Source organism: Ascaphus truei, chromosome 1 (genome assembly GCF_040206685.1).
Source record: "Ascaphus truei isolate aAscTru1 chromosome 1, aAscTru1.hap1, whole genome shotgun sequence".
Taxonomy (NCBI): Eukaryota; Metazoa; Chordata; class Amphibia; order Anura; family Ascaphidae; genus Ascaphus; species Ascaphus truei.
In genome coordinates, this window is record NC_134483.1 from 468,121,247 (window position 1) to 468,193,335 (window position 72,089).

The 72,089-nt window shown below is 46.6% G+C and overlaps 1 protein-coding gene across 7 annotated transcripts; it reads right to left on the reverse strand.

The window, feature by feature from the left end:
• Nucleotides 1-3,670: 3,670 nt before the first annotated feature.
• Nucleotides 3,671-41,167, reverse strand: DCUN1D4 (defective in cullin neddylation 1 domain containing 4). 7 transcript variants are annotated; one of them, XM_075566678.1, is made up of 11 exons: nucleotides 41,013-41,167; nucleotides 31,126-31,196; nucleotides 27,937-27,976; nucleotides 27,421-27,535; nucleotides 23,265-23,356; nucleotides 22,615-22,685; nucleotides 17,236-17,327; nucleotides 15,668-15,776; nucleotides 14,688-14,792; nucleotides 10,969-11,071; nucleotides 3,671-10,888 (listed from the first exon to the last, which is right to left on the reverse strand). In XM_075566678.1, exons 4-11 carry the CDS (start codon nucleotides 27,489-27,491, stop codon nucleotides 10,833-10,835), a joined length of 699 nt encoding a protein of 232 aa, XP_075422793.1. In that variant the 5' UTR covers nucleotides 27,492-27,535; nucleotides 27,937-27,976; nucleotides 31,126-31,196; nucleotides 41,013-41,167; the 3' UTR covers nucleotides 3,671-10,832. The 7 variants fall into 7 exon arrangements, with proteins under 7 accessions (XP_075422793.1, XP_075422812.1, XP_075422799.1 ...); XM_075566697.1 differs by lacking the exon at nucleotides 41,013-41,167 and adding an exon at nucleotides 38,180-38,321; XM_075566684.1 differs by lacking the exon at nucleotides 41,013-41,167 and adding an exon at nucleotides 38,184-38,202.
• Between the last annotated feature and the right edge of the window lie 30,922 nt (nucleotides 41,168-72,089).

Sequence of the window (72,089 nt, forward strand, 5' to 3'; positions counted from 1 at the left end):
CTGGCATTCCATGTGTAGCAGAGCAATGCAATTATATCACCGTCTGTGCCAGCTTCCTTTTCGGGTGCAGCGTTTAGGGAGTAAGTGATAACACTAACACCAACGGAACCACCAGGATGCTGTAAAGGGGAGGATGAGCGGCCGTGATTTGCAATGTAAAGCCAGCCCCAAAGACCCCAGTCTAGATTGACTCCTGAGATTTACAAACTCAATTTTGTATTACAACTTCTATGTGGTATCAATTTGCTAAACTACAAATAAAATGTAGTGTTTCACAGAGGTAGAAGCAGAGGGTATGAGAAAGGAATGTTGAAAGTGACAATAGGTAATTAACAGCAGAAAAGAGGACAGGGTCATAAAAATAGGTATTAGAGATGAGAAAAACTTTTAACAGGAAACCAACAGGGTGATAAAGATAGGTATTTTGTGATTATATCGTTATTCTTTGTTGAACAAGGGAATTCTTAAATCAGAGCAAAGATTAATAACATGATTAAACATCTTACAATAATTTGTACAGATAAGGATGTGAAGGAACATTTTGTTTCACTGACTGACGAAATGACACACACACACTTAGCCTGTAGGCAGAAAAAGGGTAAAAAGATGAGCTTCAGCATGTATAGCCAGAATCATTTACATCAACTAAGCTGAAAGGTTCTCCATTCACATGCCTTGTTTCTGAGGGAAAAGCTTCATTATACAGCAGAGTTTAAAGCTGCAAAGAAAATAAATGTCTCCAGAAAGGATCTCATATTTGCAATTGTATTTTCACCCCGCCTACGGGAGGAATAGGAGAAAGGGTATGGAGGCCACCACTCGACCACAAGAGAAGATCAAAGGCTGCCCAGTCAAAGGGTAGAGCACCTATTGCGGCTCAGGCCTGCCTCACTCGATGGGTAACAGCCTCTGCCAGAAGATCCATGTAAGCCAAACAGGTAAGGACCAAACGATTGCTGGTTGCATCATCAGACGTACCCTGTCCCCTACCTGTGGGGCATCTTCCCAGAGTATGTGCTTTCATGGGAAGACTCCCAGGAAAATGGTGGGATTTTGTGGCGGTTTAGAGAAGAACCACCTGCCCCATCCCCCATCAAGGTGAAGACAACCTCATTCCAAATTAACCATGATCTAAGAAACAGCCCCAATGTTAGTGCCTCCCACCACAGTTGCAACTCTAAATAGAGATTTGTAAGCCACTGGAGAGAGACACCAGGGAATTCTAGGATTTCACAGAGGGAACTCCTGCCTGAATATCTAAAGTCTGATATACCCCTTTTCAAGAGGCATTAATCTAACGTTTCAAATATTCTGGACTTCCGGGAAACATGCCCTAAAGACAGCAGCTTAATTTTCATGCTCTCTGCCTAGACTTTCTTACCCTGCTGCAATTCCCATTCTAGTGTCTCAATTTGGTTTGAACTGCAGCAGAGTGTAGGTCTATAAAAGAGCTTTCCATAGAGATCGATGTAGATCTTCCTAGGGGTGGTGGGGAGGGGGGGGAGGGTGGATCAGTAAGTTCTTAAAAAAACACAAACAAACAAAAAAAAACCAGCATGATTACACTCCGTACCAGGCCAGCACATTGTATCCTGGTTTTGGAGCTGCTACACTGCTTTCCTATATTTACACTCACTCAAGATATTAGGTTTTGAGCCAATATTCCGACTTTCCAGATTAAGGCTGCTGTGAGTAAGGAGTCCACCAATAACATAACAAGGTTGACATGCAAACCTATTCGGCGGAGGTTATCTCTGTATGGATGGAGACCTGCTTTTGCAGCATGAACGTTTCTCTGTTTTAACGGATTCAAGAACTCTCCTATCATAAGCTAATTGAATGCCAGTAAGCTTCTAGAACGCAATATATTTAATACACTCAAACTAAACTTATCTCGGCTTACCATTAACTATTTTCTGCTTTTTCGAAAAACGTTGAAAATTATATCAAGAATTGTGCCCACAGAAAACGGTCTGTTATTCACAGCTTTAAACATGTTCTGTATGCCACAGCATAAAGAAAATCGCACTGCATACTGTACAAAGTTTCACTTGCTTTATGGTTGACCTTGCGGCACCTAAAAAGAAGATGGATCAACACAAGCCTGAAACCACTGAGCCTATACAGCTGGAGCAGAACACCCCGGCTAAGAATGCACCCACCTGAAAGTAATGGCCCGCTGGATCCCTGAAGAAACTCTCCACAGTAAGGCAATTTACTGAATCTGTCAAGACAAAAGAACTCCTGACCTACCATTGCATGGAAGTTTGTTCTCAGCAGTGTTTGAAAAATATGTCTACTGCATAGGATTATTGGCACAAAATAAGCCTAAAAGGATAAGGCCTTTAATAAATGATGTATTACGAACATTGACAGTATTTAATGGGATATATTAAAAAAAAACAAAAAAAAAAACCACTCAGGAAATGTCATGCTTACACCTGTTTGGAAAATCAAAGCTGGCTCAGTCGCTCAGAGCACAAAACTACTTCTCTTACAGGACTAATACATATTTTTTTTTTTTTTAAATGGAGAAAAGTTGCTCTAACAGTATTGAATGGGTGAACAAAGGCAGTGCACTGCCTACACATGGTGGAGGAGGCTATTGGTAGCAAAAAAATCCTTTTATTAAATGAAGGGATCAAACATCACCCCTGGATCACCCAGAAAACGCTCACCTACGCGTTTCGGTCCGTGCGCCCTTTATCAAGGTGTATAAATACTAAACAGACAAACAGATATAAATACAGGCGTCGTTCGCGCCATGACTGTGACGTCACTGCTCGTATTCAGTATTGGGACTCATTCTGATGCACCGGTTATCAACATTTTCTAACAGTATTGAACAGGAACAGAAGATGGCTTCAACTTTTACCAACGTCCTAAACATTTGAATTCCGATAGTCCTGAACACAATATTATCATTAGAAGCTTTGAATTAATCTGCAGAACCATTAGAATCTCACAATCCATCGGCCAAACTTTTTAACTTTAAATGACTACCAGGAAAGCTCTTCTCCGAGGGTTTTGCACCCGTTCTATTTACGCGCCTTATTATGTTTTACTCGTTTCCCAGGGTCAAAGTGTTGATATCTTGGGCCCAACTTCCATGTTAGGAGCCCGGTAAAATAAGTGCCGGAACAATGTTCCAGGGCGTGGAGGATGGGCCCCTAAAGGTGGTGGGCCATGGTGCAGCCTAACCGGTTGCACATATGGTAGTTCCGCCACTGCTGTGGCCCATACTTAACAAGCAATGCTATGCCATAAGATACAATTCAGCCATTGTATGGCCTATACTGTGCCTTTGTGCCAGGTGTCTTATGGCATAACACTGCTTAGTAACTATGGGCCGGTGTGTTTAAGTGCCCTCCTCCACAGTCAAACGGTTTCCTTTTCTCCTTCCCTTGAGGCGGTTATACAGAACGTGTGAAGCCGACATGCTAGACTAGGGCAAACTGGCCTAGGGTCAAGCGTGGTCAACATTTTCAAAGACCTCACTGAGATGAAAAAAAATAAAATCAGAATTTCAAAGAAACCAACAAAGTAAACCTAGAGACTGTATCTTTATGTATATAATGGGTGTGCAACATTTATCTTTGATGCAAAGGTCTTATTTTGTATGAATTAGAAATAAGCACATTGTCAGAATGATTAAAAAAAAAACGGCAAGTAACATTTTGTGATCATCACAAATATAGTTTATTTGTGGACACAATTTTACATTTGCTCCTTTTGAAAACAGAACCCAAGCTGCTGATATCACATCGGAAGGCTTAACAGTCCTCGAGTCACACGACTTTTGTACACCTTGTGTACACACTGAAAACACTTAACACACAAAAGCATTTCGCTGGTGTAGGTAAACTGCTTTCCACAAAGGCAAAGTAGCAGCGTCAGAAGAAATTAATGCAGAGTACAATAAAATCAACCAATGTTGTGGTTGCATTTCCAGACAACCAACTGTGTTGGCTGTTTGAAAAAAACATCTATATATTTTATTTAAAACAAAATAAGTGATTTATAAGGCTAAAGTACTTCTAAGGCTTATGGAGGTATTGTAGCAGCTATTGGGAATTATAGGAACATTGGGGAAAAAAGGGGTCACAATAACTTATTCCCAGAGAGAAGTTCATTACGTGCTCTTGAAATTCAAAAGCATTGCTGGAAATATCTTACACCCACAACATGCAGTTATTTTCAAAGTGGTTTCTTCTGCTTCTGTATTACAATGCAAGTCCATGAAAGAAATCATTATGGGGCTATATCAATCAGGTAGATAAAATCTTAAAAGCTATAATGCACAGTATTCAAGGTAAAATGTATTTTGCTCCACTTTTGTAAGTGGTTTATATGGACTAAGAAGACAGTTCAGAAGAGCAATTACTTGACACACAAGACAATACTTACAAATGTATGTTTCTCTTGCCTTCACTTCTCTATTACTGTACTTCTCATTTCCTTTTGCATCAGTTAAAATCGACCTGTGGTAATATTAGTATCGGAGATTCATTGTTAAATTTAACTCTTTTGCAGCCAGAGGGGCAGGCAAAACAATGCATTGCTGGGTTTCTGGCAAAGAAGGGGTTAAAGCATAGACAACAAGGTGTAGAAAATAATGGATGGCTTCATTAACTCAATGCTGCCTGCTTGATGAATAAACCCTGATATGCAGCATGTGCAAATGAGAAGTAAACAAAATCTAAGGGCATCTAACTTTTTCCTTTAGACTGTTGAAACGTCACTGCAGCAGATACAGTATTAATAAAAGCTATTGTGGGGGGTGAGGGTGGGGGAGGAAGGAAAAAATATGCTATTTTGTAGGTAGAAATTATACTACATATGACAATTATGTATTCACAGATTAGGAATTAATAAATATACTGTACATATCAAAACATTATTTCTCAGTCTTCATTAATAATATACGAGGACAACGCTTTACAGGACAAACACCTACCCCTGGAAATTAACGTGGATTAAATGTAACTATAAATGGTAAAACTGAATAAAATGAAGCAAAAAAAAAAATACCCAATGTTTTAGTTTTTGATCTGACTCTGTTTGCCAAAAACACTTTGCTGGATACAATACAAACTCAAGTGTTACCAATAATCTGATACTGTTCTCTGTATATCATGTATTAAAAAATTCTGAACTGAAAAAAATAAATAAATATATATATATATATATATTACCCTGGCTGTGCTCAAAGCTGTGACCATGCAGCAAGCTTAAGCCTATAGGGAACCATGTTAAAAATGGTTTTTGAGGCAAAAAGTGACACTGTGTGCTCATTTGCATGTCATTTCCCAGAATCCCTTGCTGCAGTGGAAGTGCTGTATGCTGGGTGATGATGGGGAAAGGCGGGGTTGCAGACCTGCCTAAGACATGCAGATGAGCATACAGTTTATATATATATATATATATATATATATATATATACATATATATATATACATATACACACACACACACACACACATATATATATATATATATACATACACACACATTTAGAAAAAATAAACTAGTAGGCTGTTTAGTTGTAGTATTTTCTGGCATTGGATAAATATAGTGGGAAGGGGGGGGGGGTGTCAGAAACTTTTTCTCTTTTCTACAAATTATGCCCATTTTTAAATAGTTTCACTCTTTGGGAACCAAACACACTGAGGAATGTACAATTTCTGGTAAGGGGCAAAACCCTGCAATAGGATCAGGTCCATCTCTATCTGACGGACTACTGGAGCCTATCTAAATAGAAAAATATATTTGTAAAAAATTGGGACGTGTGAAAATGAAAGAATAGTGACAAAAGTAAGGTTGAAGTCGCCCCTGTACTGTATATCAGTAGAAAGCAGCACAAATGTCTCAGTACAAAAAAGTGGCAGAAACATAGTTCTGAAGGCCTGTGTGACACTGAAATAATTTATTCAGTTATCCTGGTTGGGCAGAATTGCAAAAAATAAATAAGAAAGACCCCATAACGGCTCACTTATCAGGCAGTATGCTAAATACAGATGTAACCAAGCTTACCGATTCCAGAGCCACAGCCAAAAAAGCAAATCTGCAGCACAGGAGTCCGTGTCTAGCGCAGTAGAGCTGCATAGAGTCCATACTTCCAGATCGAACCCCTGATCATTAAAACTCCGCCGCCGGGACTACCGTGGTCACGTCACTGTAGCTTGCGCCGTTGCGGAAAACAACAAGTCTGGCTACATCTGTACAACTTCGTCTTCAATCGAATCTGCCCTCTTTAACCCCTTGAGTGACATATGACATAGCCAGCACATTATGGACGTCTGGTAATCCAAGGGCCCATGACATAGTTGCACGGTCATGGGCTTTTTCCTATTTGCTTGAGTCGATCAGGAGCGCTGAACACGATCTGACCAGATGAGGAACGGCTCTTCCTTTTGTGTCACGGTGACGTTGCGATCGCTCACATAATTGCAATTTGCTGGAGGGGCGATGTCACCGCCTCTCTGGCACTCAAAGGGTTAAAACAGGGATGGCCAACTCCAGTCTTCAAGGGTCGGCAACGGGTCAGGTTTTCAGGATATTCCTGCTTCAGCAGTTTGCCGAGTGACAGCCACTGATTGAGCCACCTGTGCTGAAGCAGAGATATCTGGAAAACCTGACATGTTGGTGTTCCTTGATGACTGAAGTTGGCTACCCCTGTATTAACATATTACTTTAATAACCAATCACAATTCAAATACTATATTCGCTTTTTTCTTACCAGAAATAAATCTATTGCCAAATATGTCTAATGTGCATGTCAAAAGGGATACATTAAAATATAAATCCTTACAATGCATTAGAACTAAAAAAAAACATCTCGTGACAAAGAAATGTGTGATTTACCCTAGCACTTTGATCCCAAATATACAAATTAAACTGGATATCCAAAACACTGTTAAAAATATAATATGTTGACACCTAAATTCCTTTAAGAGTATTATTTAAGTGCTGTGGAAAGTACTGACATTATTGCATATCAAACATATTGTCCTTCACTATCCCAGATATTTGGTCAGTGCACGGCTTTCAAGGTTATCTGGATTATTTATTAGTCATACTGTAGCACCAGAAAAATACAGTGTATTTTGACTTGGGAAGAGTTACCCAAAAAGCCATGTTAAAAATGAAAGGATGCAAGAGGACATATTACAATTTTGTCACAAGTAAAGTAAGGTGCAAGTGTGCAGAGGGTGTGGAGCCTGTTTTTCCCCGTGAACGTATAGATTAAATGATTAAAAGGTTCAGCTTGACTTGGCCAGTTATTTATTTTTCACAAAAAACTGCTTTTACTTTCCCTTTTGATCCTTTTTTACTTGTAAAACTTATTCTTGATTACTTTGCTGCGGATCGGACCATTTTTGGCCGTAAATCTCCAAATGGGTATTTTAGGGCGCAAAGGGCCGCTTCGGCAGATACAGAATAAGCCCCTCTAACTATAAAGTTGTTGCTGCTGCAGTCTTCTCAGGCAGATCTGATTCTGTACAAGTATTGCAAAGTATCTCATGTCTGTAATTGTGCTTTATGCATTTAACAAAACTATTAAATGCAAACATTGATTACTTATTAATTTCTATAAGTTCTCCAGAGGTCTTTAAATTTGCCATATTCACCTGTCACGTCATACAGTGGTTAAGCTGCTGCTAACGAATCTGGGTACATTCAAATGAGCATCCTGTAGGCGTGTCACTTTATCCACCATATTGTGTCTGCCGCTTCCACTACCTGCTTCACAATGCAAATCAGTGATCAAGCTCAAACTGATGAGTCCAAAACGATGAAATAGCCGCCTCTAGGAAGGTCCGCTGATTATTTCCTTGTCCCAGACTTAGCTGTGTAATGCAGCAGACAAAAGCTCTACGGAATCCACTTTATAAAATGGATAGAAAACTAAAAAAGTGGCACATCTACTTGTTCCTCATGTGTATGTCGCTAGCCAGCATGCATCAGCATTTTAACCACTGTATCCCGTGTCAACAGAATAAATCAAAGGTTTGTGGACCTGTTGAAGACATGCAAATACACTTATGGGTAATTAATCTTTGGTGCGCTATGTGAAGTGGGGTGTTTTTGTCATTTCTTTACCCACCATAACATACAGTATTGTGTCTGCAAAGCTATTAAGCATCTCAAAATTACTAATGGTAGAGATGGTATATACCATGTACCTTCAGTTTAACAAACTATGTTGCCCAGTGGGACAGCATCAGAGTATTGCTAACGCAACAATGTGTTTTGGATAAAGGGCGGGGGGGGGGGGGGGGGGTGTCTATCGATAAATTATTGTATGTATCAGGGATGGACAAAAATATTAAACTTAGGCGCCAGCTAGAATTTTTAGGAGCCACCTGTTCCGGTGTTTCTTTCTCCCCCCCCCACCAACTTTGGGTCCTAAAAATTCTCCCCTTGTTAACAGCTCTTTATCAGTGTGTGCATCAGTGAAACACACACAGGGCACACTGACACTCCTTCCCCTATTCCTGACCTCATGGGCACAGCAGGGGCAGACACAGTAATTCGCATTCCGCCTCTCTCACCCTCAGACACCTGTGCCCCGGTCCCTCCCCCCCCCCCCCCCAAGCACTACAATAAGCAGCACAGTTCTGTCAGTCACCACTTTGATGTAATAATAGTAAAGCGGGATTGGGCGAACTGCGACCAGCTGTGGCTGTCAATGACAGCTCACTCAGCATTGGAAAACACAGACATCAGGGAAATTCCCATCCCTGATTCTATCAACAATTCATTTGTTTTGCTTGAATTTGTTAGAAAAGTTAATTTTCCCCTTGGTTGAATGTGAATGCACCTCTACATTATTTTTCTACACGGCCTACTTTCTTTAAAGGAGCCTAAAAATTCTGTTTAATCGCTCTACAAATCAAAGTTTTACAACTGAAAATAACCACGACTTTCTCCAGAAAACAGAAACTTTACAACTAGTGATGTTTTAAAAGAAGTTCATCGGAGTTGTCACACAGAGCTGTCCAACAGTATCAGCTGAAGTCTGATATTTGCAAAGCCTTTAACCTCAATGGTGCCCCAATTTCAGAAAGGTAGAAGAGCCAGTAACCTTGTATCTGGTGTTGTTGGCAAAACAGCACCACGTTTATTTCTGTTGAAGCTGATCACAACAGCACATCCCAGAGGGCAGATGTGGCGATCAGCACAGAAGAGAAGTACTTGGGTTTTCTAATAAGGGTAGCAAGGAGGCGGCATTCAGTGTCATGTGATCGCTGTAAAAGCACCACAAGACATTTTGGCAAGAAAAGGATTCAACATCGGTGTTTCTCAACACGATGTAAGGGTTCCTCCTCATAAAAATCTGAAGGGTCCCTCCACAGAAAATCAAATTTTTTTTTTTAGGTGAATTTAATGCACTGTTGAGTCAAGATGTTGCATTACATTCATCAGCACACTTGGAAAACAGAAAAATACATTTACAAAAACAGCTATTCTGAGATCAAACTGTAAATTGTAGAACTGTAGTAGTAATTACATATTTAGTTTGGTTCTTCCAAGTTCTATGTCACAGGGATAGTAAAAAAAAAAAAAAAAAATTAACAAAAAATGAAGGCTGTACTTTCTGTAGTCTTTATAGTTTTAGAATAACTTTAGGTTTGGTATTATGAACCTACAGTATGGAGCACACTAGCAATTACATAACGTCAGTGTTGCTTACGAGAAACCCTTAATTAAATGTCATTAGGAGAAGTGTGGCCATCAGTGCTGCTTTTTATTGCAGGATATTATAGTAAAGCTTAAAGCTTCAAGATAGATAAATCCTGCCCCTATAAAAACAGAACAATCCATCCATTTTAATGTACAATTCACATTTTGTTGTTGACATCCTTTTAACAAACCCGCTTTTCCATACTTTCTAAAGTAGTTTTTCTTTTAATGCTCTATCAATTTAGAAGAATTGGCCCTAAATGTTTAAGAATGAACGGTAAGATTTTAAACGTACAACAGTTCCTGGATTCTGTGTTTCCTCAAGATACAGGTTGCACTGAACCATAAACAGTAATGTGTAGGAGCCAATACGATTGCATTTTGTATGCAGATTAAAAAATATTTGTGGACTGCTGTTTTAACCCATTTGGCAGTAAAGGGGTTAAAAAGAAAATCTGTGGACAAAAGTGATGATTTGGCATTTACTTGTGAAGAAAGGCTTTCCAAATCCGGACTTAAGAGATGCAAAAACTGGCAACAGCTGCTCTACGTAGCCATCCCCAAATAGTTTTTCAGTATTGTTCCTTGGAAAGAAATAAAAGTGACTACAAATATGCCAGAAAGTCATTTTTACAGTACGTTTCGGCAGAAATAATCTCTAAGTGAAGCATTTATGTACAAGCATATACAAAATTGACAGCAATATACACAATCACAGTGAGGACGTTGGCAATTTCACCAATCTGTAGTGTAAATACAAAATGCAAAGCAGCCTTTTTAGCAGGGGTGGCAAACTCCTGTCCTTAAGAACCACCAACAGGTCAGGGTTTCAGGATATCCCTGCTTCAACACAGGTGGCTCAATCAGTGGCTCAGTCTAAGACTGAGCCACCTGCGCTGACGCAGGGAAATCCTGAAAACCTGATCTGTTGGTGGTCCTTGAGAACGGGAATTGCTCTCCCCTGCTTTAAAGAGAACAATGCTACACATAAAGCATGGCTGGCCTGTCAAACACCCAGGGATGCCAGCAGGAGGAATACTGTGCAAAAAAGCAACATGCGCTTTGATACAAACAGCAATTTATGGCTAATGGTTGACATAAGTGTGTTAACAATGACTCTTCAGCTGCTATGCATAGTAAAACTCTTATGCCACATGTTTCTCTTTATACCATTCAACAAATTCATCCAACAACACTGGCCCTGAAAAAAAGAAAAAGAAAATGAATACTAATATCATACCTTTTGAACGCAAAATATACAAAGAGAGAACGTTTACTCACACGCTCCATCCTCGTCATAATTGCCGAGGTCAAGATTAATCGTCCGGCTGAACTCTAATACATTACACCACTGGTCCTTGTTAATCACTTTGTATTTCGATTGCTGCAACAATAACAAATTTGAAATGTTAAGTTTAGCAATACAAAAGTATAAAGTGAAACAATCCTATTTCATTTGTTACAGTGGCTACACAAAATAATTTAAATACACACACAAACATTAGATAGATCTGCCATTCCCAACAGGGGGTACGGGAACCACTAGAGATTTGTGAGGTGTCTCTAAGGGGTTTGCCCCAAAAATATGTAAATGGTGGATCCCAGGTAGTATAGTGCGTCGGGACTGCACACAGGCTGCGGCCACGCGCACTAATGCTTTAGAGCGGTGACGTCACCAACCCACTAAGCATGAGTGCTGGGCTGTCCTTACATTTGCGAGCGCGAACGGGGTGGCGTGGCGTTTACGGGAGGGGGCATGTCATTGACTGGATCGGGTGTGTGTCAAAAGATTACCTGTCACATGCAGAATTGTGCTGCGCTGTGATTGGATGGCTGACGGCCTCTGATTGGTGTATGCAACAGGTGCTCTGTCATTTGTTATTGAAGGGTCATGTGATCCTTCTGAGCTCTTGTAAATCACTTTTCCATGTCTCTCCAAGTGCTGAGCATTGCCGAGCGTACGTGTACATGAAGCGTCAGCGTGGCCATGCTCATTTGATAACATTACAGTGAGCGCACCAAGCATGAGTACGCGTCATGGCAGCATGGCCGCAGCCTTAGCAAGACCACTAATTGCACCTTAGCGTGCGTGGAATAGCCGTCCCTTACAGCAGGAGATTTTTAAGTTGCTCCACACAATCCTTTGCATTCACAGCAGCAAGGTACTGTGGGGCGTGACTTTGGTAGTTCCCACAGTGATTGACAGCTACACCACCTATGCAGTCTGCACACACTGCAGTTTTGGACCTTATTAAGAACGTGTTCAGGACACTATACAGCTTTGGATCAGTCAAACTGTTTTGTTAGGAATAGTCTGATAAGCAGGCAATAAATGTATTAATTAGGGGTAAGCAGAAAAACAAAAAAGTGTTTTCTAGCCTGGGGGGCACAATGTAAAAAGGTCTGGGAACCACTGATATAGATCATAAAGTCTAATAGACAGTGTAATCTTACAGGCAAAAAAAATAAAAAAATGCAGCTACAATGTGATCTACAAAATTACAAATGGTACATCATCTCAAAAATGCCGTTAAAGGATGTTGTGTTACATACAAAAATATTTTTACAATGTGCTTTTATCGTGTCTTTTTTTGTCCTGACTTGATACGATTAACCACAACAAATTAAGAATTGTTCTGTTCTTGTTTTAAAGATACATTGATATAAAGAAAAAGTGAAAAATAAACGTTTGGGTAATTCTTAAATAGCTGCTTTTATAACTTTTAAAATACTGTAAAACAGAGGCCTGAAATCACTGAAGCATTATTTCCAGAGCTTTATATGAAACCTTAACTAGCCCTAGCAACAGCAGTATGCATATACCATATTATATACAGTACAGATTTAAGTATTTAGGATTTTGGGCCTATTATGAAGTAACTATAACATTATACAGCAGGTATATTATGTTTTAAACTCTATTATAACTCAAGTGTATGTTAACAAGTGGCGTTAAACTAAAAGTGTCCAAAAATATGTAAATACCCTTAAAATTTTATACGTAATATAGTGGCAGCAAAGTAACTTTTTGAAGCTGACCTTTGTGCTCATCAAGTCAGCAAGATGTCAACAGACCAGATGTCAGGGAAAAAAAAAAAAAACCTACCAAACAGTCCAGTCCAGTCCAACACCCACAGTCTCACCCACAGTCTCACCCACAGTCACACACACAGTCACACACACAGTCACACACACACAGTCACACACACACACAGTCACACACACACACAGTCACACACACACACAGTCACACACACACACAGTCACACACACACACAGTCACACACACACACAGTCACACACACACACAGTCACACACACACACAGTCACACACACACACAGTCACACACACACACAGTCACACACACACACAGTCACACACACACACAGTCACACACACACACAGTCACACACACACACAGTCACACACACACACAGTCACACACACACAGTCACACACACACAGTCACAGTCACACACACACACAGTAAGCAGTGGCGTACAGCCTCTCTGTGACAGCCTTTCAAATTCTCATTTCAAGTCCCGTAATAGCAAGCACCATGAAAATATAGCCAATATAGAAGATTTAGTAATACAGGAATACAAATCGACCGATGTGGAGAGCCCATGATACTGTAACTCTCCGGATCCTTTATTTTAGGCTGAGATTTGTTGAATTGTTAAACCATGTCTACAGAAGTGCACAAACTTATCTGCAAGACTTAAAAATATCCAGTAGAGCTGTTGCCCACTGAATATTTCTGCATAACTTTATTTTTGCCCTCAGGAATAGCAGATCCATTACAGATTTGTGTTTACATGATTCCCATGTGTGCAAATGCTCACTTTTCTTCACCCTAATCACACCATTGATTAGTACAACCTCCACCAGCTTTATAATTTGATGACTACATAAAGAACAAAGTTCTATAAACATACAGTGCTCCAATGTACAAGGTCACTAGTCAAATACACGACATAATTGGATAACTTGAATGAAGAAAAATCATAATACCGGTAACCAAAGTCTTGGTGAGTGCTGCAAGATACACATGTATGCACATATGTAAAGAGAAGCATGTCAATCCTGGTAGGTGATGCAGATGGGGGTAAATGAGGCAACTCCCACTGATGTCACCTCCTATTGGGACTGCGTCTCAAAGGCAAAATTAAATCCTGCGTATGATATCTCAGCAGCAACCAAACATAAATCAATGATATGTGGTTACTCACATATGTGTCCTGTGGTTTCTCTGTGGGCGTGCATCACGCGGTATGAACAGATGGATGATCCCAGCAGGGAAGAGAGAAGCGGAGCACAGCCGCACACATGAGGGGTTAATCCAGGACTACAGCAAGTCTGTTAAAAAACTCTTTAATGGATATGCGACATCATGGTACAGACAGGCAAGAATAGTTCCTCTTACGCGTTTCACGCCTTAGGCGGAGCGCCGTCTAAGGCGTGAAACGCGTAAGAGGAACTATTCTTGCCTGTCTGTACCATGATGTCGCATATCCATTAAAGAGTTTAACAGACTTGCTGTAGTCCTGGATTAACCCCTCATGTGCGCGGCTGTGCTCCGCTTCTCTCTTCCCCGTTGGGATCACCTTCCCTGCTGGGATCATCCATTTATAATTTGAAGAAACTGTGGTCAGGATTCAAGTAGCACCAATAAAGGGGACCACAGGTCCATCCCGCCTTAACCGCCATTCACTAGAAAGGCAGTTAACATGGTATTGAAGCTTAGTGAATATTCCCTAGCGATGTTAAATAAATGTTAGTCTCTGCCAAGGAAAGAAGTCCTATCACATTGAACTGTGTAGTGTAGAGGGGTTACAAATGTCGACTACATTTTCTAAGGACTGCAAAACTCTGTCCAGGGAGAGAGTGCAACAGGCTTGGGAAATCTTTGTTGGATATGTAGACATTTATTTTTTGTATTTGCCTATTGACTGTAACCTTAGAAAAAAAGTGTCACACTCCACTTAATTTCCATACCTCTAAGAACTGATTGAACACTGGAAACAGAGGCCATGCTTTTCCTAGTAAGAGGCCTAGCATGCACTTGGCTGTATTCATGTCTAGACTCCGTTGATCCTTTTCCTGTTGAAAAAGGCAAAAATCATCATGCCTGCTCTTGGGGCATTGCCTGAACATCATTAGGGCGTGGTATTAAAAAACAAAGGCACAATCCCTGCATATCATTTTGAGTGCTAAAAATTCTTAACTTTTTCAAATGTCATCGGAACGCTGGCATTTGCGGTCATGTGATTGTTTTAGCAGCAGTCACATGACTGCCACTGTCCTCCGGCTGACGGTAACAGATCAGCCTGGAAAACGAGCATTTCTCCATGACGTACCTGGTACATCAAAGTGGGCCTCTGGCGTGCCATAAACTTTGCATCAATTTGTTTTTTTTGGTTGAAGAAAGCAACCCTTTTTCAGTGCCTTATTAAATAAATAGAAAATCACTATTCCCTATGAGAGGAAACAAACATTTACCAAAAACATTAAAGCGAAACAAAGCTCATCAAGAAAGTGCTGCAGCATAAAAATAAGAATCATAGGGGCAAATACGTCAAGAGCCGGTGTTACAGGTTATCGCACCAGTTTCGGCGTCAACTCCCATTCATGTTGAATGTGAGTTTACGTCAGAACAGGTGCAATAACCCGTACTGGCATTTGATGCAGGTGCCTTGTTTTTGGTGTGTAAAAAAAGGCAAATGCGTAAAATAAAGGGAGAGCAGATTGTGACAAATCAAGTCAAAAGAATAGAGATAGATGGGCTAAAAAATCCTTCCCGACAATACTACAAAAAACTTCCCATTTTAGTCTGTACAAAGATCTACATGTCACAGAGTAAAGCGGAATACAGAAAAATGTCAACCTGTTCTAATGATCAACAAAAAAAAATTGCCACTGTATTCAAAAAGTTTGTTTCAGCCAGAAAATGCCTGCGGATTTTAAACATTACTCACCCGTGCAAAATCAAAAGCATATCTATAAATAAGTTTAAAATTAGTCGGCTCATTTAATAAAGATCTCAAGTAATCCAAGGAATTTCGTAGTTTCTCAGTTGCGTCACATCTGAAAGAAAATGTATACAATAAAACATTTGCTTATTACATTTAGTATAAATATACGAACAGCAGATTACAGTGCACATGGACAAACAAGCTGCGACACCACAGATTAATCTTTGCTGCTTCCCCAGTCAAATTTGCTTCTCTGTATACTTATTCCTTACATTTTGAAGCAAAATTATTTGAAAGGCCAATTATTAAAGCTGTACTGCAGGAATGGCCAACTCCTGTCTTCAAGGGCCACCAACAGGTCATGGTCAGGATATCCCTGCTTCAACACAGATGGCTCAATCAGTGGCTCCGTCATTACGACTGCTCACTTGTGCTGAAGCAGGGATAACCTCGAAACTTGGCCTGTTGGTGGCCCTTGAGGACTGGGGTGGGCCACTCCTGCTGCACTGTAACCGTTCCTATCCAAGAGCAGATTTTAATTGCATTTCATAACTAATAGAAATACATGACATACTTGTTGCAAAGATATTCTCATTGCAATATAAACGTTGTCCCTACAATTGGTCGCCACTGCTGCTGTTTTGGAGCAGAAAGCTTGTTTTACAGAGGAAAATACATATTTGAGAATGATGGTAGAACATTGTAATAAATTACGATTTGTTGACTTACAAAAAGTCTTGAAATAAATAATTGGCCATTTATATATCCTTCATATTGCTGGAGATGTTGTGGCGTAAACAAGCAACTGGTTCTTTATTCCTAACCAAGCTTTATGACAGCAGGGGCAAAATGGCCAGCATATTAAAGGCTAAGCCCAGCCATTGTTCCTATCTGGATGGATCTGCAGGATTTCCTCTGCAGATCCATCTTATGTGACTCGTCTGACTCAAAAACCTATATTTTGCCATGTATGAATGTATCTGGTAACTCTGTATGTAATGTACTGTTTGGTGTTCACTATAAAATGTATTTTTTCATACCCTTGCTGTGCCAGGTTAGTAATACACGTGTCCAGCCTGTACATCAAGGGAACCAGGTTCTCGCTAGCCGAGAAGGGGGTATAGTGAAGGGGACAAAGGGAGAGTTGGGAAGGGTGGCCCTCAGGTCTGGGAGACGTTGGTCCAAAGAGAGGAGCCTTTATCTGCCCCAAACATTGAGTCACCAATCCCTGCAGGAGATGTCCAGTCGGCCAGGGGAACAGTTGCAGGGTATGAGCCCGTAGGCGCTGTTCCAAGTGACTGGTTTGACATCTCCGTTCACTTAAGCCCTCCCCTGTGGCCCGTCCTGCCTGCACGGTCACACCCCCAGCCTGCACTGGCCACCACAGGCTAGCCTTCGTGCTGCGATTGGTCCAGCCCTCGCGTGTGGGCCAATGTGATTGGTCGAGACCCGGTCTTCATTAGTGGTCTGTGACTATTCTAACAAGTTCATGTACAGATATTAGAAAGTGTAACCTTCCTAAAAAGAAAGCAGCAGCAAATGAAAAGTGAGCGGAGTAAAAATAAACTTACTGTAAGGATGTCATGCCTTTTAACCATTCTTGTAAAGTAAAGTAACCCATGTTTTGTGCATCCAACTTCCAAGCTAGAACAAGCATTACTACCTGTGGGAAAAGGGAACAGAACACAAAGTAATCACTTGAGGAAACGCATACAAAAACATGCTTCTCTGAGGCACAGGGAGCTAATTAATGCCACACATCTTAAAACAAACAAGCTTATCTGCTTTCTGGAAATTCAGATTTTATCTTTACTATGGAAGATTTGGAATTAAATGAAGAAGCTTTAAAAATGTTCCCAAACCTTTTCCCTAACCGCATTTTTCTGTGCGCTAAGAATACAAATACTGTAGCTACTACCTGACTAACATTAGTAAAGCAGATTTATTTCATGACCACCTTCTCTGTATTGCATGTCTAGGTTATACTTTAGGTCTTTACAGTTTAATGAATTTCACTTGTTATTATTGACTGCATTTGTAAAGCCAATAGAATATGTTTTTTTACAATAATGAATTCATGGTTTGCTGCTGTTTCTCTAAAAACAAGGGAGGCTTCAACATAAAAGTGCAAATTGTTAAGCCAGATAAATGTATACCACCTCAGGACATAGCAATATTTTTTATGCAAGGACAACATAAAAACATTACTGAACAGACACACAGTTTGATATATCTCATAATCTGTCTCATCAAGCTCCTCCAATTGAAACTCCCCAAAATCGCACAGGCTGACGCACTGGCACAACACATTGGAGCTATATATTGGTAGTTAATGCAAAGTGTCAGATTTGCACCTCTCGTTCGTGAGCTGAAACAGACGTGACTAACATGTCACCGGTACCTCCCCCTACTACCAACCAATGCCCGAACTCCCAAGCACGATAGCCGTTTGCTCCGTTCTAGGAGCTTTGTCAAGGTACTAGTGACATGTTCGTCACGTCTGTTTCAGCTCACGAACGAACGTCTGACACAGTCGGAGTACTCGTTGACATGAGGTCTGTGGCGGCTGCGAGGTACGTTAGGAGAGTTCTGAGCTCTCATTTAGCAGCTATAGTAAACTGACACTAGTTCCTCTTATCCACTACACGGTTGTTCTCTACATTGAGCAGTTACGATCTACTTATATTTGAAGCACATATCAAGGCTGTACTGACATCTGGGTCAGCGTCATGCTAGGCATTACACGCTGCTGGTTCAACAGTCCAGGCGATGTGTTGTAGGGGGATACACCATAGTGCAGTGGTTTTCAACTGGGGTTCCGCAAGCACCCCTCAAGGGTTCCGCGGCTGCCAGAGGGGAAGAGCCGGGACAACTCTCCCTGCTGTCCCAGGAGCAGCAGCGCAGCGGCACTACAAGCAGCAGTGACCCGGTGGCTCATGAGGTAAGAAGCTATTCCCGGCTATTCTTCTCTCTGCCTGCTCCAGCCAGCGAGCGCTCGCGCAGGGAGGGAGAGGGGGGGAGACGCATTCCAAGTGCTTCACTCCTGAACGGGTCCAGACAGGGGATGTGTGTGGGGAAGTGAGAGTGAGAGACGGGCACGACGGGCGGGGGAGGGGGAGGAAGAGACGGGCACGACGGGCGGGGGAGGAAGAGACGGGCACGACGGGCGGGGGAGGGGGAGGAAGAGACGGGCACGACGGGCGGGGGAGGGGGAGGAAGAGACGAGTACGACGGGCGGGGGAGGAAGAGACGGGCACGACGGGCGGGGGAGGGGGAGGAAGAGACGAGCACGACGGGCGGGGGAGGGGGAGGAAGAGACGGGCACGACGGGCGGGGGAGGGGGAGGAAGAGACGGGCACGACGGGCGGGGGAGGAAGAGACGGGCACGACGGGCGGGGGAGGAAGAGACGGGCACGACGGGCGGGGGAGGAAGAGACGGGCACGACGGGTGGGGGAGGAAGAGACGGGCACGACGGGCGGGGGAGGGGGAGGAAGAGACGGGCACGACGGGCGGGGGAGGGGGAGGAAGAGACAAACACGACGAGAGGGGGAGGGGGAGACGGAGGAAGAGACGGGCACGACCGGAGGGGGAGGGGGAGGAAGAGACGGGCACGACGGGAAGGGGAGGAAGAGACGGGCACGACGGGAGGGGGAGGGGGAGGAAGAGACGGGCACGACGGGAGGGGGAGGGGGAGAGACGGGGACGACGGGAGGGAGTGAGGGGGAGAGACGGGGACGACGGGAGGGAGTGAGGGGGAGAGACGGAGACGACGGGAGGGAGTGAGGGGGAGAGACGGAGACGACGGGAGGGAGTGAGGGGGAGACGGGGACGACGGGAGGGAGTGAGGGGGAGAGACGGGGACGACGGGAGGGAGTGAGGGGGAGAGACGGGGACGACGGGAGGGAGGGGGAGAGACGGGGACGACGGGAGGGAGGGGGAGAGACGGGGACGACGGGAGGGAGGGGGAGAGACGGGGACGACGGGAGGGAGGGGGAGAGACGGGGACGACGGGAGGGAGGGGGAGAGACGGGGACGACGGGAGGGAGGGGGAGAGACGGGGACGAAGGGAGGGAGGGGGAGAGACGGGGACGACGGGAGGGAGGGGGAGAGACGGGGACGACGGGAGGGAGGGGGAGAGACGGGGACGACGGGAGGGAGGGGGAGAGACGGGGGGACGGGAGGGAGTGAGGGGGAGAGACGGGGACGACGGGAGGGAGTGAGGGGGTGAGACGGGGACGACGGGAGGGAGTGAGGGGGTGAGGGGGAGAGACGGGGACGACGGGAGGGAGGGGGAGAGACGGGGGGACGGGAGGGAATGAGGGGGAGAGACGGGGACGACGGGAGGGAGTGAGGGGGTGAGACGGGGACGACGGGAGGGAGTGAGGGGGTGAGGGGGAGAGACGGGGACGACGGGAGGGAGTGAGGGGGAGACGACGGGAGGGAGTGAGGGGGTGAGACGGGGACGACGGGAGGGAGTGAGGGGGAGAGACGGGGACGACGGGAGAGAGAGACGACGGGAGGGAGTGAGGGGGAGAGACGGGGACGACGGGAGGGAGTGAGGGGGAGAGACGGGGACGACGGGAGGGAGTGAGGGGGAGAGACTGGGACGACGGGAGGGAGTGAGGGGGAGACGGGGACGACGGGAGGGAGTGAGGGGGAGAGACGGGGACGACGGGAGGGAGTGAGGGGGAGAGACGGGGACGACGGGAGGGAGTGAGGGGGAGAGACGGGGACGACGGGAGGGAGTGAGGGGGAGAGACGGGGACGACGGGAGGGAGTGAGGGGGGAGACGGGGACGACGGGAGGGAGTGAGGGGGAGAGACGGGGACGACGGGAGGGAGTGAGGGGGAGAGACGGGGACGACGGGAGGGAGTGAGGGGGAGAGACGGGGACGACGGGAGGGAGTGAGGGGGAGAGACGGGGACGACGGGAGGGAGTGAGGGGGAGAGACGGGGACGACGGGAGGGAGTGAGGGGGAGAGACAGGGACGACGGGAGGGAGAGACGGGGACGACGGGAGGGAGTGAGGGGGGGAGACGGGGACGACGGGAGGGAGTGAGGGGGAGAGACGGGGACGACGGGAGGGAGTGAGGGGGAGAGACGGGGACGACGGGAGGGAGTGAGGGGGAGATACGGGGACGACAGGGAGTGAGGAGGAGAGACGGGCACGACGGGAGTGAGGGGGAGAGACGGGGACGACGGGGAGTGAGGAGGAGAGACGGGCACGACGGGAGTGAGGGGGAGAGACGGGGACGACGGGAGGGAGTGAGGGGGAGAGACGGGGACGACGGGAGGGAGTGAGGGGGAGAGACGGGGACGACGGGAGGGAGTGAGGGGGAGAGACGGGGACGACGGGAGGGAGTGAGGGGGAGAGACGGGGACGACGGGAGGGAGTGAGGGGGAGAGACGGGGACGACGGGAGGGAGGGGGAGAGACGGGGACGACGGGAGGGAGGGGGAGAGACGGGAGGGAGTAAGGGGGAGAGACGGGGACGACGGGAGGGAGTGAGGGGGTGAGACGGGGACGACGGGAGTGAGGGGGAGAGACGGGGACGACGGGAGGGAGGGGGAGAGACGGGGACGACGGGAGGGGGGGGGCAGTCAGGGGTTGTAAACCACTGCCCTGGTGAAACATTTTAATCCCCCCTCATTTGCCCTCACTCACTAGATAGTTACCATTTGGATTTAAACCTTCACTTTTTATGAACCCCATCTATACCAATTAGCCTGCCTATATATAGTGCTGTTGGGCAGCTCTGCCTTTTAACATGAATTTCCTTTTTGTGTATAGTTATCACTTTTTAAAATTGTGTATTAAAAGCCAAGTTTATATCCTTCACTTACCTATTTATGCAGATGCACTCTAGTGGGTTATAATGTAAAAGTAATAACAGAAGATATCTGTGTCTCAGCTTTGTTTCTCTATAATATTTACACCTAAATAGTTGCACCTCCCTTATTGGGGATTACTGTGGGACGTAGAACTGATCCTTACCAATAATTATTTTAAAAACGAAAGTGTTAAATCCTGAGCAAACTATATTCATCTTTGTAGTTATCTGGACAATATGAAAGTGATGTAAATTTGCATCAACTTTGCACCAAGCCTATCTAAATACATGTCCCCAGATGTGCCAAGAAAGCAGGTGGGGGCTATGTTTTTGTGTTGGGCTTCCAAGTAGTAGAAAAAAAAACAACAATGTTTTACTATTAATATCACATATGACAAAATAAATCAAATCTCCTTCACGGGTGATTATAGCCACAGAAGCCCCAAACATATTTCTTGGTCCCAGAGTTCTTTTCTTTGCAGTGAAATATTCCTCAAACAGACAAGGTAAAATATATGTCTACAGATTTACAAAGATCTGCAAAAGGATTCATACTCCAGGACAGGGGGAGAGAATAGGCAAAGATCTGAAGTAGTACTCAATAGAGTACATACACAAGTGCCAATTAAGTCCATGGGAGTTGATGCCAAACCCCAATGCGACTAAATGTTGTCCTGAAGTGTTTTCACTGGCACCGAATGAAAGAAAACGGTGCAAAAAATGTTCAATGCAAAGATGGAGGGAGCTAGAGAAACACACAGTATGCATAAAAAGGGTTCAATGGGGAGGCTCTACATGATTTTGCCTTTTTCGTGCCTTTCATCTGTATACATTCACATGAATGATCAGCCTCTTTTGACCAAGTGACCCGTTTGGTTCTTTACTCCTTAGAAAAGGGGATTGAAGTACACAAATACACTGGTCAAGAATGTGGAAACATACTATTCAGTGCCAAGTGATTTCCCCATAAAAGTATTACAGTATGCAGAATAGAAATTGGAGTCTTATAAATATATACAGTATTTGTTACGTTCTGCAAACTTGTCATAGCAAGTAGTATCTGAGAGTTGTTAGTAAATTCACAAGTGATATTAAAAAAATACATTACGTTGAGACATACATTTTCTGGTTCAACACCAATATCTTCACAAAACTTCTCCATTCCTTCTGGGCCTACAACATCATCAGTTCCTGTAACGAGATTCAGGCAAGAGGTTCTACTGTAGCACAAACGCAAAGCAGCACAAGAACATGTCTAACACCAAGGGGGTACATTTGATATATTTCAAAGTGGCCATGAGGGTCGTTTTGGACGAACATCTCCATTGACTTTATGGGTGACGTTGGGCTAAAATACGACCTGGACAGCAGCTTCAGAGTATATAGAATTTACCACTAAAGCAGATAGGATGCGTTAAATGCAGCTACACAGGCCAGAAGAAAGCTTGTATCTTTAAACATTTATCTATTAACTGCATTATATTATTTATTGGCAAACTATTTTAGCTGCCTTCTAGATTAACCACCTCCAATTTATACCGCCGTGCGTTCATACATCAACGGAGAAATCATCTCCCTTAACATGAAGCGCTGCTTGCGATAAAGACCCTATGCAATATGCAACCATGCAGTCTTCCTGTACTGGAGATGAGCTCAACTGAATGGGAAAAAACATATATCTTACCATGCACCAAGAAGTGGGTTCACGGCAAATAAGGACGAGAGTGTTTTAATGGCTGAATAATCTACTTCCAAAAAGAGGGCACATACCTGCATATTCATAGAACCATTCTAAGCACCTCTTGCTTGAAAAAGTGTCATCCTCTGCTTTTATTCTGGAAGAGTCGTATTTCTTGTACATTCTAAAAATCAGATAGAAAACAACATTACTTTTCTTAAATGGCTTGTTCCTTAATCAAATACTAATGAGTAAACATTGTTACGTATATGGATTGTACCTATTCTCAAAAGCTAATCGTCAACTTTCTGTAGATCATAAGGGCACAGCCCTAATTTCGGTCAGGGAAGTAGGTTTCCCAAGGCTGATCCATTAAAAAGGTCTAAGATGGAGAAAGCCGCAGCAACATTACCCAAAACAATAAAACATCATGACAGGTAAATAAACATGCATGTTTCCTTTAATAGAAGAGACTAAAGCCTAAATAGCTCCATTAAATTAATGCAAAGAAAATCTAAGTTCAGCTATTAGTAATAAACCACTTCTGTTTGATTATAGAGATGTTGCAGCTGGACATAAGAGCAACCTATCCCCCTTATTTAGTTACAGAATCAGAACGGAGGGGCCTTCTGGAGATAAATAATGCTACTTACCTTTCCACCCCCCTTCCCCACACTTACGCGCACATGCAACTTGTGTGGCAATAAAATCAAATAACTGCCAAGGTCATGCACTGATGCCCGTGGAAGTGAGGCTTGGGTGGCAGCCATATTTAATTTCCCCAATGGGACCAGAAACACCAGAGAAGATTTTTTATTTCCTAATGACTTAATTTTTCCTCATCCTCGTCACTTTAAACGTTTCCAGTAGATTTTTGTTCTTTTTCACAAACGTTACTATTATTTGTATGTATTAAGAGGGCAGTAAATGTAGCTGCCCGACACCTCCCCCCCCCCCCCTACCCCAGGACATGTATTTGTATGTCAATAATTTTGTATTTTACTTTTAACTTTCCCATGGTAAACAAAAACTTTGGGCGTTTTATTTTATTACAAGAGGGAAGGCAGCAAAAGGTTTTAGGGTAAAAAAAATTTTTTTTAAAGGGCATCAAGTACACGGATTTGAACCTGCTACGGCCAGGTCCCGCTGGCTACTGCAGCGCCCGCTGTTGCGGACGCTTCAGGGACAAGAGCCGCCGCACAAAAGGGCCAGACCCGCGGCGAGGGGGGGCCGCCGCGCTGCGCCGACAGTTTCTCCTGCTCTCAAGAGAAATGAGATCAGGACTCGCGACGGAGTGCTAGGCCACGTCCCCTGGAGGTTTAGCCAATGAGGGCGAACCTGCCGGGTGACATCACGGCGGCGCCCCCGTCTTTCCCACTGCAGACCGGGGGACTCTGCTGCACGCGCCGCCAGCCTGGCAGACGCACGTGCAGCGCAGGTCACGGGCCATAGCCTAATTGAGACTGTCCACAATAATGATGCATTGAAGAGTGCCTCAGGCCTTGATTATACCAGATGCCGGCGGGCGGCAGCACGATCTGGTGGTGACACCCTCACGCTACCGCCGAGCAGCATCTTGAACATACAGGGGAGAAGAGAAGCAGAGGAGACAGGGAGGCGTGGCCGTGAGTGGTTCACCCTCAATGGCTGAACCACTCGCGTGACGCGGCCATCGCCTTCAGAGAACAAATTCCTCACCAGTCGTGTGCCCTGCAGCTCCAGGCGGCGCGCACGCCGCTACAGGTATGTTTACTTAAATTGATTTTTTGTATTTCGTTTTTCGGCCGCCGGTGTTTTTGGGTATAATTACAACCTTATACACTTACTATAACCTGTATTGTTGTGCTCTATGAAGTTAGGCTCTCACGGCTATCAGAAGCCACTAAAACAGCATCACAAATGAGTAAAAGAATATTAAAAAAGTGTCACAGGATGCATGTATGTCTGCATGCTACATGCTGTACTGCCGCCTTCCATCATTGTTAAGCGAGACAGCACATTGAACAAATAACTAAAACAAATAGGTCACATTTGTGGCTCACAAATCTTAATCATTAAATAAAAGAAATTGTGCAACATCTGTGTGCATAACCGAAGCAGGGGAGCTAAAAAACAAAACACAAAAATGTATCTATTGGTTTGGAGTCTTCTTGCAGTGAAAGTTACACTGCGCTCTTGCTGTGAAAGTTACACTGCGCTCTTGCAGTGAAAGTTACACTGCGCTCTTGCAGTGAAAGTTACACTGCGCTCTTGCAGTGAAAGTTACACTGCGCTCTTGCAGTGAAAGTTACACTGCGCTCTTGCAGTGAAAGTTACACTGCGCTCTTGCAGTGAAAGTTACACTGCGCTCTTGCAGTGAAAGTTACACTGCGCTCTTGCAGTGAAAGTTACACTGCGCTCTTGCAGTGAAAGTTACACTGCGCTCTTGCAGTGAAAGTTACACTGCGCTCTTGCAGTGAAAGTTACACTGCGCTCTTGCAGTGAAAGTTACACTGCGCTCTTGCAGTGAAAGTTACACTGCGCTCTTGCTGTGAAAGTTACACTGCGCTCTTGCTGTGAAAGTTACACTGCGCTCTTGCTGTGAAAGTTACACTGCGCTCTTGCTGTGAAAGTTACACTGCGCTCTTGCTGTGAAAGTTACACTGCGCTCTTGCAGTGAAACCGGAAGTACAAGATTTTGTCGTTCAGATACGATGATCAGGACCTAAAATCCCAGAATGTCATCAGCTGTGACTTTGAAAGACAAGCTGGAACTTACTGTCCTTTTAGAGGGAGTGGACAGGTTTGCAAATGGCAGGTCCCTAACGCTGGCAATCAGATTTACTCCAGCAAAGCAGCTCAACAAAATCAGTTTTTAAAGGAAACACTAAAAATGTAACCAATCTTAAATGAATAAATGCTCTAGGAGCACGGCTCAATTCTGACGTCAAACAGTGGGAACGATCTAAACGCAAACGTTGATCATGAGGAATGGGAGGAGGTGCGGACAAAAATACGTAAAGGTTTTCTGTGTAATAAACAGAGAGAATGTGGATTGCATAGATGGCTTCTACCCCCAACAAGACGCCAGAAACAGGAATATTCCCTCCAGATGCTGAAGATGCTGCGACAACCTTGAATGTGGTGTGACATTGTCCACTAATTGTTACAGCTCAGGAAAAACCTCTCTGGAGGAGCAGGTCAAATAAAGTCAAACTCCCGAGGTACCCAGTTTTTTCTCCTATGGAAAACTGTTGAAGGCGTGTAGCGATATGAGTCACCCACATATTAAATGCAGCGAGATGCCAAATTGCGTGGCATCGGAGAAGATCACTCCCTCCTACCGAATCAGTTTTAAATACGATTTGGGGTGTTTTGCTGGGGAGAGAATTGCTAGCTGAGGCAATTAAAAAAAAAAAAAAAGGGGGAGGGGGGTTGAAATATGGGGACCTTGGTGCATATATAAAAATAGATTTATTTATATAAAAATGTACTTTAGTTTTACTCTTTATAGATACCATGTTACGACTTTGTCACACTTTGAGCTAGTACTTAATTCACTGCTGGTAAGAAACCCAAGTTTTATTCTGTGCTTTTTTGCTAAACATATTTGACTGTATAAATGATACATGCACCTTTTGCCATTGCTCTCAAAACTGTTTTTCCATTCAACCCCATCCCCACCTTATTTTCTTCTTTTGAAATATCTTATAGAAAAAATAAAAATAAATCTTTCATACGAAGTATTGTTTTTGTATTCACTCTTGGGAAACGTATAAAGTACAAGCAGCAAAACCGTATCTCTGGCATGCTACAACACAAGAAAAGGTTTTCTGGGAAAGCATAGACAGGCTTGTTAAGGCTGTTAGATTTATGTGGATATCCCGTTAAAACTAACACTGCTGTCTACAGTGACGTTTACCTTTCTTTTTGAGCTGTGGCAAACTGGTGACATCTGCTTGTATTTATGACAAAAATCTGCTGGTATTTCCAAAAAATCAGGAGGAAACTTTTTTTGCAGACTAATCATTCAATGCACAATATACGATTTTGGGGAAGGAGAAAAAATTAAAATATTAGGTTGGCCTATGTTTGCATGAACAGAGTCAAAATAAAGAAACAGAGTTAGCCGACAGGGGGAGTTAACATGGCTACGGGGTTCATTTGAAAGAATGACAAAAGTGAACATAAAATGGTTATGTCTGTCTGTTTCCTTAATCCTTTAGTTAAGGAAATGGAGACGAAAATAATATCAGAATTGTCACTTACCCATCGTGCCTACTTTTCTTAGCCAAGAGGTCGTCTCCTGTGGCAGGCCTCCTCTTTTTCCGTGGTGGCATTGTTTTGCTAAAGCAGTCTGATGAACTGCACGAGCGCAGACTCCCTAAACAGAAGAGTCTTGGTAAATGCAAGGAGATGTTCACTCAGACCCTCCAGAGATATGGGAGGAGAGGGGTATTGCAATGTTTTGGGTTTCTCTTGTGCTGAAGGATATGCTGGCCAATTTTCATCTACACGTAATGCAAGTGGAAAGGGTTAATCAATACGTCAGAAGTAAAAGAAATTAGACCCATACAATTAATTACTTCATTAATAAGAAATCATCGATAAAAGTATAGATATTCAAACAGAGAATAGCTATAGGGATAGATCAATATCTATCCACACTGAAATTAAAAATGCCACAGGTGTTGCCAGTAAACATCTTGTAAAGCGTTAGTCTACATTTCTATTGCAAGTACTGAATATAAAACGTATTAAAATAATACACTGCTCGAGGAATACCTGTCTGGTGATCGTCTTGCACCACGTCTTCTGTCAGATTCTGCAGAAGGTATTAACAGAAAGCTCAGTAAATCTCACACGGATATATACACAACAGAAAGTGATGTTTTCCTCCATTTCATCGTAGCATTTCAAATCTCTCAAAAAAATAAATATATAATATTAAAACACTCTGAAAGATTTCATCGACGTTCATCATATTTTTTTAACGAAATGTGCACTTAGATCAGCTGAACCATAACTACAGATGTAGCCATCCTTATCGTTCACGTGCCCGCGGATATAACGCGGAAAAGCTGAGGTGCTGGGGGAGTGGCCTGTCCTGATGGTGCGGCGGGGGCCTTTCTTTTTAATAGGATCACCCGCAGCGTTAATCCTTCCGGACTGCGTTCAGCACGGTCATGCGCATGGCAAGTACAGCTACATCTGTATGCCAGAGGGGGGAATATGGCTGCCATATTAAGGGGACGATAGAATATGAAAAAAAGGCAAACAGGGAGAGATTGTTCCATTCTATAATATTAGCTGCCAGAACAAAAGCATTAAAGGAGGGTGAATCTTCCGCGGACTTTCAAAATTGCTGCGAATATGGATTTTATTCACAGCTTGGGTCTAAAAAGTAACATTCGCCTATACCTTTGTGTGTTTGCAAAACCACTGGCCACCACAGCACATTGGAGAAGGGAGAGCCATTTTATTAGCCACGATAGAGACACACACACACAAAATATATGCGAAGTCATTACAATATACTTTGCATATCCTATTAGCATATATCCCAGGTGTTATTTATTTTCAGCACACAGGTCTTCTTCACATGTTTAAGGCGTAGTTGATGGGATATACATTGCACTTGGGAATCTAAAAAAGGATTGCTCTCTCTCTGGTCTGGAATTTCTGGCCGTATCGAATGTATAAACATTCGAGAATTGAATGTCTACACATTTGCAGGAGAATGTTATAACATTGACATGAAGGGAAAACAACGACACTTAAATTAGTCCAAGAATCGAATTTTGTTAAAAATCCTACGAAAAATTTGGGCTGAAAATTTGACACATACGTCCATTTCTACAGAACATTTATAAATGGTGTTGAACGCAGGCAGGCGTGGCAGTTAGTTTTGGATTGTTACGTATAAGAACTATGTTCATAAATACACACTGGAGAATTAACATGCTTTGGAATCAAGAACACTGTGCGTCCTTCCGAGCACCAGAAAACACTTATTTGGCAATCTATACTTTTTAGAGCCTTTATACAACCCAAAAAGCAAGACAGTATGTTTTCTTTATTAGAGTCACCCACTTGATGCATTATTTAAAATAAAAAATATATAAGTACCACGACATTTTAGCGCAAAAAAACCCACGACATTTTAGTTTTAAAGCTTACCTGAACTGGGATGTTCCCCAAAGCAGATTTGGTCCCCCAACCTCCGGTAGTCCCGGTTCCCGAGCAACAACGTTTTGTCCATCATGCAAGAATACTTGCCCGGTGGACATAAAATGGCCATAGGGGCCAGGGGTTCTTTGGGTGGCCAACAAAAATCTGCTGGTGGCCAGGTTTGTAGTTTCTTTTTTTTTTAATTACAAAGAAAGATGAAATCCCTTTGTACCTGGAACAAAGCTGGAACTGGAGGTCCCCAGTTGATGCAAGCCTAAAACATATACAGTATAATTTTGGGGGGGGGGGGGGGGGGGGGGCGGGGGTGACAGTTACTGCTTTAAAGGAGCTCTACTTTGTCTGATTTTCTGGATCAGAATGCAAATTCTTTTTGCTACCACGGAGAATACATATTTTTCTGGTTTGTGGACAGAGGTTCACAACACATCTGCTGTTCTGTGCACAATGAAAAATTACTTCCTGTTTATTCCGTTTTAACAAAGTGCTTCATTCTTGGTTCCAGCCTGTGGACTTTCTCCCTTTAGTATTGTTGGAGTATCCTCTGCATTTGGCTTTTGCACATCTATTGTGAGAACAAACGTGTATAAACAAAATACAACCAAAATTATCTCCCTGATGTGCAGTTCCTGCAACCTTGGAGTTGAATAAGGGAGTGAATGCGTTCTTATTCTTTTGGGAAAAGAAAACATTTTTCCATCTGCAGAAGACCGTTGTGTTTTTTTCTCATGGCATCGTTCATCCGGGTAATAGTAAGAGATACCGATGCCTACCTCATTTTTTTAAAATATATTCTCAAATATTATTTCAGTAAACAGTTAATGTATATCCTATTTGACCTTTTTGTATTAATGTATTGTGTATCCTCCTCCACTTCTCCTGACACTTCTATATGGAGTCACTTCATTTCTGTGAAGTATTTACTCATGTCTCCCTCATTGATTCAGCCTACCGCTTTCTATGATAAATCATCCCATACTTTATCTATAGCCTTAATGTACTTGAAAGACTATACCTGTTCCCTCTTTCTTTCTTGAGAGGTGTCAGCCAGATAGCACACAATAGGGACGGAAACTGAAGTGATTTCTTGTTTGAGTTTTCCATTTACAGTATAATGATATACAAGATGTATTGTCACAATAAGAATCATCACTAAAATGACCCTGAAATAACCTGCACGTTCTTTATCTGATTGCAATGAGTTTGAAGGGTCTCTGATGACATGTGCCTTGTTTGTGAATATGAATGTTAGAGAACTTAACAGTTCACTCATCTCCCATCTATTATCTATTTTTCAGATGGAGGTACTTTCCACAGCAGCAAACAGAAAGGAACAAAAGGGTATAAATAATGACCAGGAAATAAACACGTTTCTGCAACAGATGTGGGACCCATACCACCGAGTGGATTAACATTATATACAAGGGGCTCTATAAAGTTATAGGACAGTATTGAAGGGCTTCAATGAAAATTCTCAAAATTGAATCTTTTGGGCCTAAATGTACTACTTTGGTACACAAATCACATTTATGTATAAGTCACTAGACACTGTGGACAAAGTAACAATTGGAAATTATTTTAACGCCAATCAACGTTTAAAAAGAAAAAATCCACAATTGGCAAATATTTTTTTCAATTAAAGTGGATTGATTAACACCTTCCTAGAAATCAGACGACAGGACATGCGATTGATCTATGCAAAGCACCAAAAAGGACTACAAATAAAAAAAATTGGATTTTAACAGTTATCCCCAAAAAATGTTTAGTTAGCTTTCCCGTCATTACCAGCCTGTTGAGAGTGTGGTATATCTTGTGAATATTTGCCAGTGTTGATAGATGGGAGTTCAATTGAAAATCTGAAGAGATAGAAAAAAAAGAAATAATTATTTTTGCCACAAGACAGCAGGGGATGAGAAGGTTATTCATCAAATGTCTGACAAATACAGCAAATCACTAAAAAGTGATTTTAAGGTATCCCAGTAACATTTCCAAAGAATGTGAGAAGCAATAACAAAAGTAACCCAAACTGTATGTGCAAGGTTAAAACCAACTACTCTCCCATATGCACTTTACTAGAGCTCTTCTGGAAAACAAAGAGCCCAATTTATCCTTTGGGGGGGGGGGGGAATAAAGGAGTTTGTTTTTGGTGACTAACCAAGGACATAGTGCTGCTGTGATTCCAAAGCTGCACTGATCTGGGCTGAATTATCAAGCAATCTTTTGACATCCTTGGGGAGTAGACACATATTACAGTGTTGATAACATTGTGCATGTTTGCCTAGACTGTAGAGTACCCACCAATCAAAGTAGCAAACCGATTCTTCACAGAGATCCGTGCTCGTTAGGTGAGGCCTTGTGTGCATACTAAATGTGTAGCACGCACTGTGACATACACTCGATTTTCTCACTGAAAGGGGGAACGGCTGACATGTTGCACTGACAATGTTTGCAATTTTGCTGTATTCACAGAGGTATGTTTATGATATTTGTATGTTAAATAGGTAGTCCCACATAGTAGGCATTTTTTATTAAAAAATAAAATAAAAAAAACAAACAAAAAAAAACAACTTATAAGGGTAAACTGGTTCATTTACAACCTCTAAAATCCATGGCCATGAGACTTTACACATACGCCTGGCTAATTAATGCAACATAATTACTTCAAAGAAAAGTACAATTATTTCAAATTGACAATTTACCTGTAGATTTAGGTACCAACCCACATCACAAAACAATAATGATCATTAAAAACACCCCAAAGCCCTTGCTTTACAAAGAAGCAATCTCGTTCACCTATCCCATATTTAAACATAGGTGGGAAGCAGGGGTTCTCCGGAGCTGAACAACGTTAGTTTCCAGAGACATAACACAACCTAGGAAGAATAGGTGGCACCACTCCAGGTAAGTATCTCTAGTACCAGCGGGTCCCTAGAGCTGAAATGAACACGGTTCAGCTCCTAGAGCTGAAATTAACACGGTTCAGCTCCTAGAGCTGAAATGAACACGGTTCAGCTCCTAGAGCTGAAATTAACACGGTTCAGCTCCTAGAGCTGAAATGAACACGGTTCAGCTCCTAACGACTGCTTCCATCTATGTTTAAAAAAAATGCCATTTCAAAGTTTCCAAATATAAAAATAATGATACCAACCGTATAAACGTGCTACTCACTGCATCACTTTTGCACAGGGTGGGACTGCTCCTTTAAGTCTACTAAAGTACTTTACAGTACCACGCTGATCCTGTGTTCAGTTTACAATAATTTACAGAGTTTGGCTTCTTTGCTCTCCTACCCCATTTTTAACATAGACAGGAAGCAGGTGGTCTTCAGAGCTGAACTGTGTAATTTCTGCTCTGCGGACCCACTGGTTCCTGAGATACTTAGGCTGCGTCCATACTGTGGCAGACAGCGCGGACGCACGCTGAGCGAACAGACTGCCTTAAGGCAGTGTTCGCGTACATGCATGGTGCGGGTGCGGGCACGTGCATGCGGAGGCAGGAGGGGGCACGCGATGCACGAGAAATCAGTTAAAAATGATCTCTCGCGCGATAGGGCGGTTACGTGAGCGCTTCGCCCACTGAGGGCGAACCAGCTCCGTGATGTCATTGGCACGCCCACAGACGGGGCGCGTACCATGGCCAGTGAAAACACCAGCTTTCCCTCAGCCTCCGCACAGGAGAAATGTCTATGGAAGCAGCCTTAGGCCTTGGCCATGTTTAGCGCTTGCTGGCGGAAGCGTGCTGACGCGCGCTCCTGCTCAGCACTGAGCCCCTACAGCCACAATTAGAGCGGCTTTAGTAGGGGCTCACCTGCGCTTCCGCACGCTTGCGGAAGCGCAGGTCTTGGGGGAATTTAAAATTCCCCCGCTTGCCGGCGCGACAGGCCGTTCACGTGAACCAGCTCCGTGACGTCACTGGCCCGCCCTCGGCAAGTGACGCGCCCGCCCCGCCCCCTGACGGCCCGCTGACAGCGCGTGCAGTAAGCAACCGCAAGGCCAGGGAAAGCACCCGCTTTCCCTGCGCCTCAGCACGCCAGCAGGGAGCATGGCCGAGGCCTTACAGAGGAAGACAGTTTCTCCCCTCCAACGAAAAGAAAACGGAGATTTAAAACTCCTGCGTGACACATGCCAATAGGAAGCCGCAATAACCAAGAATTGGCGGTGGCAGCTTCCACGGTATCTTGTAAAAATGGGGATCCCCAGGGTTGGAATCCTGCCTCCCACCTATGTAAAAAAGGGTCTACACTGAACTTGAATTGCACCTTTAATGTCAGATTTAAGGAGTCCAAAAAAACATTTGCAGTCGGCTCATTGGTGACAATAAACAAACAATCAAGAACAGGTGCTCACAACAGAGGATGCATGCATTAGTGCCCAGGAGAAAAGGAACCAAGATCGAAAGTGTGCCAGCCAAAGAGCCCAACAATGTTCTATCTTGGGATAAGGTGACTCCATTTATAATTTGTGTACCAAACCAAGGCATATCTCCAGAACTGGGACGTTTCAATTAGCATGTCTTCAGTGGTGCACCAATTACATTTTGAGAGTATAAATGTCTATACCACGCTTGTCCGCTCAGGAAATACTAGGAGATCACAACATCCTACTATGAGAATTGTTCCGAGACTTAGTTTAAAAATTGCATTTTACTAAATTAAAGGGTTCATTTTCTTTTAATTTTGACTAAACAAAAAAAAAGCCCTTTAAAATACAACATATGTAGATTATGTGATATAAATACTGAAAAGATAAATAAGGACCAGTTAGGGTCATAAAAGTTACCAACAAAGTATGTTATAAATTTATTTTATACTAAAATAAATGTATACGATGGTAATGTAGAAGAGGAGATAGAGATCAAAAAATGGTAAAGAATCAACAATTACAACAAAGGATTTATTCATCATTTGAAGTTACTCCAGATGTCAAACAAATCCCTTTTTTTCCCTTTAGAAGATTCTTTTTTCAAAGCTAGTAAGATCAAGACAATGATCAATATTTGGCGAGATTGGATTTTCGTTTTTAGAGGATAATTTGATAGTTGTCTCTTTCCCAAGTTTCATGTCAATTAAAATGTCTATAACTTGTATTATACTTGCATCTAATGTGGCATGCTTAGAGCAGGCTAACAAATGTAAATAGTTCCAGTGTGGTAAAATTCTGTATACTACAGAGTATACTACAGAGTAGTATAAATTCTTAAAGTATTTAAGTTTTTAAGTTCTGTTAAATATTTCCTGATATTCTTTTTATTTCATTTTTTTTTTTCATTTAAGTTAAACAGGTTCTTAAATTTGGTAAAAGGTTTAATTCTTATTGTTTTTAAGAGAGTATATTTTGTTGAATCAATTAATCCCAACATCATTATTTATTTTAAAGTCATTTTTAGCATCAGTGGTCTAAACAAGTTCCTATTCTTTCAAACAATATTCACTTTCAAATGTATTTTTGTTTTTAAGGCATCATATGCATTCCCGCCCTTGTACTTAACCCATTGACTGATGGGGGACCTGCAATGCACTGCAAAGTAATCAGCCAATGGGTTAACACAAATCGGTATTAAAGGGCCTATCCCTCCCAGGAACAGAGCACTAATGGCAGGGACATGTTTAATGGATAACATAGGTGGCTGATGCCTTGCTTACCAATATCTGACACCTAGAAGAAGTATTTTTTAAAGTGGGTTTCTTCCGGCTGCCCCCTTTTTGTCTTACGGTATGTCCCCGTTTGTTCAATAGCCGGAGGCCCTGGCTCTCCTCCTACCCGTCTATTGGCTCTCTGATAAGGGCAGGGTGGTATAAGAGTTAGGCTGCGGCCCCAGTACCTTCTACAGCGCACGTGCATTCAAGCACCGCCCCCCCAGTCAGTCCAGCGGTGCGCGACAGGTTTTCAATAAAGACTGTAAAATTGAGTTTAGAGTGTGCGACGGAGGCGTGGCCACTCCCCCGTCGGCGGTTCAGCCAGAGCGCGAACCAGTAGCGTGAGGTCATGGCCGCGCCCCTGCAAACCCCCGTCACGCCTCCTCCTGTCGGAAACGCTCCCTCTGTCCCAGGACCGCTGATCGCGATGCAGCGCTGTGCACGCGTCGCCCCCCTGCCAGTGCTGACTGGGACCGCAGCTTAAAGAATAAACTTAAATTAACACTCCCTCATTTAGAGGCCCCCAACAAATGCAATTTGTAATAAATCTCCAGATTCATGGTTTGAAAATTCACATTATGAGCCCTATTTTTTGCCGACTATCACTAATATGAAATTAGAAAGTCTTGTTATTGAGTCTTTTAATAACCTATGAAAATTGGCAACACAAGACTACATAACTAAGGATTTGCTACGCACATGGTTCTAATACACACACACGTAAAGTGACACGCTTGTCATGAGGCGCTGGCACTGGGATTTAAATTGGGTTTACCCATTACCATACAACTACCTGTCCTCACAAGTACTTTTATTATTTTGGAGAAACGCACAATTTGGGCTGCATATGGATATTTATCCAGTTAACATTTTTAGGACTCCCAGTACACTTGGAGACTTGTGATGTTTTGAAAGCCTCCCTGCACTTTCTTCTATGACCAACTTATTTTGATTTCCTAAATGCAATCACAACCGATTAATAGATCTACTAGAAAATTAATCTGCTATGCTCTACAGGCACCGCTTTTCTACTCTGCCTTATACAAAGCAGCTTTGGAATCCTTGCAGCATTCTTTCCTCACTAATGAATTAGCACCTAAATAGTTAACAATACCATGTTAACAAGTTATTCCATGAAATGGTTGTTCTGCTGTTCAACTCAGCTACGAATCTATGCCTATCTTTATATCTTGACAAATTAAACAAATGTTAGTAAGCAGACGAACTGGAAGATCAAGACCCCCAATTTGAGACCTATTGCTATGTGTGAACGGCCCTTTAGTGATGTCACTGGCGACCGTCGCTAAAAAACTAATTATAACTTTCGCTGGTGGCGACAGATGATGTCAGCGGTCGCGTCTCCAGCACTATAAGCACGGCCTTAGGCTAAGGTCCCAGTGCCTCCGCTGCACGCGCCCCCGCGAGGCTGCCGGCACGTGCAGCCGATTCCCCAGTCTGCAGTGAGCTGCAGGAAGAGAGACCGGGGGGAGGGGAGGGAAGAGGGGGGGCGTAGCGGGGGAGTGACGGAGGCGCGGCCATGACATCACCCTGCAGGTTCGCCCTCATTGGCTGAACCGTCGGGGGGCGTGGCCTAGCGCGCCGTCGCGAGTCCTGCTCTCAATTCGAGAGCAGGAGAAACTCGCCACAGCGCTGCGGGCCCGGCGCCATTGAGGGGAGGGCTCTCGTCCCTGCAGCGTCCGCCACAGCGGGCGCTGCAGTAGCATGCGGGGACAAAGCCTTAGGTTGCAAGCTCTTTGCAGCATTGACTTTTGCCCCTATATTTACTTTTATATTTGAGGTGCATATTCCCATTTTGTATCAAATGGAACATACAAGACTCATTGCTAATAAGCAAGACAAGAGCAACCAGACAGCGAGAACTATGCATAGTATTACATGTGACTAAACAATGTGACAAGATTTTCCGTGCGTGACATTAGCTTCTGACGAGTAAAGTTAACTTATTTTTGGATGACTCGCTAGATACACTACAGATGAGCGAGAATACTTTTTATGGGTTGCAATCACTCCAGACAAATCAGACATGGATATTCATAAACATTCATTCCAGACGAGCGACGCCGCCTCGCCGCCCAGGACGAGCGACGCCGCCTCGCCGCCCAGGACGAGCGACGCCGCCTCGCCGCCCAGGACAAGCGACGCCGCCCAGGACCAGCAACGCCGCCCAGGACGAGCAACGCCGCCAGGACGAGCGACGCCGCCTCGCCGCCAGGACGAGCGACGCCGCCTCGCCACCAGTGACGCCCCAGACGAGCGACGACGCCTCCCCGCCAGCGACACCTCGCCGCCAGCGACGCTACAGACGAGACGACGCCTCGCCGCCAGTGACGCCCCAGACGAGAGACGACGCCTCGCCGCCAGTGACGCCCCAGACGAGAGACGACGCCTCGCAGCCAGTGACGCCCTAGACGAGAACGACGCCTCGCCGCCAGTGACGCCGCAGACGAGTGACATTCGCCTGGGGGTCACAGGTGGCAAGCAACACCAGCGTTGTCACAAGTCATGCCAAGATGAGTGACACTAGCGTTGGCACAAGTGACACTCAGATGAGTGTCACTCATTATACATTAACCTTTTTCAGAAGTGACACTAGTTTTGTCATGAATGACACTCAGACAAGTGACAATCTTTTTCATGGGTGACACAGAGAAGTAACCCTCTCCCCTCGTTACCTGCAGTGAGTGAGCCTCGGGGTGCACTATACACAGAGACCCCGCTGCTCCCCTTCATCCCGGTCAGGAGGGAGGTGGGGGGGGGGGAGCCGTCGCCTGAGGTGTCCCCGTCTCAAAGAGAGGAGAGGAGGGAGGGGGCGCTAGACGGTGATGGCGGCGGCTCCTATTACGCAGCAGCCGGAGCCGCCGCTACCTTGACACTGTCACGCAGCTCCCCGGCTCTCAGACCCGTTATACCAGGGAGGGGATGTGAGGGGGTGACTGTCACCGTCCCGCGGGCATCAGGGAGCCCGGCAAGAATAGATAAGCCCCCCGGCGGACGTGATGCTGGGGGACCCCCCGCTCCTCCTGCGGCCTCTACTTACTGACAGCATCCGAGTGCATTTTCCTGTGACGCAGGCGGGCGCTGGTAGCCGCGTCCTCCGGCTCCTCGACCCGCACTCCCCGCGCGCCGCACGCAGCAATCGCAGGGCACACACTCACAACGCGCACACCGCGGAGCCACGCCTACCCACACAGCGATTGGCCCAGGAACTCGGTGATCCCGCCCCTCGCCGCTGAGGGATTGGATTAGGGGGGGAAAGGGAGGAAAATTGAAAAAAAAAAAAAACAAGTGGAGGCTGCGGGAGGAGGGGGAGGGACCAGCCTGATGACGTTTCGCTCCTGCTTTGTCTCAGCCGCGGGGCCCCGCCCCCGCTTCTATTGAATCAGTGGCCAGACTGTGGAGGGCGGCTGGCCTTGATGTCCATTGGCCCCTCCCCCCACGGGGCCATGTCATTTACCGTGACGTAAGGGGGCGTCTCTGTTATGAGATGGAGCTCATTGGTCGGTGGATGTGGAGCGGGAGGCACGTGGCTAACGCCTACTTGTGTTCTCCTGCGCTTCACTGTGACTGGTTGTTGCCATGTCATGCTGAGGGGTTCATTTGGTGATCGAGGCATGTCTGAATGTGCCAACCTTTATTATTAATTATTATTATTATATTATGGTGTACTTCACTAGAGACACGTCTTGCTTTTAAGCCAATCAAAAAATAATAATTATATATATCTCAGTATGAAATGTATTATATTTTGTTAAATATGTTTTACCAAGGAATTTTTATTTGTTTTATGCAAATTGTTATGGAGCGATGTTAACGCCAAGGCAGAGCTGGACGAATGAAAAAATATATTTTTTTTAATGGGCGCAAAGTGAAAGCAATTCAGTCAGAGACATGTCATGCGTAAAACACTAATACAGTATAATAAATACTGTGTCACAATTTAAAATACATTTCCAAATGACTGATTGCATTGAGTTTGACCTCTTCTGCCAAGCCAGCAAATTCACTTGCCAGCAAATTAATTCATTGGCATGTGTACTTAATGCATTTATGAAGGAGACCCCAATTTTTAGCTGACAAAAAAAATTTAAATGAAAAAAAAAAAAAAAACTACCCTACATTTTCATTACAAATTTCCATGAAACTTTAAAAAAAAAAAAAAAAAATACACTGTGAGCTGGATGCATCACCCCTTTTCAGACATACTAATTGTCACTACGGTTGGGCAATAGCAAAAAAGGACTTTTTTGTTGTGATGTAGATACTTAAATTGCGATAAATATCTGTTAAATAAGAAAAAAATACTTTTTTTTAATTAAAGCACCATTGGTATACAAAAACAAATGCCTTGTTTCACTAGGGCCTCGTTCAGGGTGCCTGCTTCGCGACGTGTTTCACTAGGGCCTCGTTCAGGGTGCCTGCTTCGCGACGTGCGCGCACACGTCCGAAACAAAATCTTTCAACTCAATATTTGTTGTCAGGGTAGCAGCTTTCCTTGTCTCCGAAGTACGGAGTTGACGCTGCGACAGTTTGCATAAACAACTCAAGTTGTTTTTTCAAGCTGCAGCAGTGTCACTGGTACTTCGGCAGCCAATGAAATCATTCGGGAAAGTGTAGTCAGATAGCAACACCCACCCCTAACCTCAGGTCTGTAGACCTGTCTCCTGAACGCTTGAAAAGGTCTGTTGGGGATGCTGTGCACACATCGCCCAGCAGACTGACGCGCGCACACGCAGACGCGCCCTCCACCTTCTGTCTCTGCCACCCTGAACGAGGCCTAGGTTTAAAGCAGGCGGTTTCCGGAGCTTAACCATGTTGATTTCAGCTCTGGGGACCCCCTGCTTCCTGAGATACAGTACCTCGGAAGGAGCTGTATCTTGTCAGTTTAAAGGTCCCTTTAAACGGAATAATAGGAAGGAGGAAAAGGTCCCATTAAATTGAACAATATTAAGCCGCAAAGGATGACATCACAGCTTACTATTGGACACATGACCTTTAATTCGCCATATTGAGAACCCAGCCGGGGTTGTTACCAGCACCCCCTACAGATTGACGCATCTTGAGAAGCAGGGGGGCCCCAGAACTGAAATGAACTAGCTCTGGAGATCCCCTGCTTCAAACCTGGTAAAAAAATTAGCCCCAAACAGCGAACGCCACTTTAATGCTAAAAATAAATGAATACAGAATTTGCTACGTATTTGGTTTTTAACATTACTTACAAGTTGAAGATGTTTTTGAATAAATTATATTTTAAAATATATAAACATCATTACTTCCGCCCATCACAGAATATCATTTTAAAAAAAAAGTTACAGAAAAGACAAGCAGCGTGGAATACTGCTTTAAAGTCTCCATATAAAGTTTTAAATAATTATTTCCATTAAAACACAATCTTTCCGTACAGAACCCTACATGTGACTGATTATGGTCCGTGCGGTTGACATATCTGATCTTAGAAAAGCAATAAGTCTTTTGTAAAACATTTTAAATGTTCACTTCATTTCTTTGAGATTTGAATCCTTTCAAATTGTCAGTGGCGACAGAGTGCCACATGCATTCCAGAACAAGGACCACAGGATATGTACTCCAACAATAACGTGGTCCTCATACACCACCCGACGTCAGAGACACAAGTCCTCCTCTTTTATTTTGAACACGGCCACGATTGGGAGAAAAAGTTGCAAATGTGTCTCAAAGATCCACGGCCGTGATCAGCCTTAGACACAGGTACAAATAGGTGTGACATTTAGGAAACGTCATAAGGTCGATGAGAGTGTGAGGCCTTGTGACTTTCAATAAACTACTGGGCATGTTTTACTGCTATACAGTTTGCAGTAGTTATGTAATTAGATTAACCCGCGTACTCGCTATTATTGGCAAGTTTGCTACACTTGATTACACTGGCAAAAGGGGGGTGTAACCCATGTTCCCCCCTCCCCCCTCCCACCTCCCCCCCGGTCACAGATTGGACCTCTAGGGTGTAGTGAGGGCTGGATACATGTACTATGGTGGTGCATACCTGCTTGGAACAGGAGGGCCTGAGTCTCCCGCGTTGGTGTGGGGGATGACAGGACCAGGCTTCTGGGCTATATGCCTTCATCTTTAGTGGTGGTGGTGCAGCGCCTCCATTCTCTGGCGAAACCTAGGGAATAGGTTGGAATCTTCCCAGAGAAAGCCCTGGTCCCAGGGCGAGAGATTCCAATCTCACACACACAGTCTTTTGTATAAAAGCAGCAATGTCTTTATTGTCCTTGTAACAACGATACAGCACACAGCAGCAGCAGTTCATGTACAGCAGTGCTTCCAAATGTACAGGTATATTCCTCCACTCCTCTCCTCCAGGCTGTACCCTAGCAGGATGGGCTGTTGGGGCTTCAATACCCGACCCCCACCTCCAGGATATACTCTCTGAGTGAGGGTAGATCTCCCCCCCCCCCCTCACCCCCTCAGCAGGGTGAGTTGCATTGGTCCACAGCACTACAGTGCTATCAGCTCTAATCAGTATGGCGGAGTGTCTTCTCTCCTGTTTCCTTGAACTCCCAGACCATGCTCTCTCTGTTCCAGCACTCTCCACTCTCACAACTCCAACAGACTGAACACAGACTGACCCAGACACACACATGAGCAGCCCACTAAATAGATACAGCCCTGCCCCTTATGATGTCAGCAGGACCTCCCCTCTGTCTCAGGCCTGCCACAGAGTCAGGGGCCTACCTCTATCACTCAAGGCAGGGCTTGGTGGGGGGAAAACCCATGATTACTACTGGCGCCTGCCCTTAACAGGGCTTACTCCAGTAGAAGAAGGATAGGTAGCCCACTATTTCTTACAGGGGCTACACTCTCCCTCTGGTGGAATCCAATGGTCCCCACTTGGACCTAACTTTAGCAGCACCATCCTGCGGAGAACAAACCTGGGAAACAAACACATTGCAATGTATGTTATTTTCTTGAGCCAACCACCAGGTGGCGTAACAGTCACTCCCAACGGGGAGAACCACTAATGATAATGTTTTGGGTCAGGCTTTCGTACCTTCCTCTCATTATGGTCAGTTATGGTAATATAGTAGGGCTGTACCGACCCAGACTCTGGCCGGTATATCACGCTGTGCATGTATATGCACCGCCCCACACTCCAGGCCCGGACCACCTCACTGATACGGTCTTCATTGTGGTAACCCGCCTTACCAAACCTTGTCCGCAAAGATTCTTGTACGGCCGCTCTGAGCCAACTATCTCTGTTCTCCTCTATTTCCCTCATTATGGGTTCAGGCACATAAGGGTATTCGTACCCATGGGACTGCCTAAACCTAAACACTATGGCTCTGTCTGATCTGGTTAATTTGGGCAGTTTCTTAGGACCCGCCCTGCTTGGCAGTACCCAAAACTCCGGTTCTACAGGAGCAATTTCATCGTACAATATACTAGGCCCCTTAGGCATGATGATCCATTGCTCTATCTCCTGAAATTGGTGTTCCAACTCATCCACCACCTCCTCAGGAGTATAGACACCTACCGCCCACCAATGATCAACTATGTTGTTCCTGATCAACAGGAACCTGGTGCGTTCCATACCTTTGTGGTACCCAGTATACAGGGGTGCTCACCACTTGTCACGGTGCTCGTACTCTGACATGGGGCTAGAAGTACCTGTCTCGGACTCGGCTTGTGATGAGACACCAGACGTACCCGCCTCCGTAGAGCGCGAGCAGCTGTGTCTACCCTTGGCATTTATGTAGTTGGTAGGATTCATTTTGGAAACCACCTTGCTTACCGGCCCTGCCTCCGCAGTAGTATGGGACCCTCGGGCCCTCCCTCTAGACACAGGAGAAAAAGGTACATGTTTAGGCATACGTATCACAGTATCATGGTACCGCCCCATCAGATCCCTCGTCACTTAGTTCCTAATCCCGCAAATCCTTGGAGTACGTGGGATTCTTACTCAATTTATCCCCGCTAGGTCCCGGTGTCATGACTCATGACAGGGCAGGGGCAGTGCCCGGGGTAATGGCGCTAGGGACTGGGGCTGGGGCAATGTCCATTTCAATGTCCAGCAAGCGGGTAATCTCGCGACCAGTGGGCAGTTTCTTGCTTGCTCTCTCCGCTGAGCCCCGTGATCCTCTGGAAGGACCTTGGCTTCGCAAGGTGGCCATGGCAGCGGCCATAGCTGCTCTCCGCGGGGAGAACAACGCTCCCGGGCCTCTTTTCCAGTCAGACCCGGAAGTGATGTCATCACTGCCGCCCGCGGAATCCCCATCCGCTCCGTGGTCACGCACCAGAAGTGCGTCGAGGACCGGAAGGGGCGGTGGTGGATCATCCGGTCCACGGACGGGTAAGTAGGCCGCACGCCTCTCCTTCTCGTCCTCTGCAGGGTTCGTCTTTGCCTGGCGGGAGTAAGGGGGTGGTGGAGTCTCCTTTCCGCTCCGCTGCAGGCTGATGTACTCGGGTCCCTCTGGATCCGTCTCCGACACCGCCTCTGCCGCACTGGGAGTCACCACGGCCGTGGGACTTCTACGGGCCTCAGGCCGCACCAGCGCTCGCCGTCGGGAGGTGTCCGGACTCGTCTGCTCCCTCTCTCCGGTAAGTGGACTGCCATCTTTATTACAGCTGGGGTGGTTCGCCGGTAGGCGCATCACCACCGATGAGATGCCATCTTCTTCCTCTGAAGACGACTTGGTCGGATCCTCCGCTAGGGAGTCACCTGGGTCTTTTGCGGCCCGCCAGTGGTTAGTGGTACGAAACGGGTCCGCTCCGGTACCTCCACTGCGGTCGTGCTCTTCTCCGCTGGATATCCGCTCGGCTCTGTAGTTGGCTGGGCCTTGGCTCCCATATCAGCAGGGGTGCAGGGAACTAGGGCAGCCTCGTCGGTCGTCTCCGCCACCTCCGTTAGGGTTCCCGGAGAGGCACCCCGAGGGGTCTTGATCATTGGCCATGGCTCGGTAGGCCACAGGTAGAACGTGCCACATTGAGGGCATCGTGCCTTCGTGCTTGGGGCCGGTCCGGGTGTCGTGCAATGTATGCACAGGCACCGGAGGTACTCTCGGCCGTCGAGTTCCATTACCAGGAAGCCTCCTGGGAACTGGAACGTGGTCATACTTAGCTCTGACATAGTTAGTTCAGGGGTGGAACAGTTCAGTGTTTCAGCTCCTCTCTCTGTGAATGTCAGATGGAAGTGAAGTTCCTCACTCTCACTTCCTGTCCCTCCCTTCGCTGGGGAGGATGCTCCTGATTGGCTCTCCTTGTGCCCCTCCCTCTGGTGGAAACAAGAGGAGGGGCACTCCTTCTCTCAGTGTGACGTGGCCTTGTCTGTTGGCCAGTCACAGCACAGGTGGGTGGGCTTTCGGCTTTCGCGCCGCTCCACTCCTTTTGCAGGGGATCTGGGTTTGGCGCCAAACCCCTGCACATCTCCCTCCACATTTCTCTGACAGTCTCTTTGCACGCTTCACGTGCGCGATCCAGGATTGGCGGGAATCGCCATTTTAGCTCGGCTGCTAACTGCTGGGCAGTGGATGGCGCTGCTGTCGCCATTTTGGACTCTTTCTTGCTCCGCGGAGCACATGTAGGGACGGCCGCCATCTTTGATGAGCCCTCCAAATGTATATCACCGCTATTCTCAGTGTCTAGTGCAAAACTCGTTCCTAGACACTGACTATACTCAAACTGTTCACTGAACGCTCTCTGCATGCTTTCTCTCTGTGCTTTACCCACTGATATGATGTGGCATACCCCAGGCTAGGCAGAACTCCTTCTCTGTGCACTGCACTCGCTGACGGTTCCTACAAGTACTCTGTGGTGTGTTTTATGTGGGTGCTGGCTAGTGTACCGGGCATCTACCTAAGTACGGGCGTCTCCTACTTTTGGCCACTCATAGTGCGGGCCCTGGGCCATGGTCCCTGGACTAGTTAACAGGCTAACCCCCCCCAGTTTCCTCACACTATCTGCCTCAAGGGACTAGGACAGCAATAGCCATACACCCATCTTACATCACCCTCTTAGGGCACCCAGGGCGTACAGTGCGGGAATCCACGCTCCCCTGACTACCCCTGGTATTACATGCCCTACTCTCTCCAGTACTTGCATGGAAGGTGCACTTCACTCTTCCCGCTCTGCCTTGCTGAAAGCCTGTCCTGTTTTCGATCTCAGCAGCTCGCCTCCAAATGTAACCCATGTTCCCCCCCACCCCCTCCCCCCCCCCCCCCCCGGTCGCAGATTGGACCTCTAGGGTGTAGTGAGGGCTGGATACATGTACTATGGTGGTGCATACCTGCTTGGAACAGGAGGGCCTGAGTCTCCCGCGTTGGTGTGGGGGATGACAGGACCAGGCTTCTGGGGTATATGCCTTCATCTTTAGTGGTGGTGGTGCAGTGCCTCCATTCTCTGGCGAAACCTAGGGGATAGATTGGAATCTTCCCAGAGAAAGCCCTGGTCCCAGGGTGAGAGATTCCAATCTCACACACAGTCTTTTGTATAAAAGCAGCAATGTCTTTATTGTCCTTGTAACAATGATACAGCACACAGCAGCAGCAGCAGCAGTTCATGTACAGCAGTGCTGCCAAATGTACAGGTATATTCCTCCACTCCTCTCCTCCAGGCTGTACCCTAGCTGGATGGGCTGTTGGGGCTTCAATACCCCACCCCCACCTCCAGGATATACTCTCTGAGTGAGGGTAGATCTCCCCCCCCTCACTCCCTCAGCATGGTGAGGGGCATTGGTCCACAGCACTACAGTGCTATCAGCTCTAATCAGTATGGCTGAGTGTCTTCTCTCCTGTTTCCTTGAACTCCCAGACCATGCTCTCTCTGTTCCAGCACTCTCCACTCTCACAACTCCAACAGACTGAACACAGACTGACCCAGACACACACATGAGCAGCCCACTAAATAGATACAGCCCTGCCCCTTATGATGTCAGCAGGACCTCCCCTCTGTCTCAGGCCTGCCACAGAGTCAGGGGCCTACCTCTATCACTCAAGGCAGGGCTTGGTGGGGGGAAAACCCATGATTACTACTGGCGCCTGCCCTTAACAGGGCTTACTCCAGTAGGAGAAGGATAGCTAGTCCACTATTTCTTACAGGGGCTACAGGGGGTTAAGATTTTATCCAGGATATCTGTGAGGAAACTGAGAGCTATTTTTCTTCTGTAGACTTGCACTAGTATGAAAGGAAGTAAAAACATGATACAGTATGTTTTTCTACGACACATGAAAGAGTCAAATAGGGAGATTTGGCAAGGATGGAACTGGCACAGACTTAATAGGTTTTACCAGATTTTTATGGTTTACCAGTGGAAGTCTGATGCCAATAAAATAAGACACATTCCATATTACAACTGGTACATTTTATTATCGTGTGTGCTGTGCATCCAGTTTACAACTGCAACTACTGCAACATATAAACACTTTATAACATGTTTCACTGACCAAACTGTCCAAGATAATGCTGTATTAAATTATTAACGTTTGTAGAATTTTAGTGTTGTTACGATCCTGTGACTGGACAGATTTTTCTTTAGTTCAACCCCTTTTCTCCTCTTTTCATATGCAGGTCTAGCCTTCTTTTATATTTTACCGTGCAAATACTCCACTTGGCACTTGCAAAGAACACACCAGACTATTTTATCATGATGAAATGGTGAAATAAAAGTAGTAAGGTAACAGGTAGTAGTGAGGTTGTATTTGAGATGGGCAAAATTAGAAGCTCTTCTTACCATTGGGAATAATAAACCACACATATCCTTATTTACCATCATGGGGTGAAAAAGTTGCACGCATGCATTTAAGTTGCAGTCCTTCTCCTCCTTACTAAGTAGGTACTGTAGCACAGTAGATAACATTATAAGAAGAGAATACAAATGTAACTTTCAGATGCCCGATATCAAGAATTGGCGATACAGATGTAAGGGTTCCAGTCCAGGCTTTGGCTGGAACACGCCCTTACCTTGCTGCTGTAGACAATTTGACTACTGGCAGCCTGCTATTTTGGCTGCACCTGTTCAAGGGCTTAAAGAGCAGCCAGTGACTTTCAGCCTCTGCCTGAGCATTGTATATGTTTCCCTCTGTTCCTGGCCACCTTGGGTTCTAGTTACTGAGCCTTCCTTGTTCGTGAGCCTTCCCTGTGTTCCTGGCCACCTTGGGTTCTAGTAGCTGAGCCTTCCTTGTTCGTGAGCCTTCCCTGTTGCTGTGCCTAGCCTGTTGCTGAGCCTTCCTTGTTTGTGAGCCATCCCTGTGGCTGTGGCTTCCCTGTTCCAGAGGCTAGCCTGTCCATTTGGAATTCCTTTTTGCTGACCTCGGACCGTGACCCCGACCTCGCTGCCTGCCGCCAGCCCTGGCCCTTTGCCTGTTGCCTGGACTTTGCACCATTGCCGCCAGCCCTGACCTCCTGCCTGCTTACCAACTACGGATACTCTAACAGGACTCTGTTCCTGGGCTCTGGCCTGTTAATTTGCATCTCTACCTCAGCCCTGCGGGTCCGCTTCCTGATCGGAGACGAGAAGCGTCACAACAGAACAGTGTTTGTGTTCTATCACTGTTCTACCACCGTCCATGTGAAAATTACGCTAAATTTCTCATATGCAGCTGTCTTAACCTTTTTGACATTTTAAATGACAATGGGGCCTATGCACTAAGGGTTCATAACAAAATCGGCTGCCCATTTAAATCGCCAGTTTTGTGAGCGTTGCTATCACGGTATTCAGAAAGCCTCGATTACCTTTCATAGTAAAATTCACAAAACAGGCGAGCAGCCAGAGGCGTGAAGATCGACCCTCTGAAAAGGCCTTACCCGGCGAGTTCTTTCTGTTACAGAGAGAGAGACGCCTCTCCCTGCGCAAATCTCGGCCGTAATTAATGTTTTTTAATATACATTTTACTACTAGTGTTTATGAGCAGGGGCTCTCCGGAGCAGGACTGCGCTGATTTCAGGTCCGGGGACCCCCTGCTTCCCTAGATACAGGCCCCGTTATGGGGTGCCGGTATCTCCTATGATTTTGATTCCCACGGTCACTGGATGTGGGACATTTCAATGCATAGGAGATACCAGCACCCCATAACGGGGCCTGTAACTGGGAAAGCAAGGGGTCTTGGTGGGGGCTGCAGTGTGTGTCTGTGTGTATAGGAGGTGGGCCCTGCAGTGTGTGTGTTTGTGTGTATATATAAATAATGAAGACATTAGTTAAAATTAAAATAATTAACAAATTAAAATTAAATAAATAAATAATTAATTGACAAATTAAAATTAAATTTAAAAAATGAAGGCATTAATTAAAATTAAGACTTTTAAAAATGTGACATTCCTGACCTTGTGTATATTACACTTTGCAAAATAGGGTCTCTTGCTGTCCTCGTGGCAGTCAGTGACATTACTGCCATGCAGGGCCGCAGACAGCTTTCCCGGGGCCCAGGAAGAACGTTTTCACTGGGGCCCCCTACCCACGTTTAGGCGGCCTTGCGAGAACCCCCCCTTCTCACACACCTCACTCTCACCCCACCTCACACTCCCCAGTCACCCATTCCTTCCCCACCCTCTCTCTTACACCCCCACCCCCATGTATTTTTCTCCCCTCCCCACACTCAACCTCCCTCCCCAATATACGTGCACACACTGTGACACACACACACACACACACACACACACACACACACACACACACACACACACACACACACACACACACACACACACACACACACAGTCCCTCCCCTCCTCATACTTCCTCCCTCTCATACCTGCCCCCTCATACTTCCCCCTCTCCTTATACCTCCCCCTCTACTCCTCCCCTCATACCTCCCCCAACTCTCCATATACCTCCTCTCCTCATACCTTCCGCTCCTCATACCTCTCCCTCCCCATACTTTCCTCATACCTACCCTCTCCCCCCTCCTTATATCTCCCCTCCTTATATCTCCCCTCCTCATACCTTCCCCTCCCCTCCTCATACCTCCCCCTCCCCTCCTCATACCTTCCCCTCCCCTCCTCATACCTCCCCCTCCCCATACCTTCCCCTCCTCATATCTTCCCCATCCATCCTCATACCTTCCCCATCCCTCCTCATACCTTCCCCTTCCCTCCTCATACGTGCCCCATCCCTCCTCATACCTGCCCCATCCCTCCTCATACCTGCCCCATCCCTCCTCATCTCTCCCCATACCTTCCCCTCAGCTCCTCATACCTTCCCCTCAGCTCCTCATATCTCCCCCTCCTCATACCTCTCCCTCCTCTCCATCTATGACACACACACAAACAGGAGACAGACACACAGACAGACAGGACACACACACACAGACAGGACACACACACAGACAGACAGGACACACACACACACAGACAGGACACACACACAGACACACAGACAGCACACACACACACACAGACAGACAGAAGATACACACACACAGAGAAGCAGCTCACTCGGAAGAAGCTCACTGAGAAGCAGCTCTCCATCTGGCCCCGGTACTAAGCCCTGCCCCCGAGATCCTCTGACCTCCAACCAATCCCCTGCTTCTACTCTCTAAATCAAAACATCTAACATGGAAAAATACTACCCGGCTGCCGCATCCTCCTCCTCGGCGCCACCGCTCGCTCCCCCCGCGCATCGCCGCGCACCCCCCCCCCCCGCGTGCATCGTCACCGACTCCCCCGCGCACCAGGAAGAAAAACCGGGACATTCCCGAGACAGACTGGCAACTGGGACAGCCCAGCAAAAAACGGGACTGTCCCGGCAAAACCGGGACGAATGGTCACCCTACCTCTGCCCCCAATAAACATTACAATATGTGCTTCTTGATGTAAAATGAGGCGTCAAGGCCTTAAATATGGCCTATGACATCACATTTTCAGGTCAGATGTTACAGCTACAATCTGAATGGACGCTGTATCATGTGCCCACTTCTTTATTTTTTTAAGGATGTGACGTCATCTCCAAAAGACGTACGTCACATTCTTCAAACCACATGGCGATATCACATGGTATTATAGCCAATGGGATTGAAGACAATCCCATTGGTTACTGTACCATGTGATAGGTTACCTTAGTTCAAAAGGATGTGACATCATCCTTTAAAGTGACGTCACATCCTTTTGGACTAAGTCCCGTCTCACCGCTTATCGGCAGGTTCTCACCACCTTCACGCCAACGTTTTCTAGCGTGAGGATTTTGTGAGAAATTCTGCATTCTAGTGCCGCGATAGGCCTTGATAACCTAATCGCAGCTACTAGAATTGCACAAGTTTCAGAACCTGGCGATAAGTGGCTTATCGCTGCTCACCCGGCGATTATTTTTTTTTAAGGAAATACTTTTGGGCGATTCAGTCTTTTGTCGTCCACTTATATCGATGCTTACTGAATCAGAGAAGGCATTTTAGGCAAAAAGTGGCTTATGAACGTGTAGCGGTCATGTAAAATGCCTACAGTCATCTCTCCTGCTAGCAGTAAGGCCTGGTAAGTGTGGGCATGCCAGCAGTAATCATGGAGGTTTTCCCTCACACCCTGGTGGGGTGCCCTGTGTATGGATGGGACTGGTCACATGCTCTGAGTCCATGGTTAGTGATGTCAGAGGTGTGTCAGCCTCAGAAGTTACATAAGGCACAGCACTGTGTTCTAAAGTTAGTTCTGTCAGAGTTCAAGGCGAGTACAGTTGCTGGAAAGTTCTTGCAAGGTTCAGGAAGGAGTTCAGTTCTGTAGAGTGTTAATTATGTTATAGTAACTCCATGGGAGACTGTGTCCAGGGACCTGGCACAGGGCAGTGATTCCTGCGGGAATAGTGAATCCCTCATCTAGGTGACATACCTATCAAAGGGGAGCACGGGCGAGATGATCGGCTGAATACACCCCATTGTGGAGGGCAGCTATGCCCACCGTGACAATAAAGATGGAGCTGATCAGAGAAACCCCTGTGTGTGAGAGTCCAATGATTACACAGGAGGTTGCACCACCGAGGAGTTCCTCGTCAGGATCATCCCCATGCGGACGCAGGGACCCTGGTGAGGTGGAGGCGCTGCACTGGAACTAGGTGAGACTCAGCACACTACCTCAGCTGCCTGTCTGGACGGGTCCTCCCCACACACCATCATGCGGGAGACTCAGGAGTCTTGTAGCCAACAGGTGCACCATCAGGCATATCTACACTGTAATGGGGTCCGGTTAGACCACAGGGGCCAATGTGAGATTGGGTGGGTCGGGCAGAGCCAGAAATACCGTTACATTTGGAGGCGAGCTGCTGAGATGCAGATCTGTCATCAGGACAGGCTCTAGCTAGGCACACTGGGAAACAGGGAGAGAGTCTGCTGCCACTCTGTGCTGCGTAGGGACGGACCTAGGGGTGGTCAGGGGGCTGACGGGATATTGTCAGTTCGCAGGGACAACCTAGGGGCCTGAAAGGAGTGAGGGGTTTGGAGCCGGGCTATAGCTGACCGAGTCACCTTGAGGCAGTGCTAGTTGGTAGAATGCCAGAAGGGATAGCCTGTTAACATGGTCAGGAATCCTGGAGAGGGTCTGCGCTAGGCTGACCAAGACAGGTAGACGCCCCAAGTACTGCATGGCAGAGCCAGAGTACCTAGCCCATTCCAGACACTCACCGTAGGGAGCACAGACTGGGAGGAAGGAGTCATAGCAGACACTGAGAGAGTGAGCCTAGCCTGAGGTAGTGCAATACTGGGTCACACCTAGATAAGGTACACATGTGGTGGTGCATCTGAGCAAATCTTTATTGTACTGGTGTGGTGGCTGCCCCGCAGAACGGAGCCCCATGTACGATAATTGGTGCGAGAAAATGGCGACCGCAAGAATGGAGGATCCGCGCGGTGCGGATAGTCCAAAATGGCGGACGGAGGCTAATGGAGAGAGCGCACATGGTGTGTGTGCGTGTAAAGAGGACATGGGACAATTGATGAAGCGGTACTTCAGTCTTTATCAGGAAGACGGAGAGGATCTACCTGGGTTCCTCCTGCGGATTGGAGCCGTCTTACAGGAGATGCGAAAGGGGGATTGTATTAAGGCCACTGAGGTGGAGGTGTACTTTTGTGATCGAATTCTGAGAGGAGCTTCACCTGACCATCCTGTCGTGGCTAGGATGCTGTGCTCCTGGATACGGGGTGATCCCCTGTCCTTAGGGAGGCTAGTGGATGAGATAGAGGAATATGAAGTTGCAGCTGCTGTGAATATGGATTGCAGAGCGAGCCAAAATGGCGGTTCCCGCTACCCGGGGAGACCGCGTGGGCCAGTTGCAGAAAATGCTGCAAATGCAAAACTTGCAGAAAGATGTCCGGGATTGGCGCCAAAAGAAAAATTCCACCCTGCGGGGAGGTATGGCGCGAAACCTGAAGCCACGCCCTCCAGCACTGAAAGAGGTGCGGCCTCAATTAAAGGACATCCAATTAACTTGTGGGACCCTCCCCAAATATTCACCAGGGGGAGGGGTCTCTATCTCTGCCAGCCAAGACCCGAGTTGTCTGAGGGAGGAGCTGGGTGTGAGCTTCCTGTCCCACAGTTGCGAGCTGGTGAACAGGAGAGACCACTGTGCAAAGTGTCTCCCGTAACCAGCACAACAAAGAGCGAGATGGACATTGGGGTATATCCCTATTTATTGCCAGGAGGCTCCCTGGTAGTAAAGGCGGGGGCGGACACAGCCATGCTGACGGCTGAAGCCCCGCGTGCGGCCTGCACCGAACCAGTTGATCCCGGAGAATGGGGATCGCTCCTAATGATCAGAACGGAGCCTGAAGAGAGAGGGGTCTACAACCGCGGTGAGAACCCGGAACCTCACCGTCGGTCCCCTGCGGGAGTGCCACTCCCCGAGTCGGAGTTCGGCTCCTCGGAAGAGGAACAAGCGACCCTAACGACGGTGGTGATGCGCCTACCGGCGGACCACTACAGCGGTGCGGGAAAAGAACCGGCACTTACCTGTGTCGCGGCGGAGCGGAGTCTCGTGTCGCCGGTGCAGAGACAACCGGAGCGGCGGAGTCCCACGGCCGTGGTGACTTACAGCGTGGAAGGAGAAGATTCCATCCCGAGCCGACGGAGCGGTGAGATACATCCTTACCCTCCCCAGGCGCCGGTGGTGGCAACGGCGGAGGAAGGCCTAGCCCAGGCCCGAGCGGAGCGGAGAGCAGAACCATCACTTCCGGCGGCGGATGTCGTTGTGGAGGAAGAGATCCTGCTTGGGGATCCATCGCGAGATTGCGGAGTATCCGGTTCCGGTGATGACGTCACTTCCGGCGGAGGTAGCGGAACGACCAGAGAGAGAACCACAACGCCTCGGCGATCGGGCAGTGCTTCCCGATCACCTGTGTCAACACAAAGCTGGCAGGCTGCGAGGAGAGCTGAGACGGGTGAGGCCCAACCAGCGGCACGTCCGCACAATGATACGGGACTATCCGAAGGCAGAGAGCGGGTCGGAACCCCGCGGATGCCCATTACCTGTCCCTACGCCCAAACCCATGCCCTAAATAAAGCCCCTGTCCCAGTCACCTTTTCCCGTGGGTCCACGTCCAGTTTGGGAATGTCGGGAGGGTCCCAGGGAACCGGTGAGGAATGGACTGGGGAGAGACTGAACAGTTACGCTTCAGAGGGGGGTTCCAGGGGTGGAGGGCAGCTGGGTATGGCATTGATGGCCCGGTGGTTGCCTAATGTAACCGATTCGGCAGAGGAAAAGGTACCGGGATCATACCTATGGTCCAAGCCTCGCTCGGAAAGAACCGCGGGGATATCTTCTTGGGGGAATACAGAGGAGGGGGACTCACTAGAGTGGGGGCCTGAGGAACGTAAGGAGACCCGATGGTGGGCGGTGGGGGAATTTACACCAGCCCAGAAGAAGAGGAAGATGCAGGAACGATGGTTTCAGATAGGTCAGCATAATATAGAGCCTATGGGGTCTGGGATATTATCTGACCCCGTGGACACAGACGAGCCCCTATCATGGGTGTTGCCAGGGAGGGCAGGGAACGCAGAGCTGACTAGGAGCAGCCGGGCCGAGAGGGCTATTATAGCTAAGTACAAAGCGCCCCACAGGTTGGAGTACCTGTATGTCCCTGAACCCCTCATGGAAGGAGAAATTGAGTTTAAAATGGGTTCCACTGGTGAGGATAGGGGATATGGCACTGATGAGGAGGAAGGATCAGGGGAAGAAGATTGGGATCCTGGCGGGTTAGATGAGAAGTGTCACCCAGAGGGTTACAGCATTGCTGCTTTAAGCCCAGTGGACCATGCTGTGCGCAAGCCACCGTAAGAGGGTATGGTAGTACCACTAATGGATACTCCATAAGGGAGTAACCCTGGTTGTTATACATCTATGTTAGGATGTATCTGTTATGTTTATGATGAAGATATGTACTGTAATGTTGTGACTAATTATGTGTGTTCCATTTTACAGTGCTTCCTGGAAAGAGGTATACAAATTTAGGTCCCAGCGAGGACGATGGGATTCACCAGGGGGAGAATGTAGCGGTCATGTAAAATGCCTACAGTCATCTCTCCTGCTAGCAGTAAGGCCTGGTAAGTGTGGGCATGCCAGCAGTAATCATGGAGGTTTTCCCTCACACCCTGGTGGGGTGCCCTGTGTATGGATGGGACTGGTCACATGCTCTGAGTCCATGGTTAGTGATGTCAGAGGTGTGTCAGCCTCAGAAGTTACATAAGGCACAGCACTGTGTTCTAAAGTTAGTTCTGTCAGAGTTCAAGGCGAGTACAGTTGCTGGAAAGTTCTTGCAAGGTTCAGGAAGACATTCAGTTCTGTAGAGTGTTAATTATGTTATAGTAACTCCATGGGAGACTGTGTCCAGGGACCTGGCACAGGGCAGTGATTCCTGCGGGAATAGTGAATCCCTCATCTAGGTGACATACCTATCAAAGGGGAGCACGGGCGAGATGATCGGCTGAATACACCCCATTGTGGAGGGCAGCTATGCCCACCGTGACAATAAAGATGGAGCTGATCAGAGAAACCCCTGTGTGTGAGAGTCCAATGATTACACAGGAGGTTGCACCACCGAGGAGTTCCTCGTCAGGATCATCCCCATGCGGACGCAGGGACCCTGGTGAGGTAGAGGCGCTGCACTGGAACTAGGTGAGACTCAGCACACTACCTCAGCTGCCTGTCTGGACGGGTCCTCCCCACACACCATCATGCGGGAGACTCAGGAGTCCTGTAGCCAACAGGTGCACCATCAGGCATATCTACACTGTAATGGGGTCCGGTTAGACCACAGGGGCCAATGTGAGATTGGGTGGGTCGGGCCAGGCCAGAAATACCGTTACAAACGCTTAGTGCATAGGCCCCAATGTGTCCTCGTTTGTTCATATTTCCTGTGCTGTTTTTTTACCTCCCTGTTCTACATATGCCTTCGTGTCTTCTTCTATTCATATATTCTGTGATGATTTCAACCTAACTGTTTATTATTTGTTTCTCTACATTACTTTCCTCTGATTTTCTGCAGATTAAGAAACAGCAAGCCGAGTGAATTCTACAGGATAACCATGTCCTATAGAGTTCGAGTTAATAAGTGGTGTCCGTAGCCCTCAGCAGCTCAGGGTTTTAGAAACGAGGAACTCTGTAGAATCTTCGCTGTGCTTCAGTCTAACAGGATACTGGTTTTTTTTAAAAACATGTGAAATTATCATCAACAGAAATTTGGGGCCATATTTATGGAACAGTAGACCAAGACTAACCCACTGCTAATGGTTTGCCGTGGGTGTCATTGTGGCTGATCATTAATGGATACTGAAAGAAAGTAAGTTGATAGCAATATTATCAAGCACCTGCCTCTTCGACCCTTTTTATGTTTCTTTAGCTCTGTGCATTACTTGTCCCTAACAGCAGCAGTTGTAGGGGCTGTTAAATCCCCTTCAGGGTGACATCTGGCCCTTTGTGAACAATGTATGCAAGTAAATACATGCAACACTTTGAGGTAGAAAAGACTGTTTCGATGGAGATTGACTCACAGAGCACCTAAGGACAAACATAGTCAATAAAAATGCTTTTATCACTGCAAGAAAGACAACTATAGATCTGTGTCTAGTATACAAACCTATTACTCTTCTCACTCCTCTAGCAAACAGCAAGCAAAGTGACATAATAGGGATGACTAAGCTGTTAGAATCCAAACTGTTGAACCATACAGTATAGAATAGGGCTTAAACCATGAACCTGTTAGCCTGTTAGCCTGTTAGCCTTCACAAAATAATGCTATACTGTATACTGTACTGTATGTGATTCAGTTAAGATGCAGCTTGTCTAAAAATATAAAATTCCAATATGTAATCCCTTTTCAACTTTTCTTTTTTTTTAACCTATATTGACAAAGTGGACCTCCTTGAGTCACAGAGTAGTCTTCATTAAAAATAAGCCTTTTATTTGACATCTCCCCTAAGGCTGCGTCCATAGTGCGAGCGACGGCACGTGCAACGTTGCACACGGTGCAAACAAAATGCAGGTGCTCTATCTGGCCGGCCATAGTGTGCACGACCGCGCGAGTGAGAAAGAGCGACCGCGCGGCAGAATTTTGAGCCGGCAAAATTTTTTAGATTTTTCACTTGCCGGCCGCGTTTTGTGAGCGGTACAGCCAATGAGGGCGAACCAGCCTCAAGACGTCACGGCCACGCCTCGGTCACGCCTCACCGTCGCTAGCGATTTGAGTCCACAGATCCCTCAGGCGACAGGCGCATGCGCCTGCACTATGGACCATGACTAAGTTGCCAGTAAACCAGCATAACTGAACATGCTGCTGGTGACAGGATACTTTGAGTCAAAGTTTAGAACACAGGCTACACAGCCTCTGTAGAAGTAGAAGATTGAGAGGAGCGCACGAACCGGAGGGAGCAGGAAAGGACCCCAAATCAAAAATACCCTATTTCCTCAATTCTAAGACGCACCTTTTTTTCGATTTTCATATGTCTGAAATCGGGGTGCGTCTTAGAATCGATGTATTAAAAAAAGTGTCTACAGTACTAACCCCCTCTTTTCACTTAACATGTTTCAGGAGAGGTCCCATGTCAGCGGAGGATGAAGTGTGCGGCGGCGGCAGGAGAGGTCCCCTGTCTGCAGATGGTTGAAGATGGACAGTGGGCGGGATTGTGGTGGCAGCGGCAGGACAGGTCCCAAGTCTGCAGATGAATGAAGATAAGAAGACAGCGGGCGTGCGTTGGTGGAGGCAGCTAATAGATCATAATAGCAGGAGCAGAGCGGCATAGAGGAACGGCTTGGGAGGTGCACCGAAGTTGACCGGTGTCTGACTTCCGGTTACAGTGTGCACCTCCCAAGCCGTTCCCCTATGCCGCTCTGCTCCTGCTCAGCTCTCCTGCTATTATGATCTCCTGCCGCCACCGCATGGCCGCTGTCTTCTTATCCTCATTCACATGCAGACTTTGGACCTGTCCTGCCACCGCACTCCCGCTCGCTGTCCATCTTCAACCGTCTGCAGACGTGGGACCTCTCCTGCCGCCTCCGCCCACTTCATCCTCCGCTGACATGGGACCTCTCCTGAAACATGGTAAGTGAAAAAGTAATTTTCCTCGATTGTAAGGGCCAAATCAATGGTGCGTCTTACAATCGAAGGCGTCTTACAATCAAGGAAATACGGTATATTAAAAAAGGTACTTCATTGTGTCATGAGACCCATCCAACGCGTTTCAAATGTCACCGCGTTCTTTATCATCCTTGATAAAGAACGCGGTGACGTTCGAAACGCGTTGGATGGGTCTCATGACACAATAAAGTACCTTTTTAAATATATTTTTGATTTTGGGTCCTTTCCTGCTCCCTCCGGTTCGTGCGCTCCTCTCAATCTTCTACTTCTGCATACCAGCATTGGAAGTTGCACAGCCAGCCAGCCACACCAAGGAACGTGAGTAATTATTGCTACAGCGTTACTTACCAATGAGATTGATCGTGGGTGATCTCGCACTACCCACTACCTGTCTTCAGGAGGACTGTACCCATATTGTTAGCTGCATTACCACTACTCTTCATTTGTGATTATGGATTTCCTTTGACTTTGGTTCTGGCACTATATCATCATTTGACCTGGCATTTGAGCGCTTTGCTACCTCATCTATCTTACACAGCCCCTGTAAGCTTATGTAGCCGTGGTAGGTTTTGGCTATTCTACTGCCCCCTGTTATGTAAGCCCTGATAGATGCAGGCTGTAACAGACTGTCATCTTGGGTTTTCCCCTCCTCCAACAGCTTCTCTGAGTGACAGGGTGTGTAGGTGGAACTGAGTCTGTGTACCGCCAGTCATGGTGAGGACCCTCCCCCTTCTGTGCTTTAGGGAGGAAGGATGAAAAGTTAGTGAGTCCAGGTTCACCCTTCAGGGGGTAGAGACCTATGCCTCCAGCCCCGTTATGGGCTGGGAAAGAGTTGAGGCACCTGGCCGGGCCTCCAGCCTACCAGTGTGGCCCGGGACCATCCTAAGACCTGGATCCTGCTGGTAACATCATGCATCCGTTGTAACAAGAACTGCCGTGGCTTTCTCAATAAGATATGGCTTAAGTATAAGCACCTGTAATAAATTTGTGGTATGTAAAATTCTCTTATCATGGCTGCTTACTGAGCGTGAGATGTTAATCTCATAAATCAAGTTTTTACAGAGGGTATATTGTTAACCACATAACTAGTTTGCTTTTAAATCAAAAGTTCTAGTAGATGTTGTTTTGTTGCCTTGTTAACCTCTCAGACATATGCTTGCTTGCAAAGCTATTGAACATGCATTTAAATAAATATTATTGGTGTAGCACCCATGTGGGATTCCTATTTAATCTAAGGCTATTGAACATGTATTTAAATATTATTGGTGTAGCACCTATGTGAGATTCCTATGTAATCTAAGGGATTTAAAATGATTTAATGAGTGAACTCCTAGTAATGCCCTTAGATAGTATGTTGCAAAGTAACCAGGCAGGTGCCTGGACATACCTCGTTTCTAGAATGTGCTGAAAGGGTAACCTGGTCTAGGGTGACTCATCAGAGGATAAGCTCCTACCATTTTCTGCCCAGAGACGGGGGTGTGGGAAAAGGTCATAAATAGGCTTCCCTCTGTTATACACTAGCGATTTCCCTATTTAAGGAGACCGCCATAGTGACACACCAAGTATACCTACCTGTCAAAATTACCATACAGGAGGGACTCACTGCTGGCTAATATTCACTCTTTACAGGCTTATGAGAGTCCTTTGGTGCACAGCATTTTTGATTGCTACTTTACTACTTCCGCATCAGTACATAAGGTCAGGGACACAGTAGGGACACCCACCTTCCTACCTGTCCAAACACTTTATAGCCTTATGTAGCAGGGTACCCCTGACTACTATTCTGCCCATTGGGCTGGCAGTAAACCCTGGTACTATCAGGTTGCCAGTAGATGGTATGGGGTTTTCCCCCTCCCCTTTGTAGGGACAGTCCAGGGACCATCTTCAATGATAGCTGACCTGACAGACTATATCAGGCAGAAGACTGCCGTGTAACTGTTACTGCAGAGTGTAGTAATAAACCCGTTCCTGTTTTGCAATATACCTCCTGCCTGGTGCGTGACCTTACTGGGGGGAGAGGTAATAAGTTCTACCGTGGGAGATCACCTTCAGTTCCTGGAGCCTACGGCAGATGGAGGCGCTGCACTGCTAAAGAGATATGTGGGTTATGAACTCCAGAAGCCTGTTCCTGTGTCCCCTCTACCATCAGCGGACGACTCAGCCGTAGTTCCCTGCCGGAGCTCATTGACAGAGGGACCCAGCACACTGCAGGACATCCGGTACAGATCTCCCTTTCCGGTTCCGCTGCCGGACGCGCCAGTGGGAGCAAGAACGGAGGAGGAAATCGTGCAGGAGTGTTTCGAGCGGTTGATGCTGGGCAAGTAAATTTGTTTAGTGTGAGTGTCTATTTTTTGTGTTTGCTTCAGTGCATCATCTACTGTCCAGTTCATTGTGTCATTGTGTCATATATTGTTTTATACCTTTTAAAGCACCACAACATGTATGCATAGTGTATGCTCATGTCTTCACTGTTAACCCATTAAAGACCTTCAATTTATTTTGGTTTGCACACCTCCTTTTTTTGGTCATTTGGGATAATGGGAGAGGAGACACCCACACACCACACCCATCAGGGGATAACTCTGCTGAAACAACAAAACACCATCCATACAGGACATCACCCTCTGAGGGCAAGGACTCACATCAGGCCGTGTGAGTTTTATGTATATTGAGACTCCAGTATATGAGTCTGTATTAACCCACTCCAGTCAGCGTTGAGGGAGAGACACCACACAAGCCCGTGTGAGTCACTGGATCCATATACTCTATGTATTCTGTGATTAGTTAGTGGGAACCCACTATCAATCCTTCCATCGTCCACTCCTCCCTCACCCCACAACTCCCCCTTCCCACCCCCCCACCCCCCATTCCCCCCATCCCCCACATGTAGACATGATACACTAATATTGTGTTTTATTCTCATTTATTCTTCCCTTGATACTTCATCCGGATCGACCATATTCGTGAGGTCCACGAGGTTCGCGCTGACCATCTTCACACCACTATTAGCGGTAGGGATATCAGTAGGCTTATGACTCGAGGCAGTGCATCTTCATGCACATCATTGTTTTGCAGACCCCACCTGGGAATCTCCCTTAGTAGAGTTTACTAACAGTGGTCGTGACTGGGAGATTTGATACACACCTTACCAGACACCAGGCTGGAAAGTGTATTACCCAGTCCATTGGATATAATTATCCTTTCAGGTTCATTTGTGACCAATATATATAACCCTTTCTGACCTGTAGGATGAGCGGATTCCTTCCATTCTGGTGTCTCTATATATTTTAATCCTCATTATTTTACTATTATTGTATTACCGAATTTCCTCAATTCTAAGACGCCATCAATTGTAAGGCGCACCATTGATTGAATAACAATTTTTTTTGGGAAAAAGAAACACATACACAGGCATGACAATTTAAATGAAGGCACCTTCAGCCTGTCATAGGGCAACAGCAACTTCCTGCTCAGCGCTACAGGCGGTGGCTAGGGTTGGTAGCATCGCTTTCTAGGAACCTTATCCCGCAATGTAGGAGATCACGTGATCCTCAGTTGACTCGCATTAGCGGCCATATTAGTACAGGAACCATACCCATTTTTCAATGAACTCGATTGTAAGACGCATCCCAATTTCAGAAATGGTCAAATGTGAAAAAAGTGCATCTTAGAAATCGAGGAAATACGGTATTATAAGAATTTTAATGTTCACATGACACATATTACTCATCCGGTGACCATTTTTAGTTCCGTAGCTATACTGATAGAGCTACTCTGAGATACTCAGAGCCCCTCTGAGTAGAGCGGACAGAACTATAGAGGTGGACCAATGCCCCTCACCCTGTTCAGGGGGTGAGGGGAAGGACATCTAGCCTCACCCATAGGGCCTACCCTGGGGGGGCGGAGGCAGGGGTATTGAGGCCCCATCCAGACCATCCTGCCGGGATACAGTCTGGAGGAGAAGGAGGGAGGAAGAGACCTTGTTCATATGTGGAGGTACTGCTGCTAATGAACTGCTGCTGTGTATGAGCTAAGAGACAATAAAGACATTGCTGTTTTACACAAAGAGACTGTGTGAGAGCTGGATCATTCGCCCTGGGACCAGGGTTTTCTCTGTAAGGATCCTATCCCACATCCCTGGGACATATGGAGATGGAGGCGCTGCACCACCGTTGCTAAAGAAGAATGAAGGCAAATACCCCAGAAGCCTGGTCCTGTTATCCCCCACACCAACGCGGGAGACTCAGGCCCTCCTGTTCCAAGCAGGTATGAACCACCATATACATGTAGCCAGCCCTCAATACACCATAGAGGCACGATCTGTGTCTGGGGGGGGGGGGGACATGGGCTACATTTGGAGGCGAGCTGCTGAGATCCAGAACAGGACAGGCTTTCAGCAAGGCAGAGCGGGAAGAGTGAAGTGCACCTTCCGTGCAAGTACTGGAGAGAGTAGGGCATGTCATACCAGGGGTAGTCAGGGGAGCGTGGATTCCCGCACTGTACGCCCTGGGTGCCCTAAGAGGGTGTTGTAAGATGGGTGTATGGCTATTGCTGTCCTAGTCCCTTGAGGCAGGTAGTGTGAGGCAACTGGGGGGGTTAGCCTGTTAACTAGTCCAGGGACCATGGCCCAGGGCCCGCACTATGAGTGGCCAAAAGCAGGAGACGCCCGTACTTAGGGAGATGCCCGGTACACTAGCCAGCACCCACATAAAACACACCACAGAGTACTTGTAGGAACCATCAGCGAGTGCGGTGCACAGAGAAGGAGTTCTGCCTAGCCTGGGGTATGCCACATCATATCAGTGGGCAAACAGTCAGAGAGCATGCAGAGAACGTTTAATGAGCAGTGTGAGTACAGTCAGTGTCTAGGAATGTGTTACACCGTAGACACTGAGAATAGTGAAGCTATACATTTGGTGGGCTCATCAAAGATGGCGGCCGTCACTACATGTGCTCCGCGGAGCAAGAAAGAGTCTAAAATGGTGGCAGCAGCGCCATCCACGGCCCAGCAGTTAGCAGCCGAGTTAAAATGGCGATTCCCGCCAATCCTGGAGCGTGCACGTGAATCGTGCAAAGAGACTGGGAGAGAAATGTTGAGGGATATGTTCAGGGGTTTGGCGCCAAACCCAGATCCCCTGGAAAAGGAACGGAGGGGCGCGAAAGCCGAAAGCCCACCACCTGTGCTGTGACTGGCCAACAGACAAGGCCACGTCACACTGAGAGAAGGAGTGCCCCTCCTCTTGTTTCCACCAGAGGGAGGGGGCACAAGGAGAGCCAATCAGGAGCGTCCTCCCCAGCGAAGGGAGGGACAGGAAGTGAGAGCGAGGAACTTCACTTTTGCCTGACTGTTGAAGAGCAAGGAGCTGAAACACTGAACTGTTCCACCCCTGAACTAACTATTTCAGAACTAAGCATGACCACGTTCCAGTTCCCAGGAGGCTTCCTGGTAGTGGAACTCGACGGCCGAGAGTACCTCCGGTCCCTGTGCATACACTGCAGGACACCCGGACCAGCCCCAAGCACGAAGGCATGATGCCCTCAATGTGGCACGTTCTACTTGTGGCCTACTGAACCGTGGCCCATGATCAAGACCCTTCGGGGTGCCTCTCCGGGAACACTAACGGAGGTTGCAGAGACGACCGACGAGGCTGCCCTAGTTCCCTGCACCGCTGCTGATATGGGAACCAAGGCCCAGCCAACTACAGAGCCGAGCAGAGATCCGGCGTAGAAGAGCGCGACTGCAGTGGAGGTACCGGAGCGGGCCCGTTTCGTACCACTATCCACTGGCGGGGCCACAAAAGACCCAGGTGACTCCCTTGCGGAGGATCCGATCAAGTCGTCTTCGGAGGAAGAAGATGGCGTTTCATCGGTGGTGATGCGCCTACCGGCGAACCACCCCAGCTGTAACAAAGAGGGCAGTCCACTTACCGGAGAGAGGGAGCAGACGAGTCTGGACACCTCCCGACGGCAAGCGCTGAGGCCCGTAGAAGTCCCACGGCCGTGGTGACTCCCAGTGCGGCGGAGACGGTGTCGGAGGCGGATCCAGAGGGACCCGAGTACATCAGCCTGCAGCGGAGAGGTAAGGAGACTCCACCACCCCCTTACTCCCGCCAGGCGAAGACGCAACCTGCAGAGGACGAGAAGGAGAGGCGTGCGGCCTACTTACCTGTCCACGGACCCGATGAGCCACCACCGCCCCTTCCGGTCCTCGACGCACTTCCGGTGCGTGACCACGGAGCGGATGGGGATTCCGCGGGCGGCAGCGATGACGTCACTTCCGGGTCCGAATGGAAAAGAGGCCCGGGAGCATTGTACTCCCCACGGAGAGCAGCAATGGCAGCTGCAATGGCCACCCTGAGAAGCCAAGGCCCTTCCCGAGGAACCCGAAGGCCGAGCGAGAGGGCAGGCAAGAAAGTGCCCAGCGGTCACAGCATTACCCGCTTGCTGGACATGGAACTGGACATTGCCCCAGCCCCAGTCCCTAGCGCTCTTGCCCTGGCCACTGCCCCTGCCCCGTCACGAGTATTACCACCGGGACCTAGCGGGGATAAGTCAATAAAATACTCCAAGTACTCCAAGGACTTGCGGGATTGGGAGTTAAGTGATGAGGGATCTGATGGGGAGATACCGTATGCAAATGTAATTCGTATACCTAACGCTGTACCATTTTCTCCTGTATCTAGAGGGAGGGCCCAAGGGTCTCATACCACTGCTGAGGCCAGGACTGTAAGCTCCGTGGTCCACAAAATGAACCCTACTAGGTACTTCAATGCCAAAGGGAGAAGAGATTGCTCGCGCTCTACAGATTCGGGTACGTCCGGTGTTTCATCACAAGCGGAGTCAGAGGTAGATACTGGTAGTCCCTTATCAGAGTATGAGCACCGTGACAAGTGGTGGGCACCCCTGTACACTGGGTACCATGAAGGTATGGACCGCACCAGGTTCCTGTTGATCAGGAACAATATAGTTGACCATTGGTGGGCGGTAGGTGTCTTTACTCCCCAAGAGGTAGTGGATGAGTTAGAGCACCGTTTCCAAGAGATAGAGCAAGGGATCGTCCTGCCTAAGGGGCCTAGCATACTGTATGATGATATTGCTCCTGTAGAGCCGGAGTTTTGGGTACTGCCAAGCAGGGCGGGTCCCAAGAAACTACCTAAGTTGAGCCGGGCTGACAGAGCCATAGTGTTCAGGTTTAGACAGTCCCATGGGTACGAATACCCTTATGTGCCTGAACCCATAATGAGAGAGATTGAAGAGAACCGAGACAGTTGGCTCCGAGCGACCGTACAGGAATATTTAAGAACCAAGTTTGGTAAGGCGGGTTACCATAATGAAGATCGTATCAGTGAAGTGGTCCGGGCTTGGAGTGTGGGGAGGTGCATATACATGCACAGCGTGATATACCGACCAGAGTGTGGGTCGGTACAGCCTTATTATATAAATAACGATCACTGACCATAATGGGGGGAAGGTGCGAAAGCCTGACCCAAAGCACTATCATTAGAGTTCTCCCCGTTGGGAGTGACTATGCTGTTACTGTTACGCCACCTGGTGGTTGGCTCAAGTAAATAACCTGCCATGCAATGTTTTGTGTTTGTGTTCCCAGGTTTGTTCTCCGCAGGATGGTACTGCTAAAAGTAGGTCCAAGTGGGGACCATTGGATTCCACCAGAGGGAGAGTGTAGCCCCTATAAGAAAGAGCGGGCTACTTATCCTTCTCCTACTGGAGTAAGCCCTGGTAAGGGCAGGCACCAGTAGTAACCATGGGTTTCCCCCCCTCACCAAGCCCTGCCTTGAGTGATAGAGGTAGGCCCTTGACTGTGTGGAAGGCATATACACAGGGGAGGGTCCTGCTGACATCATAAGGGGCATTTAGTGGGCTGTCCTGTGTGTGTCTGTGTCAGTCTGTGGATGTTCAATTCTGGAAAGCCTTGAGTCTGAGAGTTCTGCCTGTGAGGAGGAGAGGCTGTCAGTCTGTGGAGTTGGAGTGTCTGGCTGTGTGTCAGAATCTGGAGAGGAGAGTGGCAGTTCTGTATGGTGACAGGAGAAGCCATGCGGAGAGTGAGAAGAGTGCTTGGAGGAGATACTCAGAGCCCCTCTGAGTAGAGCGGACAGAACTATAGAGGTGGACCAATGCCCCTCATCCTGTTCAGGGGGTGAGGGGAAGGACATCTAGCCTCACCCATAGGGCCTACCCTGGGGGGGGGGCGGAGGCAGGGGTATTGAAGCCCCATCCAGACCATCCTGCCGGGATACAGTCTGGAGGAGAAGGAGGGAGGAAGAGACAATAAAGACATTGCTGTTTTACACAAAGAGACTGTGTGAGAGCTGGATCATTCGCCGTGGGACCAGGGTTTTCTCTGTAAGGGTCCTATCCCACATCCCTGGGACTTATGGAGATGGAGGCGCTGCACCACCGTTGCTAAAGAAGAATGAAGGCAAATACCCCAGAAGCCTGGTCCTGTTATCCCCTATACCACCGCGGGAGACTCAGGCCCTCCTGTTCCAAGCAGGTATGCACCACCATATACATGTAGCCAGCCCTCAATACACCATAGAGGCACGATCTGTGTCTGGGGGGTTGGGGGGGGGGGACATGGGCTACAAATACATATAGCACTCACCCATGTAAGGCTGGCATGATGAAGGCCATCCTCATCTTCATCACCGTCCATGCCCTCCTCCGATGCTGCAAAAAATGAACAAGAATAACAAAAGCCAATGTAATGTCCCCTAACCCCTTAATCACCTTAGCGGTCATTAACCGCTATAGTCATTAAGGGTTAACCCACCCTCACCCACCACTCTGGAGGCCTATACACCACCCCCCCTACCCACCCCGTGAGGCCTAACCACCCTCAACCTTGGGGCCAATACCCCCTTCCCCCACCCCCAGTACCCACAATAAAAACAATACACAGCCCCACAATAAACATCATTATATTTATTAAATACATAACCCACCTCCTGTGCCCCCCCATAAATACATGATTTATTATTTTACATACAGGGTTAATGCCCCAGGCCCACGGGAGTCCCCAGCAGCCCTGAAGGGTGTCCGTAAGCCTCACAGTAGCTCAGCACAAGGTTTCAAACAGGGTCTGGAGGCCTACAGGTGGTTCCCGCCTGGCGCCGTGGTCCACCAGGTGGTCTCCGCAGGTCACCATGGACCACAATGGGGTCTCCACGGATAGGCCCGTGGGTGTCTGGAGGTCCCTGGGTCAGACCCACAGGTGTCTGAGGGGCCTCGGGTGGTTCCCACGGGGGTCTGGTGGCCCTCGGGTGGTCCCTACGAGTCCGCGGTGCCCCCACAGCACATGTGGGGCCACCGGTTCTTCACCGCAGGTGTCCCCCATGGACCCGGCAGTTGTTTACCCGTGAGAAGTCCGAGGTGACCTCTCAGGTGGTCTCCAGAGGTCCCCGTAGACCTACAGAAACAAACCTGTATGTAAAAAAAATAAACCTGTCCTACACATTAAATACCCCCCCCCCCAAACACATGCAGTACAATAATGTGCAAAATAACTATTATCCAGATATGGATAATAGATTATTTGCCCATTATTAATCACATTAACTAGCATAATAAAATAAATAAAGTTCTACTAACCTCATCAATATGAAGCCCCTTCACCAGCAAATTCCCTGTGTCCTCCGTTGCCAACAAAATACATAGCCAATACACTGCAATTACATTCTGATATCAATTAACCCCTTAATCACCTTATCGGATAATAAAGGCAAAGGTAATTAAGGGGTTAAGCCACCCTGGCCCGATACCCACCTTTCACCCATTCATTTGTACAGTGGCTTCATCATGCAACTATATATAATGTCTATATATATATATATATATATATATATATATATATATATATATATATACATATATATATATATACACACACACACACATGATTAACCAATATACAAAGAAATGTTTAAGGGTTAACAAAAACATGCACAAATAAAAATACCACTTCTCCATATCAATACATCACCTTTCATATGAAAATTACAATATTATATAGCCACAGTAAAACAAAATCCTATTTTCTAATAAAATAATTCTCATCTTCCAATCAAAATCATCAAATGCCAATCAAAACATTGCATTTACATTGTATACATGATGCATAAATTCTGTGCACCATGTACACTCTGCCAATCAATGTTAACAATAAAATAATCCAAACAAAATACAAGGAAATCCAAACAAGTATACTATTTAAACCAAGCAAGGCAACAGAAATAAATTACCATTAATCAAATCCCAAAACAATTAAAATACCATCCAAATTAATTACACAATTAACTATTTTAATCGTTAAACAAAACCATTCTCCAAAATAGTTACCATCTGACAAAATATAAGTACCAAAAAAAATCCACTATAAAAAGCAAGCCTCACCCTGACCTAAAGTACTGCAAACAACACCAAAAATTACATCTATCTAATTAAAAATTATTCTGTAAATAAACCCCATATAGAGAAATACTACGTTTTCTTCCTTAATCTGGGACATTAGATCCTACGCTGTGACGGAGATATCATAATATGTATAGGTTAATGGGATAACAACTCTAATGCCCACTGAATATAGTTAATATACATTATATACAGTACAATATATGAAATATAATGTATTACAATTAAAATTCATAAAAAATGCTTTAAATCCCATTCTACATTCAACCCTATCAGTTCTAAGAGTAAAGATCAAATAAGCTCCAAGCATGAGCGCCGGGTGTCCTGCATTTACGTGCGCGAGCGGGGGGGGGGGGGGGGCATTGTAGTTGAGCGCGCTGGAAAGTTAGATTTTTTTGTTTACCTAAGGGCCGAGCACGGGTGAGTGTGTGTGCCCATGCACGAGCGCGCGCACAGTGTGAGCGGGGACTTACATATATCTATACATGTAAGTAACCGCCGCCCGCTCAGCGCTAACAGGGACGCAGCCTTTGTGTGCGCTGTTTACCTTTTTCCTGCTCATCGCCCAGCCGCCTGAATCCTGCCCCTGAGTCAAGGAAACCCATGCGGAATAGCCATATAATGCACACCGATGTAATCTCCCTAGAAGCCGGGCAGAGAGAATTACAAAAATGTATTTAAACATCTTTATACTTTTAAGAAAGGGAATGATTAACTACATTTAACCCATTAAGCATGCCACTGCCATTAGTTTACTTTGGTCCAAGGAGGAACTGCCTATTTAAAAAAGGCCAGCAATTGCTTTAAGTTACAGGATCTTCTGGCAGTCAAGAAATTAAGGAGTTACAAAGAGAGATCAGATCCATGCTCTGTGGTATTGCAGAAATTAGGATAATAGGCAGCTTCAGTTTATATGCATCTACTTTATGAAAATCACCCAATAGGGTTTGGGGATGAGTAGATTCAGGAGAGTGAATGGGGGATAAGGTGAAAAAGCACATGAACAATATGCATGCTTACAGATAATAATTTGCAATAAGTCAAGTAACTTTATTACATTCTTCGTTATCTTTTGCCCTGTTGAAAATTATGTTTAAGTGATCATATTCTCCTCTCCTTTCCTTTTCTGGAGGTTTGACAACACACACACTTATGTACAGTATGGTTTCTCAATAAAGTTGATTAGGATATTTGAATGGGATTTGGTGCACTGCACTGCTAATGAAGTATTGTACAATGAATATAGAAGTCTGAACCCAACACTACTATTTATTAATTGTGTTACAGCTTTAAATGTAACAAATCAGCATTAATCACTTGAGCATTCATAATGTTCCCAGTCAGCCATGAACATTCCATAACCACTTTGCCCTGTTAAAGAGTTTTGTGTACAGTACTTTGTCTGAAAAAGTCATTTAGCGGAAAATAATAATTGCTCACACCAGTTCATACACAGTTGAACTTCAGGTTCATAAGAGGTCACATTGCAATTCCGTCAGAAAATAAAATGACTAAAATCTCCTGGGTACTAGGTCCGTATTTACGCAAAGGCCTACTAGGGCGACACAATCTGTGGGGGGGAGGGGCGGAAAATTTCAGGGCGGTCGGTGCTGTGGTTACAGGGGCCCCTCTCTCTTTTCCACAACAATTAAACTGGTTGCCGGGGGGAGAGCATGGGGCCTCTAACCTTCTCCTGCAGTGTTAGTCCTCCTCCTTCTGCAGCGTTGCGGCGTGTCCAATGATGCCACGTTGCCATGACAACATGACATCACATGGTGTCCCGTTATCATGGAAATGCATCACCACGTGACGTTGGGACACTGCAAAAGGAGGAGGCCAGGGTGGCAAAAAGGTAAGTCCCTATGGGCGGCAAAATTCTAAAACCGGCTCTGCAGGGTACTAAGCTGAGGCAAAATCAGTGAAAAACAATTGCACCAGATTTATCAAAGGAAAACCCAAATTGCTTTCAATGGGACTACTTTTCTTTGATAAATATGATGTTTTTTGCACTGGTTTTGTCCCAGTTTTTTAAAGCTGAAAGCCTTTAATAAATTACCGCACAAATCTTTTATAAATAGGACATGGGCATACTGTAATTATGATACTGTCCCAATACAAGCACTCTAGCATACAAAAATATTCAATGTATTAAATGTGTACATATATATATATATATATACACATATACATATATATATATACATTTAATAAATTGAATATTTTTGTATGCTAGAGTGCTTGTATTGGGATACTTTTTTCTTCTTGTTTACACTTATTAATTATCCCAAGCACCGTCGGTAGTGTATACTTTTTAAACACTATTTACTGATTATAGCACTTTATACTGGTGGTCTGTTGCAGGCTGTTCTCTGTGTTTTTTCAATATATATATTGGCAAACGGCTCCCTTTATGTAGCAATGCCGTTTGCCCAGGCTCTTCGCAACACAGTCTTCTAGGGTTTGTAGAAAAGGGGGACAAACACGTCTGGGTTCTCTGGCTTTGCATCTGATTCCCATGCTGTGCTTTTAAAGCTGTGTTAACAGCGAGCATTAGCTTATATGGGCTCTGTGTAACAATGGTTTTTCAGGCAAAAGGTGACACGGTGTGCTCATTTGCATGTCATTTCCCAGAATCCCTTGCTGCAGTGGAAACACTGTATGCTGGGAGATAATGATGAAAGGTAGGGTTGCAGACCTGCCTAAGACATGTGAATTTGCTCACAAGTGATCTTTCTATTTGCTATATGCAATACGGTGGAGGTTTCTTGTTGCCATTTTCACCCACCATAACTTAAAATGTATATATATATACTGTATGTAGCCCTTGTACCACCCCCCCCCCCTCTCCCTAAGTGATATTGAGAGGTCAGGCTGTACATATGCTACAGGTGCTACCTTTTACCTGTTGGCTCACAGGGGCCTAAGCCTCCGCCATGGAAAGCCTGGGGTGATTTACCTATGCATTGAAATGTCCCGGTCACGTGATCAGAACATTTACATGGCGGGGATACCGTCACCCCGTAACGGGGCATGTATCTTGGGAAGTAGGGGGTCCCCGGTCCTGAAACCAACGCGGTTCAGCTCCTGAGACCCCCTGCTCATCTACACTAGTAGTAAAATGTATATTATTTTTAAAAAAATTGAATTTTAAAAATATTTAGTAAGCACAAATACACAACTCACCCCCTGTACCTCTCCCATAAAACCATGATTTATTTTGTTACACACAGGATTAATACCCCAGTCCAGTGGGGGTCCTCGGTGGTCCCAATGGGTGTCTGCAGGCCCCACAGTGCATCCCGGGGGGTACCCATGGGTGTCTGCGGGCCTCCGGGTGGTCCCCGCTAGACTCCGTGGGCCTCCAGGTTGTACCTGCAGGTGTCCGTGGGCCCCAATGGGGTCCATGGGTGGCCTTAATGGGTGTTTGGTGGTCCCTAGGTCGTCCCTACAGGTGACTGGGGACCCTTGGGTGGTACCCACGTGTCTGGGGGCCTCTGGGTTTTCCCCGCTAGGCTCTGTGGGCCTCCAGGTGGTACCCGCCGGTGTCCGTGGGCCCGGGGGTCCACGGGTCATCCCCACTGGTGTCTGGGGGCCCTCGGGTGGTTCCCACGGGTGACTGGGGCCCTTGTGTGGTTCCTGCAGGTCCATGTGGCCCCCACAGCTATGGGGCCCCCGGTTCTTCCCCTCAGGTGTCCCTCATGAGTCCTCGTGTGGTACCCGTGGGTGTCCGAGGGTCCTTGGGAGGTTCCCACAGGGGTCTGAGGCCCTCAGGTGGTCCCTGTGGGTCTGCGGGGCCCCCACAGCTGTGGGGCCCCTGGTTCTTCCCCGCAGGTGTCCCCCGTGGGTCCTCAGGTGGAACCAGAGGCGTCCGGGTGTCCTTGGGTGGTTCCCGTGGGTCCCCGCTGGCCTGTGGTACCAATCCTGTATGTCAAAAAATAAAACATACATTTAAATCAACCCCCTCCCTCCCCCCACCAAACACATACTGTACAGTAATGGGCAAAATAACTATTATCTAGATATGGATAATAGATTATTTGCTCATTATTAAACACAACATTAGCCAGCACAAATAAAGTAAATAAAAACCGTTCTACTTACCCCTGGCAATATGATGGGCATCCTCGTCAGCTGTCCCTGTCCTCCGATGTCAGCAA

Coding starts and splice junctions, on each gene's coding strand:
- DCUN1D4 (XM_075566655.1), bottom strand. CDS start 37,726: ATGAAGGGGAGCAGCGGGGTCTCTGTGTATAGTGCACCCCGAGGCTCA. Junction 14,793..15,667: donor ATGCTTTTGATTTTGCACGG/GTGAGTAATGTT, acceptor CTTTTTCAACAG/GAAAAGGATCAACGGAGTCT. Junction 11,072..14,687: donor TGTTCAATCAGTTCTTAGAG/GTATGGAAATTA, acceptor TTATTGTTGCAG/CAATCGAAATACAAAGTGAT.